At 40.7% G+C, this 72,089-nt stretch overlaps 1 protein-coding gene and 2 pseudogenes across 1 annotated transcript; all 3 read right to left on the bottom strand.

The window, feature by feature from the left end:
• Nucleotides 1-739, bottom strand: part of LOC103127577 (olfactory receptor 2G2-like) — a 948-nt pseudogene extending 209 nt beyond the window's left edge.
• A 19,001-nt stretch (nucleotides 740-19,740) lies between these two features.
• LOC103127576 (olfactory receptor 14A16-like) lies at nucleotides 19,741-20,707 on the bottom strand (annotated as a pseudogene).
• Nucleotides 20,708-42,831: 22,124 nt separating this feature from the next.
• Nucleotides 42,832-60,062, bottom strand: LOC132540170 (olfactory receptor 14A16-like; the record flags this gene model as incomplete). Its single annotated transcript, XM_060196932.1, is given in 5 exon segments — nucleotides 42,832-43,033; nucleotides 43,442-43,660; nucleotides 58,930-59,392; nucleotides 59,395-59,803; nucleotides 60,009-60,062. Coding segments are annotated over 5 exon segments (1,347 nt in total), but the record flags the coding sequence as incomplete, so codon positions are not given.
• Nucleotides 60,063-72,089: the final 12,027 nt, after the last annotated feature.

The following is a 72,089-nucleotide window of genomic DNA, read 5'->3' as shown; positions in this document are numbered from 1 at the left end:
GGGAAGAGCACATCCCAAATGCTTTCTTCCTTCTTGACACTGACTTGATTCTCAGGACTGAGTGGGCAATGGAGCTATAGGAGACCAGGATGAAGGAAACGGGCACTATGAGGAAAAGGACACTAGACACAAAGAGCCCAGCCTCATTGAAAGTAGTGTCCACACAGGCCAGCTTGATGAGCACAGGCATCTCACAGATGAAATGGTCTACTTGGTGATGCCCACAGAAGGGCAGCTGCAGGGTGAGAGTGGACTGGATCAGGGTGGTGGCCACTCCACTAAGCCACGCCAGGGATGCCATGCCCATACAGTGACATGGGTGCATTAAGACAGTGTAGTGGAGGGGACGGAAGAGGGCTAGATAGCCATCATAGGACATCACAGCTAGGAGGACACACTCAGTGGATCCCAGGGCAAGAAACACATAGAGCTGAACCACACAGCCTCCATAGGTGATGCTTCTCATAGGGCCCCACAGGTGGACCAGAAGCTGGAGGATGACACTGCTGGTAAAGCAGAGGTTCAGGAAGGAGAGATAAGAGAGGAAGAAATACATTGGTGTATGAAGCTTGACTTCCAGGTGAGATACAAGAATGATGACCATGTTTCCCAAAATGGTTAGTATATACAGGATCAAGACAACTGCAGATAGAACCTTCTGTAACTGAGGATAGTCAGAAAACCCCAACAGGATAAACCCTGTGAGGCTGCTTTCATTCTTATTTATCACCATACCCATGTACAAAGGAAACCACCAGAAGCTGGATTCTAGCTGAGAATGATGGTGAATTACATAAGAAGTAAGAGGCTAGGTGGTCATACAACCAATTGAGTAAACATGTTGCATAAGAACAAACAATAGGAAGTGTCACTTCCCCCAAAGGTAGTTTAAGTTAATGTTTGAAATTTAAATGTGCACATCTAGTGGCTTGGATATAGCTACTTACCTACTCTGTGCATTCTAAATAGATACAAGGCATGCTTTCCAATGTCTTCACTGTCTTCTGATACTCTCCAACTTAGCAAAGAGAAAGCAATTAAAAAATAAAACACTGCTATCAAGTTACAGTAATTAAGGGAGTAAGGTACGACAACAGAGATAGATACATAAAACAATGGAGAATAGAGTACCCTAAAATAACCCATCTGGTCTCTATCAAAGTTTTCAGGAACACACAATGAGTAAAAAATTGTCTCCTCAGTAAACAGTACTAGGAAAACTGAATATCTATATGCAAAAGAATCCAACTAGTTCCCAGCTTGCACATAAATTTACTCAAGATATACTGAAGAACTAGATGTAGAATATGAAATAAAAACACATAAAACAGACATAAGACAACTTGCTAAGTTGGAGGCTTGAAAAACTTCATAATATATGTCCGGATAGTGATTTGATGAACATGACATGAAAACTTCCAATACCTAAAACAGAAATCTAGGGGTTCACAGTTGAAGAAAGGAGGCTAGTGTTTCAAGTATATGAAATTCAGGTCATTCAGCAGCAAAGAAATTAAACACAGTTAAAAAGTAAGCAATGACCGTGAAGCAACCAGAAGAACAGAAATCACTAAAGTTAGGGCACAAATACATAACATTGAGAATAAGAAAACCATATAAAAGATCGACGAGTGTTGGTATGCATGATACCCCTTCTGTTTCATTTGGTTTAAATCCCCCCTGCTTAACACTATTCTATTTACATAACCACTTCATTCTATTTACATAACCACTGTTAACAAGTTCCACCCTCCCTCCAGGGCATTTGTGGTTCAGTGATAGGATTCTCACCTAATCTGCCCCCTCTTTGTCACACTCTGATTTTCACCAGTCACTTTTCTCTCCACCCTCTCTATGTCACATCCTGTTTCCACCTTACTTGGCAAGTATATATAAAGACAGCATTGTGAGTTTTACAGTACTGTACTTTGAGTTTAACTTAGCTCGTCTTAGATTGTGCTGCATGAATAAAGAGATACTGCCTACAGCTCAACCATGAGTCCCTGGTTGTCTGTTACCCGCCTGTGAAGCCAGCCCGGCGAAAACAACATAACCCATTGAAAACAACATAGCCCGGCAAAAACAACAGACAAGGGAGTTGGGCAGTAGCACAGCGGGTTAAGCGCAGGTGGCGCAAAGCACAAGGACCGGCATAAGGATCCCGGTTCGAGCCCTGGCTCCCCACCTGCAGGGGAGTCACTTCACAGGTGGTAAAGCAGGTCTGCAGGTGTCTATCTTTCTCTCGTCCTCTCTGTCTTCCCCTCCTCTCTCCATTTCTCTCTGTCCTATCCAACAATGACAACAACAATAATAACTACAACAATAAAACAACAAGGGAAACAAAGGGAATAAATAAATAAAATAAATATATATATATATATATATATATATAAAGATCAACGAAAGTAAATGTTGTTTCTTCAAAAGAGTGAACAAAATCAACAAAACTTAGCCATACTCACAAAACAAAAAAGGGAGAAGACCCAAATAAACCAGACACTAAATAAAATAGTAGATATCACAACAGACACCATAGAAATTCAACATATCATGTGAGGCTTCTATGAACAACTATATGCCACCAAGCTAGAGAACCTGGAATAAATGGATGATTTCCTAGATACCTACAAATTTCCAAAACTAAGTAAAGAGGAAGTGGATAACATGAACAGGCTCATCAAAGCTGGTAAAATTGAAACAGTTACAAGAAATCTCCCCAAAAATAAAAGTTCTGGACCAGATGGTTTGACAAACAAATTCCACAAAACCTCCAAAGAAGAACTAATACCTCTATTTAAAATGTCTTCCAGAAGACTGAAGACACTGGAATACTCCCTGCCAGCTTCTATGAGGCCAACATCACTCTGATACCAAAAGCAGACAGGGACACAACCAAAAAAGAAAACTACAGACCAATATCTCTGATGAACATAGATGCTAAAATATTGAACAAAATTCTACCCAACCACATACAGCAGTATATTAAAAAGATTCTTCATCATGACCAAGTGGGGTTTATCCCAGGCATGCAAGGTTGGCTTAATATATGTAAATCAGTCAGTGTTATCCACCACATCAACAAAAGCAAGACCAAAAACCACATGGTCATATCAATAGATACAGAGAAAGCCTTTGACAAAATACAACATGCCGCGGACCACCACAGTGGATGAGCAGCAGGAGGGTCAGGGGTCTTGAAGGCAACCTCCCAGGTGGATCAGGAGTCGGCACGAGGGAGAACAGATAGACACCACACTCTATTGGAGGGTTTATCTGGACTCATTTTAATAGTGAAACTGCATTTGCTTTTATACTTTTTTCAGGTTACATTCAGGTTGCCTAGACAACTAGCTTATAAGGAAGTAGCAATAATAAGCATCATAGTCTTGTGGCTTTGGCAAGCTACATGTTACTCCCCTATAACTGTAAAGAATGTGTACAATACTTTGTATCATTCTGTTCCCAGGGGAGGTCATACCCAGAATTGTTTTAGACTTTTGCTGAGGGCTATTTCTATCATTAATCTTCTATGGGGGGCATACAGATCTTTGCCTAGTCGTGGACCACTGCTCATCTAGGTCTGGTACAGTTTAACTATTAATCTTTCTTTATTTCAATACGTCAATTTGTACCTGGGAGGCCTCAATCTCTGTATTCTTACTTTGAGGAGCAAGTCATAACATGACTTCTTTTGTCTGTCTATGTTGACCCACCTTCCCCACTTTCATAATGTAACTTTCAAATATGCCCCTGTGTAAGGGAGAGGGGGTGCTTCTAATTCTCTATTTCCACCAGGCACTGCCAAAGCATTATTAATCAATTGTGACAGTATAATTATTTGTAACAATAACAGGGGTAGAATGTGTCGACCCATTCTTGTCCTTCTGCCCAGCTTCCTTGAAGTCTGAATGCAGGTCCAGAGGAGATAACCCTGTCAGTCTCCCTGGTGATCGTGACGGGGCAATGCAACAACATCCCTTTATGATCAAAACACTACAAAAAGTGGGAATAGATGGTAAATTCCTGAAGATAGTGGAGTCTATATATACCAAACCTACAGCCAACATCATACTCAATGGTGAAAAATTGGAAGCATTTCCACTCAGATCAAGTACTAGACAGGGCTGCCTACTATCACCATTACTATTTAACATAGTGTTGGAAGTTCTTGCCATAGCAATCAGGCAGGAGCAAGGAATTAAAGGGATACAGATTGGAAGAGAAAAAGTCAAACTCTCCCTATTTGCAGATGACATGATAGTACACATGGAAAAACCTAAGGAATTCAGCAAGAAGCTTTTGGAAATCATCAGGAAATACAGTAAGGTGTCAGGCTACAAAATTAACATTCAAAAGTCAGTGGAATTCCTCCATGCAAACACTAAGATAGAAGAAATTGAAATCCAGAAATCAATTCCTTTTACTATAGCAACAAAAACAATAAAATATCTAGGAGTAAACCTAACCAAAGAAGTGAAAGACTTGTATACTGAAAATTATGAGTCACTACTCAAGGAAATTGAAAAAGACACAAAGAAGTGGAAAGACATTCCATGTTTGTGGGTTGGAAAAATTAACATAATCAAAATGAATATATTACCCAGAACCATCTACAAATGTAATGCTATCCCCATCAAGATCCCAAGCACATTTTTAGGAGAATAGAAAAAATGCTACAAACATTTATCTGGAACCAGAAAAGACCTAGAATTGCCAAAACAATCTTGAGAAAAAAGAACAGAACCAAAGGAATAAGACTACCAGATCTCAAATTGTATAATAGGGCCATTGTCATCAAAGCTGCTTTATACTGGAACATGAATAGACACACTGACCAGTGGAATAGAATTGAGAGCCCAAAAGTGAGCCCCCACACCTATGGAGATCTAATCTTTGACAAAGGGGCCCAGACTATTAAATGAGGAAAGGAGAGTCTCTTCAGAAAATAGTGTTGGAAACAATGGGTTGAAACATGCAGAAGAATGAAACTGAACCACTGCTGGGCTAGCTTTGTGGTGGAGACATACGACTAGCGAATTATGGCTGATCTGGGAACACAGTGCAATATAAGCTATCTCTAATCACAATCCTGTCTTTATATATACTCTCCAAGTAGGATGGAAACAAGATGTGACATAGAGAAGGTGGATTGAAAAAAGACTGGTAAAAATCAGGGTTTACTAGGAGAGGGGGAGGAGCAAAAAGACACCATGAACCAGTGGGGATTAAACCAATGCCCTGCAGGCAGGGCGGAGCTTAGTTAACAGTGCTTATGTGAATAGAAAACAATGTTAAGCAGGGGGGATTAAACCAATGAAACAGAAGGGGTTTTAGAAGCAGAATTAGAAGCATACCAACATTTCCCCTTTCTTTTTAACTAATAGCCATAGTATCAGTAGTGTGGGGTGAACAGAAACTTATATCATGTAGGCATTTTCAAAAGAACTGGCACAAGACATTGAGGAACAAAATAGAAGAGCAGCAAGAACTAGTGTGATGCAAAGGGGAGGCCAAAGTAGGGGCGTTTCCTGCCTTAAAGGGCAAGGCCTAGCAGGCAAAAGGGCATTTCTTGCCCCTGGGGGCATCTATTGTCTCAAATGGAGTTTTCTGCCTCTGTGGGCATGACCTAGTAAGGAGGGGGAGTTTTCTGGCTCTGGGGGCAGGGTCTGAAGGCAAGGGGGGGTCGCCTATAGAGTCCCAAGGCAGATGGCTGCAAAGTCTATGGACTGCTGCTGTCAGTCTTTGAGAAACCCAGCACCATAAAAGGAAACTGCTGTAAAGTTGTGTAAAGTGTCCAAGAGGTGTACCAGTAAGTCCATGGAAGTGTCAGTCCAAAGCAGATGACCATGGAAAAAATGCCAGGGGATGAAATGCTACACATCTGTCTCGATGGGGAATGTCAGCCACCGGAATTCCACTTTTCTGTAGAGTGAGCTTTGGAGTCTGTGAATCTGTTTCTTCAGGTTGTGCCAAGTCACATCATTGGTTTCCGGGGGTGCACTGTAGTCATGCCATCTTGTGGACAATGTCAGAGAACAGGGGTCCAGATGGATTTCCAGGGATTCCATTTGAGTAGATCCTTTTTCGTGTGAAGACTTGACAGCTGTAATTCACTTACTTGTGAAGCAAAACCTGTGGCAGATTAGAAGTTTACTATAATTGATAACTCCATTACAATTGGAAGTCCTTTCTAGTATGATTTTAAGGTTGTTTAAACTGTTTAAACTCAGTAAAAGAACCATGATTAGAATATTTAGGCATGGGAATCATTGACATAATCATTGCACTATCTGCCCCGCCCATAACTCATACAGTTTTCAGAATTAAATGTTTCAGATTTATGCCAAGACATAAAACAAATCAAAGGAGGAAAAAACAGTTTTTTTGGATTGTTTCTGGATGTCTCTAGAAATAATGGCTGTGTCCAGCATTTTTTAAGTCAATGTCATACAAAAATTCAGTAATTCAAATCACTCTTATGAAATGCAAATGAAAACAGACAGCAAACTTAAGATATTCAGAGACAACAATGAGGGGAAAATGGAAAGACAAGCCATAGGCAGCTTTTGCTTCTTTCACCTTGAACCAGATTATCCAGAACTCAACATGTAGCATCATGAGTCCCCAGAGGGCGTCCTAGTCCAAAAAGCTCCTTGAAATTCCATTTAGTGTGCTTCTGACTGTTCCTGCAGGATTGCAGGCATCTATTTTTTAAAGCGTCTTCCCATTGAATCAGGAGGGTAGAACTAACCTCATTTTCCATTCTTGGGGACTGCCAGGGTACTCGAGAATGCTCTTCAAGTTAAAGTAGTCCTTCTCTACAGGAAACATGGGAGAGGGAATCCAGAAAGTAAGTCCAAGGAGAAATTTCTGTGCATCTTCCAAGCTCTACAATCACAGTTATAAGGAAACAAAGTTCCCAGTCAAGGAACCAAAGTGTGGCCCAGAGCAAAATGTTCCAGAGACAGGGAAGCTGTCTCATGAAGAAAGAGTAGAAGCTTTGGAAAACCTCTTCATAAGTAGAAAGACAAGTCATTGTGGCTTTACTTATCTGTTCTTCTTTGGTATCCTGCATGTGTGTGGATCCGAGATTCCTGTCCCTGTTTCTGGGCACCATTATGCCGGGCTAGCTTTGTGGGTGGGAGAAGAGATGACCAGGGTCTTATGGCTGAGCTGGAAAGCAGTATCTCTTTATTCATGTGGAACACAGCACAATCTAAGCTATCTATAATCACAATCCTGTCCTTATATATACTCGCCAAATAGGGTGGAAATAGGATGTGACATAGAGAGGGTGGATTGAAAAAAGACTGGTGGAAATCAGGGTGTACTAGGAGAGGGGGCATAGCAAAAAGACATCATGAACCAGTGGGGATTAAACAAATACCCTGCAGGCAGGGTGGTGCTTAGTTAACACTTGTTATGTAAATAGAATGCAGTGTTAAACAAGGGGATTAAACCAATGAAACAGAGGGAGTTTTAGAAGCAGAATTAGAAACATACCAACAAACCACTGTGTTTCACCAAATACAAAAATAAATCCCAGGTGGATCAAAGACTTGTGTGTTAGACCACAAACTATCAGATACTTAGAGGAAAATGTTGGCGGAACTCTTTTCCACATAAATTTTAAAGACATCTTCAATGAAACAAATCCAATTACAAAGAAGACTAAGGCAAGTATAAACCTACAGGGGACTAGATCAAATTATAAAGCTTCTTCACAGCAAAAGAAACCACTAACCAAACTAAAAGACCCCTCACAGAATGGGAGAAGATCTTTACATGCCGTACATCAGACAAGAGTTCAATAAACAACATATATAAAGAGCTTGCCAAACTCAAAAAGAAGACAAAAACCCTATTGAAAAATGGGGGGGGGGAGACTTGGACAGAATATTCACCACAGAAGAGATCCAAAAGGCCGAGAAACACATGAAAAAATGCTCCAAGTCTCTGATTGTCAGAGAAATGTAAATAAAGACAACAATGAGATACCTCTTCACTCCTGTGAGAATGTCATACATCAGAAAAAGTAACAGCAGCAAATGCTGGATAGAGTGTGGGGTCAAAGGAACCCTCCTACACTGCTGGTAGGAACGTAAATTAGTGCAACCTCTGTGGAGAATAGTCTGGAGTATTCTCAGAAGGCTAAAAATGGACCTACCCTATAATCCTGTGATTCCTCTCCTGGGGATATATCGTAAGGAACCCAACACATCCATCCAAAAACATCTGTGTACACATATGTTCTTGGCAACACAATTTGTAATAGCTAAAACCTAGAAGCAGCCTAGGTGTCCAACAGCAGATGGCTAGCTGAGCAAGTTATGATATATATACACAATGGAATACTACTCAGCTGTATAAAATGGTGACTTCACCGTTTTCAGCCAATCTTGGATGGACCTTGAAAAATTCATGTTAAGTGAAATATGTCAGAAACAGAAGGAAGAATATGGGATGATCTCCCTCTCAGGCAGAAATTGAAAAACAAGATCAGAAAAAAAAAAAAAAACACAAGTAGAATCTGAAATGGAATCGGCATATTGCACCAAAGTAAAAGACTCTGGGGTGGATGGGTGGGGAGAATACAGGTCCAAGAAGGATGATAGAGAACCTAGTGGGGATTATATTGTTATATGGGAAACTGGGGAATGTTATGCATGCACAAACTATTGTATTTACTGTTGAATGTAAAACATTGATTTCCCAATAAAGAAATTAAAAAAAAAAGTAATCAATGGACTTTAATAGACATGCCTGAAAATATGTGATAGGCAAGTGAAAAGGTCCTCTGCGTCCCTTATGGAATTGCCGGTCAATTTCACAATAAGACATCTTCTCACATAAGCTAAAGTCACCGCTATCAAAACCAAAAGATGACAGATGCTGGCAAGGTTTAGAGAGCTGATAAGCCTTTGCTATGTTTGAATGAATGAAATATTGTTCAACTAGTATAAAAAAACAGATTTGATGCTTTCTATAGACAAAGAGAAGTATAATTTGGTTCAGCAATTCTGCTTCCAGGTATGTGTCCCCAAAACATGAAGCCAGGATCTTGATGTCTTCATTTCTATATTCACTGTAGCATTGTTCACAGTAGATATCTATGTCTGAATGAATAAACAGGATTTAATGTATTATTCAGTCTTACTCTATGGACTATATTTCTCTAGTTTCAGGTCCTTTCCAACTGAAATACTGGATTAAACAATTGTCCATAGTCTTTCATTCCCTTTACAAGCTCAGGTTGGCCTGGACGTGGAAAGCACTATTAGATAAGTTGTTATGTGAGGAAGAGGCTATGTCTGCAGGAAGTGAGCTCACAGTTCTCATGCCTGGTGTGAGTAGAACATGGGACCCCTGTAACCAGGCGGGTACATTGCCCCCTACCCAGTTCATTTCTCTGGAACCTTTCCTGCGTGAAAATGTTCTCATGCTGTTTTCCCAGTTTCTGGAGAAATAGGCACTTGTTACATTGTGCAAGAAACTTTGTTCAACAACCCCCCTAAAGAAAAGCTTTAAGAGCTCAAGCCCACACCAGGGGCAAAGCTTTAGGAGTAGGGAAGGAGTGCTACAGATGTCTCTCTGTTTCTCTCTTTTTCTTTTTTATTTAAAAAAATAATCATTATCAAAATCATAGGATAAGAGGGGTACAGCTTCATACAATTCCCACCACCAGACCACTGTATAACATCCCCTCTGTTGATAGCTTTCCTATTCTTTAACCCTCTACAAGTATGGACCCAAGATCTTGTGGGATGCAGAAGGTGGAAGGTCTGGCTTCTGTGATTGCTTCCCCGCTGAACATGGGCATTGACAGGTCAATCCATACTCCCAGCCTGTCTCTGTCTTTTCCTAGTTGGGAAGGGCTCTGGGGAAGCAGAGCTACAAGGCCCATTGGTGGGGTTGTCTGTCCAGAGAAGTTTGGTTGCATCCTGCTAGCATCTGGGAGATGGTGGCTGAGAGAGTTCATATACAGAGCCAAAAAATGGTTGAACAATCATCAATCTCAAGGCTGGAATAGTGCAGATGAAGTGTTGGGAGCATCCTCCATTTTGTACATAGATAGGAGGCATGTTGTAGTTATATTTCAAAGGGCCTGTAGCTATACTAGCTATTTTTGTTTGTTTTGTTTTGTTTTTTCTTTAGCCTGAGCTTGAAATCTGATATGCAGGTGGCTAATTATTGTCTGGGGAGATGATGTCATGGCTGGGAAAAGGATCAGAAAGCTGGATCAGGGAAGAGAGTAGCTTAATACATGGTAAAGGGGTATAAATATTACTATAAACCCCATCAATTTGATGTGATCTTGGGCCCATGATTAGCTTAGGAGCCTGTGTGAGCTCTGCATTCCTCTAGATCTGAGCTCACATTCTGTGGTCATGAGTAGGAACATTCCATGCTGCCCCAGTATTGCCCCATCTTCCTCAGGTGTAGCATAGAGTATGTTGTGCATCCTTCCTTCCATGGATGGCACATTCTCTACCATTGTTGATCCAGGTTGAGGGCAAGGTCCTTTAGGGTCCCACAAAGGGTTCTATTTTGTATTTTTGTTTAACCCATCAAGTCTGTTTGGGAGTCTCAGGACTCCTCGATTAGTGCCCTAGCTGGAGGAAGAGGGTTATAGTGACTAAAGAGTCATCGTGAAAATATGCCAGTCTGTTGCCCTTATTCAGCTTTTGCAGTCCTTGCTTTCATAAGGTTAGATTTGTCATGAGAGAGAGAGCTGTAATAGGAAGTAGGTGATGAGGGTATCTAAGTCTATGTGGACACTATTTCATTATGAATTTGATACTGACTCACTACAGACTAATGTGTATTTTTGCTTTCAGGTCTATATTTTGCCCTAATTTGTGGATATATGTCAATATATGTTCTATCTGGCAGGCCCTGGCCTATATCTAGCTTTGGGGATGTCATTAGGAAGTGAAGCTCCTGGAATGCAATTAGAGAATACTATGAAAGGAAAGGTCTCACCCGAGTGATGAGGGTGAAGGGTTGGCAATCCATGCCTGACGTCTCTGTACCAAATCTGAGGTGAAGCATGCTGAGATGGTACTCATTGCATTGATCAGGTTGGAATCGGTAGATGCAATATCATTTAGCTTCATTTGAGAGAAGCATGCAGGGAAGTGAGCCCCACCCAGAGGTACCAGGATTGGGAGAAACATAGGCTCTATAGAGGAAGATGGAGATTCCTGCTGTCTTAAGGTTTGAGAAGACAATATTAAGTTATTGCAATAATCACATTGTTTGGCAAATGGGTAAACTTTGAAAAATCCCTTTGTTTGGATTTGCTATATCATACAGACCAGCAGCATATTTTATTACCTTTGACATTATTTGCATATAGCTATGCTACCAGCTTCTTTTGTTCTCCCTGGACTAAGGTTTTAAGAGAGTCAACCTATCAAAGACTCAGTCTATGTATTCAAAAGATGCAGTCTGTGCTTTAAAAAGTTTGAGACATTCAATCAGTTTTCCCTCTCAGATTAATTAAATAGTGATTTAAATGACTACAAATTGATAGGAGTGTACATAAAAACAATTCCCACCCCCAAAAGTCTGTGTCAAATCCCCTCACTCCCCCCCAGCCTCATGAAGTTGAACATCCACCCTCACCCTCCACTCAGGGTTTTTACTTAAGTGCCCTACTACAAATTTAGTCAGATCCTGATTTGAGTTTCCCTTTCTGTTCTTATTTCTCAACTTCTGTTCATGAGTGGGATCATCCCATACTCCTCTTTATCTTTTGTACTTAGCTGACTTAACATAATTTCTTCTAGCTTCATGCAAGATGGGTCAGAGTAGGTGTGTTGACTGTTCTTTATAGCTGCGTAGTATTCCACTGTGTATGTAGACCACAGCTTTCTCAGCCATTCATCTGTTGTTGGGTACCTGGGTTGCTTCCAGGATGTAGCTATTATGAATTGTGCTGCTAGGAACATAGGTGTACACACATCTTTTTGGCTGGGTGTTATGGAGTCCTTGGGGTATGTCCCCAGCAGAGGGATTACTCGGTCATATGGAAGGTCCATGTCTAGCCTTGTGAGAGTTCTCCAGACTGCTCTCCAGAGAGGCTGGACCAATTTACAATCCCACCAGTAGTGCAGAAAGGTTCCACTGTCCCCACACTCTGCTCTCTCCAGCATTTGTTGCTGCTGTCCTTTTTGATGTATGCCATTCTCACAGGAGTGAGGTAGTATCTCAATGTTGTCTTTATTTGCATTTCTTTGACAATCAGAAACCTGGAGCTATTTTTCATGTTTGTTAGCATTTTGGATGTCCTCTGTCGTCAATCTTTTGTTCTTATTCTCTGCCCACTTTTTAACGGGGTCATGTTGTTTTCGATGGGTTATGTTGTTTTCGCCGGGCTAGCTTCACGGGCGGGTAACAGATGACCAGGGACTCATGGCTGGGTTGTACGCAGTATCTCTTTATTCATGCAGGACGCAGCACAATCTAAGACGAGCTAAGCTAAACTCAAGGTACAGTACTCTAAAACTCACAATGCTGTCTTTATATATACTTGCCAAGTAAGGTGGAAACAGGATGTGACATAGAGAGGGTGGAGAGAAAAGTGACTGGTGAAAATCAGAGTGTGACAAAGAAGGGATCAGGGTGTGACAAGGAGGGGGTGGAGCAGGCGAGAATCCTATCACTGAACCACAAATGCCCTGGAGGGAGGTGGAACTTGTTAACAGTGGTTATGTAAATAGAATAGTGTTAAGCAGGGGGGATTTAAACCAAATGAAACAGAAGGGGTCTCATGCATACCAACAGGGTCATTTGCTTTTTTAGTGCTAAGTTTGCTCAGCTCTTTGTATACTTTGGTGATTAGTCTCTTGTCTGATGTTTGCATGTGATGATCTTCTCCCATGGTGAGGAGTCTCTTTGTTTGTGTGATAGTTTCTTTGGCTGTGCAGAAACTTTTCAATTGGATGTATTCTACTGGTTTGTTTCTGCTTTAGTCTTCCTTGCAGGTGGGTTGGTTTCATCAAAGATATCCTTGAGGTCTAGGTAGGAAAGTGTTCCACCAATGTTTTCCTCTAAGTGTCTGATAGTTTCTGGTCTAACGCCCGTGCCCTTGATCCATTTGGAGTTTATTTTTGTTTCTGGTGAGATAAGCTGGTTCAGTTTCATTCTTCTACATGTTACAACCCTGTTTTCCCAGCACCATTTATTGAAGAGAGCCTCCTTCCTCCATTTACTACATGGGCCCCCTTATCAAAGATTAGATGTCCATATTGTGGGGGGTTAGTTCTGGGCTTTCAATTCTGTTCCACTAGTCTGTGTGCCTATTTTTCTTCCAGTACCAGGCAGTTCTGATGATGATGACCTTATAATATAGCTTGAGATATGGCAGTGTGATGCCTCCATTTCTATTTCCTTTTCCTCAAGATTGTTAAGGCAATTCTAGGTGTTTTTTGGTTCCAGATAAATGACTGTAGTTTTTTTAATAGTATTTTCTTTTTTTATTTTAAATATTTATTTAATTTATTTATTCCCTTTTGCTGCCCTTGTTGTTTTATGGTTGTAGTTATTATTGTTGTTGTCATTGTTGGATAGGACAGAGAGAAATGGAGAGAGGAGGGGAAGACAGAGAGGAGGAGAGAAAGATAGACACCTGCAGACCTGCTTCACCACCTGTGAAGCAACTCCCCTGCAGGTGGGGAGCCGGGCTTCAAACCAGGATTCTTATGCTGGTCCTTTTGTTTTGCACCACCTGCACTTAACCCGCTGAGCTACAGCCCGACTCCCCATGATTGTAGTTTTTATCCTATTCTCTTAAGGAAGTATGGTGGAACTTTGCTGGACATTGCATTACATTTGTATATGGCTCTAGGGAGAATATTCATTTTGATGATACTGAGTCTTCCAATCCATGAGCATGGGATATCTTTCTATTTCTTGGTATCAGCGTCTGTTTCCTTGAATAGGGACTCATAGTCATAAAGATCAAAGCTCAGCAGGGATCCTGCTAGGACCAGCTCTCCAAGCCCTGGGATGTGGTTATCTGGTGGAGGGGAGGGATGGCTTCAAAAATAATCAGAAAATGTCCTTTCTTTTTCCTCCATTTTCTAACCCAACTAGAGTCACAGGACCCCTCCTTGGTGTCACAGGTAGGACTTCTTATTCACAGACCTGCTCATGGCCCCATATCCTACCCTGTCCGGCCCCTGATGTAAGAGCTCATACCAGCAGCTGCCTCCAAGTCACCATCTTGGCTCCGCCCATTTCTCTCCTTTTCTCACAATCCATTCCCCATTGATTTCTGGCTGTCTCTATCAAATAAATAGGAAAATACAATTTTAAACATTTTTAATTTACATGTTTATGTCATGATGCATTATTTTAATTGTTAAGTGTTTTGAATAGTGAGAAATGATTGACACCAAGACACAAATTATAGCTTTCAGGAAAATTCAAATCATTGGAGCCAGGTGGTAGCACATCTGCTTAAGCACACACATTACAGTATGCATGATTCCAGGTTCAAACCCCTGATCTCCACCAGTAGGGGGAAAGCTTCATGAATGGTGGAGCAGTTCTGCAGTTGTCTCTGTCCCTCCTTATCTCCCCTTCCCCTCTCCATTCCTCTCTGTCTCTATCTAATAATAAATAAAAACCCTTTAAATAGTTAAAAAAAAAAAAAGAAAATTCATATCATTTACCTCATCAAAAGCTCTGCGTAGCCCCCACCCTCTGCCTGGCACTGCACTGTGAGCTCCAGGTGTCTGTTGTGTCTATCACTCTCACAGACCTCCTGTGGGTTTTGACTGAGATTGTCACCCCAGCTCACAGACCAACAGGAGCAGGCCTAGAGGTCATGCCTTGCACCAAGGTGACATGGGATAGCAGCCACCACTAAGTGCACAGGCTGGATCTGGATCTCAAAGGTAAAGAAAGCGTATTTGACTCCTAACAGAGTTCAGTCATGATAGACTGTAATATGTCCTTTACTTAGCAGGACTGATGTTTTTTTTTCCTGTTTTGTTTATTTAATTTATTTTTAAAATGGAAAATATCAGCAAAACCATAGGATAAGAGGGGTAAAAATTCCACATATTTCCCACCACCAGAGTTCTGTTTCCCATCCCCTCCATTGAAAGCTTTCCTAGTCTTTATGTCTCTGGGCATATGGATCCAGGATCATTGTCGGATGGAGAGGTAGAAAGTCTGGCTTCTGTAATAGCTTGTCCACTAACCATGGACATTGGCAGGTCAACCCATACTCCACACCTGTTTCTATCTTTCACTATTGGGGTAGGGCTCTGGGGAGGTGGGGTCCCAGGGCACATTGGTCAGGTTTTCTTCCTGGAAGAGTCAGGTTGACAACATGGTAGCATCTTCAATTTGGTGTCTGAAAAAGCATTGAAATACAAATAAGAACATTTTTTAAAAATAATCTGGAAACTAAAGACATAAATATAGGAGGTAAGATTTGAAATTTCCATCTTGGAAAGAGTTAGTAGGTCCATTTTTTGAAATATTCCAAGGGGCCCATGACTTTACTGATGATTGCAGGAGCCTGAGAGCCAACATGCAGGTCAGCCAAAGGTATTACCTTGGAGGTGGCATCAGGGTAGAAAATAGAGCTAGAAAGCTGCATCAGGAAAGAGAGTAGCTCCCAAGTTGGTGCTTTTTTTTTCCTTCTGTCAATAAGATTTTTTAAAAAGTCTGATTTTGACATAAAATAATTTTCATTATTTTATGTCGAGACTATTTTTGGACCATTAGACTGAGCAAGATAAATTCACCTCTGAGACCTCTGATCAGTGATGCCCAGGTTTGAACTTGAATAAATTACCAATCCTGTACTCCAGAGTGGATGAAATTTCCAGCAGGAAGTTCATTTGTTTGAAAACATCTCCAAGGACTCTTCTGTAAATCAGATCTCTTTGGTAGGAGGTGCTAGGTGTTTTTGTATGTAGAAATCAATCCTGTGAAGGTACTTTTTCTCGGAAACATAGATTCAGAAGCAGCCACGAAAGCTGTCATGCATGTCCTTGAAGGAGAAGAATGTGCCTTGATTTCATTCTAGTCCATTGAAATGGGACTGCCCAGAAGATCGCTCACACCGTGATGCTTTGCTCTGATCTTGTAGACTGAAGAAGAACGAGGACCACCAAGACGACGTGGGGAGGTCCACACAGGACTGTCCTTCTCCTTTCTCCTTCAGAACAGACACACTGGCATGCAGTTAAAATTATCCATCACTGCACACAGAATTGCAGAGAGGGTGCGTTGCAGTCTTTGGTGATGTATGGAGGAGCAGAGGTGTTCATATGGAGGGGGATTTAGTTCCTGTATCTGGTTTCCCATTGACCATAACTCTGGGCATTCAGTGCACAGAAAAGCTCAGCTTCTTTTGAGTGCCATGTTCCAGAGGCTAGAATGCTTTTATAGGTCACACTTACCCAGATTTTATGAACCCCTAAAGTAAACCCATCCAATATGTCAGACTTTTTTTTTTATCTTTGGAGTGTGCTTGATACAAGAGTCTCTGCTTTTTAGAGTCAATGAGGTCCAAGTGGCTAGCAAGGGAGAGAAGAAAGGAGAGAATATTCCCATGAAATTGGAAACTGTCACTTCTCTTAAAGAGAAATGAAAATACATTCTGAGAACACATTCACATGGAATTCCTACACTGATTTTTCTCGGCAGGTGTCAGGATCCACACCATGTCCTTGCTCTCATAGCCCTCACAGTCCATGGGAAAGCCAGCAGCTGAGGGCTGTGTCACAGCCCTTGGGAGGGGTTCAGGACACACACAAAGCTGCAGGAAGGAAGGACATCTTGCTTACATCACATTTTCTTTGTGGCCTGACATTCTCAAGTACCTTTGCCTATACTGAACCTTGAATGTTGATGCTTGCTATCTCTTCATTTAAGTTCTTGCATCTTCACACCTGGTCATTGAAGGGAAAATGGAAAGATACAGTGTGTTTAACTGAACATTTCTTTGACTTTCCATGAACAATTAGAGCAATGAACACTATTTTGTGTGTAAACATAAAAAAAATGCCATTTGAATGGGAAGCTCAGCTGTCTTCCTGGTGTAATGATTCTTCTGTTGGAAGCAGTCACTATGGCTTCTCCAGAGCATTGAGACAGACTCAGCAGTTCGCTTGTCTCTTTTAGCCTTACACTGGTTGCATTCTTTGCACAATGTTCACTAAGGGGGCAAAGTATTTGTAACAATGAGAACACGTTGAAGCAGTGTACAAGACTGTAAGATTGGGAGAAACCATGCTAATCATTGCTGCTGACAGCACTGAATAAACTGTCTACTAGTGTGGAGAGCACTAGCCATCTGTCATGGCATCGCAAGATCAAAGATACCTCTTTAGTTCCAACTTCTGTTGTTACCCCATCTCACACACACCCAGAACCAAATCTAAATAGGGCCTATTGCACTCCATTTTTCTTACTAATAATTTTTACTTGTTTACAGAGATGACCACAGAGAGCAAGGGTACATTGAACCTTTTAATAATCTTCCATTGTAGTGCAGTGCATGTAAAATTTCTGCAGATTTTCGATTGAGATTGAGGGCTGAGGGAGTTTGAACAGAGGTTATGCAAACAGGCTCCAATGACCCAGCTTCAAAGCCCTGAATTAGTTAAACAAACAAAAATACTTAATGGTAAATCATTCTTTCTTTGTCTGAAAAAACAAACAAGATTATCAAAAATAATTTTATTCTGTTACAGTAGTTTTGAATACACACACACACACACACACACACACACACACACAGGTTTACACAGCTCACCTTCTTGTATATGGTACTGCGTTTGGACTTGGAACTTCAGGGATATTCTTCAGGTTAGGTCTTTGCCCCAGCACTGATCTATCTCCTTGGTTGAAAATTTATTATGAGACTCCTTTGAAGATATTAAGACAAACACTGTGCCCTGTGATAGTTGCACGTTGACATCAAGATGAAGAACATAGACATACATTCTTAGAATGAAAAGTTGCCATACATTAGTTCTTCCATCCACAATGATTTCATGTCTGCAGCATAGATTTTATGTGTTGTATTAAATGGGCATGAGTGGGAAGTGTTTTGACTTCTGTTCTAATTTTGTAGACTGAGAATGCCAGTATTATGAATATTGAAGACACTCCAGATGAGGAAGGACCAACATTTCCTCTGGCACTTCCAGCATACCCTCACGAGGGTGACAAGAGGGATGAAAATCGTCTTGCATAATAATTATAACATCTCTACAACCCTTATAAGTAAATTTAATGAGTCAGTGTCTTCATTTAAAGTTTTAGATAAAGAGAGAAATGGAGAAATGAAGGAAGTGGCATCATCACTACTTACAGAATTCCTGGAAATATGAAGCTGACATGTTTTCTGAATTTGACTGTTTAAAGATAATTGCTCCACTCAGTAATATCCCTATTAGTATAGATGTGATTATTTGATTGCCAATAACAATTGCTAATAATATATTTCATACATTAATTCTTATAAAAAAATAAAGCCTATTCTAATAAGGATAATTATAGTGGCAGTATTGACGTGTCCATCTTTGAGAGATTAAACTTTTAATTAAGTGGTTAAAATGAACTGAAGGAAGGCTGGCGGTAGAACAGTGGGTTAAGCAGAAATGGCACAAAATGTGAGGAACAGTGTAAGGAACCCAGTTCGAGCCCATGGCTCCTCACCTGCAGGGCGGTCATTTCACAGGCAGTGAAGTAGATTTGCAGGTGTCTGTCCATCTCTCCCTCACTCTGTCTTCCCCTCCACTCTATTTCTCTTTGTCCTATCCAACAAAAACAACAGCAATAATAAGAACAATAAGGGCAGCCAAAATGGGAAAAATGGCCTCCAGTAGTAGTGGGTTTGTAGTGCAGGCACCAAGCACCACCAGTAACCCTGGAGGCAAAAAAAAAAAAGACTAAAAAATATTCATTGATATTGCACCAAAGTAAGAGACTCTGGGGTGGGTGGCAGGGAGAATACAGGTCCTAGAAAAGGATGACAGAGGACCCACTGGGAGTTTTACCATTATGTAGAAAACTGAGAAATGTTATGCATGTACAAACTATTATGTCTACCGTCAACTGTAAAGCATTAATCCCCCAATAAGAAATTTAAAAATGTATGGAAACTCAAATGAAAAAGAGAAATATAATAATCTTGGCAAAAATAATTTTTCTTAGGAGGCAAGATTTGTAAAAAAGGTGACCAGTTCTATAATGAAATACTTAAATTTAAATCTATAGTGAAATATTCCCACGTAGGAATGGGGCCAGAGCTAGAGTAAACAAAATAATGGAAAAACAAATGATTCTATATCAGGGTTCCAATGACATCAAATACAATGATTAGAATATTTCTTCCTTTTAATTTTTTTAAGTCTTTATTCATTAATTTATTGAATAACCAGAAATGGAGAGGGAAGGTGGTTATAGAGAGGGAGAGAGACAGAGAGACACCTGAAGCACTGCTTCCCCATTCTTGAAGCTTACCCCCTGCAGGTGGGGACAGGGGACTCTAACCTGGCTCCTTGCGACATGTAACATGTGAGCTCAACCAGATGTGCCACCGTTGAATCCTATGACTAGAATACTTCAGTCAATAGGAAATTGCAAATACACTGCACTGCTTGCCCATCTAACCAAAGACATGCAGCACCCCATGTAGGTGAAACCCCAAACTCACAGGTATATGATACCTGTGAGTATTTGCAGCCATTATTATAGCCCAATTTATTTGCTACACAATAGACATTCGTCATAAATATTTGTAAAATTCACATTGCAGCTGTCATTTTCTATCCAAAAACTACAAAGTGCCGTCTTCATGTCCCTGTTTCTCAGACTATAAATGACAGGATTCAGGCTGGGAGGTAACACAGAATACATCACAGACATAAAGAGATTCAGTGATGATGGAGAATTGGCAGCTGAACTTAAATATGCCAAAAATGTGGAAAAGAGGAATTAAATCACCACAGTGAGGTGGGGAAAGCAGGGGGAGAAGGATTTCAACCTGCCTTGGTCAGAAGGTATTTTCCGAACTGCAGAGAAAAGATGAACATAGGAAATGACCATGAAAATGAAGCAAACAAAAACAAACATCTAGCTACAATAAATGCATATTCTAGAATTTCATCCCCAAAACAAGTGTGAGCAGGGAAAGACATCACAGAAGAACTGAGGCACTACATTGGGGCCACAGAAACAGGAAGAGAATGTCCCTGCCACATGGAGGGATCCATAGACACAGCCTCTGAGCCATGCCACCATTACCATCTGTACACAGGCCCTTTGTTCATGATGGTCTCATAGTGCACAGGGTGACAGATGGCAGCATAACATTCATAGGACATCACTAGGAGGAGAGCATACTCTGTGCCTGCCAAAAAGAGGACCAGGAAAACCTGAGAGGCACAGCCCACAAAGGAGATGGAGTGGCTGTTGGTCAGGGTGTTCATGATGCACGTGGAGACAGTGGTGGAAATGTAGCAGATGCCAATCAAAGACAAGATCTTCAGGAAGAAGTACATGGGGGAATGGGCTGCTGGTCAAGGGAGGTGAGAGTGACAATGAGCAGATTCCCCAGCAGAGCCGCCAGGTAAACCAGGAAGAAGGCACAGGGTCTCTGTAGCACCTGGTCATCAGAGATTCCCATGAGCAGAAATTCAGTCACAAAAGTCACATTGCTTCATTTCTCAGGCAAGAGTTTTTTTCTGTGGAAGCAAAGATATCAGAGGCTCAATCAGTTGTATTCATTTCATTTACTCTGCTTTATCTCAAGTCTTAACATGACTTGATCTAGAGTGATAGGAGTCTCATCAGAACAGAAACACAGTACACAGGTTCTTCTGTTGTGATATTTATAGAGAGAAAATTTAAATATGAATGGTGTTAAGGGCAATATCATGAGAAAGAAAAATGTAGCAAAATGGTGCCTATTGTCTATCCAGAAACAGGAAGGATGTTGTCTCCATTCTGATCAGAGTGGTTATAGTTACAAAGCCTTGGCAAGCAATATGACTAGAATGTATCTAACATCTTCCCAGAGCAATTGAAATTAAATGCAAAATATATATGTTTCCTTTAATTACATCCAGGTACTCTTGAGGAAAAATCATGAATTTCACTCTTGACAAAACACTAATGTACACACACATGCAAAAATATGGTGGTCTGGGAACACAAAATTAATGAAGTTCTTCAGCAGATCCTGTACATTTCTTAGTCTATCAAAGAGAGAAAATATGGAAGGGAAATAAATTACCTCACTAAATAATTAAATGAGCAGATAGAAATATGCAAATTCTTTTTCTCTCAAGCCAGAAGTAGCAGCTGAGATATCTACTATGAAAATGGTCTCATTCCATTGTTGGCTCTCCATTCTCCTGTCAGATTGTCAAGGAGGAAATCAGAAGAGGCTGTGAACACCTAGAGATGGAGCATGATTTTCTGTTTCATCCCTTAGTCCTATGTCCTCATCAGAGTGGCGCAATGGTCTGTGTAAGGTACAAACTCTTCACAAGGACACTTACACTTAGCAGTGGCTGTGGATTCCTTATCCTAGCAGCTGAAGTACCTGCACAATTCCTGTGGGGTCACTGGGCTGCCAATTTCCCTGCCATGTTCCAGCACAGGGTCAAGGTCATTCCTCCTTTGCTCACACAGATCTCCGCTATGTAATTAGGATGGGAACTAAGGAGGAGAATGCTCATCATTTTCTCCAAAAAGAAATTCATCCCTCAGGAAGTAGAGGGAAATATTATTCATTTTTAAGTGGCATATCTGCTTCAAATATATGAAGTCAGTAGATACTTTGACCCAGTAGAGCACACGGCTTACCATCTAGGATGCCCTGAATGTGATCACTAGCACCACAGAGGACAACACCGAAGCAGCTTCATGATGTTGGACTGTGCTGTGTGCTTCTCTGTCTCTTCTCTCCACTTCCTCTTGCTCCTAAAAAATTAATGAATAGGGGACAGGTGGTGGCGCAGTTGGTTAAGTGTGCAAGGACCCATGTTCAAGCCCCTGGTCCCCCACCTGCAGGGGGTAAGCTTCATAAATGGTGAAGCAAGGCTGCAGGTATATCTACCTCTTCCTCTCTCTACTTTCTTCTCCTATCTGAATTTCTCATTACCTCTACCCAATAATAAACAGAAATATAGGGTTTTTTATTTTTAAATAATTAATGCAGTTGATTGTGGGTGATGGCTCATTATGTGAGAGTGCTTGGAATGCTACCATGATTAGAAGAAAGTATGCAATTGGAACACTTAAAGAAAAATATTTTTATCCTTTTTTCAGAGAGAGATAGAGAGGCAGAGAGAGAGAGAGAAAGACAGAGTGTCAGAGAAAGAGACAGAAAGACCACAGGACCAAAGCTTCCTTCAGTGTGCTGGAGGCATGCTCAAATTTGGCACCATTGTGTGCCAGTGCAATACAATGCCTTAAGTGAGCTACCTCTCAGAAACTTATTTTTTCCATTTTGGAGTTTTGATTTCTCAAGTAGGCTTTCTCAGTCTCACTTATTTCACTAATGATTATGTGTCCCCCACTCTGCTAATCTATGTTGTCCGAGGTCCAGCTTCCTTGAGATTGACTAGTGTAGCTATCTATTTATGCAGCACAACATTTATTCATGTCTGTGTTATGGATACTTCATCTGTTCCTAAACTTTAGGTAATGCTTATAATGCTGCCATATACGTGGCATATCATCTTTTCCTAAAAGAGCCAAACTTTATTTGATTATTCAAGAATTATTTCATTTATTACATATATGATGGGGAATTTCACATGATGCAGAGAAAAGAGCAGAGAGACAAGTCAAAGCACCACTATAGTATGTAGTGCTGGTTATCAGAACTCAAACTCAGGTAAGAAAGTCTAGTGTTCTACCAGTTGAACTATTTTTCAAGTGACATGTTTTTCTTCTAATGATGGCTTTTTCTCTGGAGATGCATACCCCAAAGTGCCACATCCTTTATCAGTGTCTTCAACTTTTAGTGAGCAGTTCTTTTATTTCCCTAGTAAAACTTATTCCTATGTATATTGTACTTTTTAACTCTCTTCTGTGTGGCTCTGAGCCCTCAATTCTTTTCTGTTAATTGTTTGTATATAAGCACAGCTGAATATTTTTCCTCCTGTGACTTTACAGGATTTACATATTGGCTCTAATGATATTTGATGATGTCCTTAGGATTTCCCCCCTTTTTTTATTTATAAAAAGGAAATACTGACAAAACCATAGGATAAGAGGGGTAGAACTCCACACAGTTCCCACCACAACAATTCCATATTCTATACCCTAACTTGATAGCTTTCCTATTATTTTTTAAATATATTTTACTTTTTTCCTTTTGTTTACCTTGTTTTATTTTTGTAGTTATTGATGCTGTTGTTGTTGTGTAGGACATAGAGTAATGGAGAGAGGAGGGAAGGACAGAGAGGGGAAAGAAAGATAGAAACTGAGGTTCCCGGAAGATGGCGGACTGAGAAGCTGCTAGTGGCCTGAGCTCTGACCACATCTTCTGGAAACAGTAGGATTTTCTGCCTTTAGTAGACCAGTAAATAAGGGGTCCTAGCGGTGACACCAAGGAGGTGACTATAACTTAATTTGGGTTAAAAGACAGAGTAGAAAAAAAAGGCAAATTTTTTTTCTTTTAAATAATTAATCCCAAAGCACACCTCCTCCTCCTACCCCCGCACCCCCCCCTATAACCCATCTCTGGGGACCACCTCCTAGCAGGCTCCCTGGCTGAGCTTCTTTCTTTACCAAGATTCCTGTCCCACCAGGGAGTATCATTTATTCTAAGTCTATTCCTGTCTGAAACCTCTGGCCTTTTTTCTTTCTAAGTAGCCAACCCTCCCACCCCAACCCACATAGCTAATTAAATTATTAAAAATAAATAAATAAATAACTCTTTCCTTTCACCACTCTTTCATTACTGTTCTTTTTCTTATCTTTTTCTTTTTTCTCTCTCTCTTTTTTTTTCTTTTTCTCATTCTTGTCATCCTTTCTTCCTTAATGCTACAGATTCCAAAGCCACAGGCCCCAACGCCCACACCACCAAACAGTGTGCTCTTTTGAATTCACAGATACACATTTGGGAATTATTTTGGGGAAGAATTCTGACTCAGAGTGGACTCTCACTGCGAGTATCTCTGCTCAACTTCCCTTCCTCCTTTAGCTACCCCTAGAATATACAGTGGATAGCAGATTTGCATAACTGTCTATTTCAGCTATCCTTGTCTAGTCCTGAGGATTTTTTTAATTTTTTTTTCCCTTAACAATCAGCTGCCTCTGATCATGAGGTCAGAGGTAATCTGGGACAGGGTTTTTTTTTTTTACCCTGCTGTATTTTATATTTTATTATTAATATTATATAAAAGAATATATCTCCCCCCCTTGGGTTGATCAGAATTAACTCTTAGGGTATCTTTCATTGCTAGGGTAGTGGGCATCTTATCTATTGTGGGAGGAAATTGCCTCGTTACTCCTACCTCCTCTACAGACTCTCCCCTTCCTACTCATCCTAGCTAATTAACCAAATTAAATTAAATTAAAAATAAAGTAATCAAAAAAAACCTTTCCTTTCACTGCTTTTTAATTACAACATTGGAGGAAAGGAATGGCAGTATCAGGGAAACAACAGTTGAGACCATCAAGGAAAATACTGATTATCTTGAGGCAATTAGAGAACTGAAAGCTGAAATAGCTGTAATGAGGGAAGAAGCTGAGGGAAGGGAAAGCAGACTAACAGAGTCAGAAAACAGATTAGTCAGACAGAGGATGAGTTAGAGAAAACTACAAAAGAGGTGAAAGAACTCCAAAAGAGATTGAGAGACACTGAAAACAACAACAGAGACATATGGGATGATCTCAAAAGAAGTAACATTCATATAACTGGCCAGCCAGAGGAAGAAAGAGAGGAAGGGGAAGCAAACATTCTAGAGGATATAATAGAAAAAAACTTCCCAGACCTGAATAACAGAAAGGACATCAAGATTCAAGAGGCCCAGAGAGTTCCAAACAGAATCAACTCAGACCTGAAGACTGCAAGACACATTATAGTTACAATTAGAAGGAGTAAGGATAAAGAAAGGATCCTAAGGGCTGCTAGAGAGAAACAAACAATCACGTGCAGGGGAAAATGGATAAGATTATCTGCAGACATGTCCACTCAAACTCTAAAAGCCAGAAGAGAATGGCAAGATATCTATCGAGCCCTGAATGAAAAAGGGCTTCAACCAAGGATAATATATCCTGCTAGACTTTCATTCAAACTAGATGAAGGGATCAAAACCTTCTTAGACAAACAACAGTTAAAGGAGGCAACCATTACCAAACCGACCATGAAAGGGATTCTAAAAGACCTCTTATAAACAAGAACATCACTATAATACTTGCAATATATCAGTAGGTCTCGAAACTTTACACCAGTACACATTGGTGATGTCATCTGCCCTTTGAAAATTGTATTTATTTTGTCTTTCATTTTTTAATGAGAGAGAGAGAGAGAGTGAGGAGAGAGAGGATGGAGAGAGAGAGAATGAGAGAGAGAGAATTACTAGACCACTGCTCTACTCTGGCTTATCCTAGTGCAGGTGATTGGACCAGAGATCTTAGAGTCTCAGGCATGAAATTCTTTCACATAATCATTATGCTTATCCTCAGTCCCCAAAATTTCAATCTTTATATGAGAAAAAAATTATGCAGAAATGTTTTAGTGCAGATGAATGGGCAAAATCAAGTGAACCACATAGTCTACTCACAGACATGTCATTCATTGGCAGACCACCATAGTCATCTTTATAACCTTAGCAACACCATATCACTGTCACCAGCTGCAGCTCCACCAATATCACTGTGATCCACAGAACATCTAAAGAGAAAAAGCAAGGAAAACTCATATAGGAAGATAGGAGATGTGTAAACTGTGTACAGTGAAATAAGATAGAAAAGATAGTAAGCATAAGATGAGGGAAATGGCTATACTCCTTTGGAATACAACTGCAAGAGGCCTACTAGCTATCTTCAGAATGGAGAACCCAAATCTTCATCTGCACTATTCTAGCCTGTAGGTTCATGATTAGTCAGCAATTTGTTTGGCTTTACATGTTAACTGTTTTTTCAGCCACCACGTTCCAGATGTTACCATGATGCCTACCGGACTTGCCTGGACATACAACATCACCAATGAGGCCTACTTTCCCAGAGCCACACCCAGTAGGGAAAGAGAGAGGTGGGCTGGAAATATGGATCAAACTTTCAAAGCCCAAGTTCAGTGGGGAAGCAATTACAGAAGCCAGACCTTCCAGCTTCTGCATCCCACAATGACCCTGGGTCCATGCTCCCAGATGGTTAAAGAATAGGAAAGCTATAAGGGGAGGGGATGGGATACAGAGTTCCGGAGGCGGGAATTGTGTAGAGTTGTACCCCACTTATCTGGTGTTTTTTTTATAAGTGTTTCCTTTTTACAAATAAAAATTTATGAATAAAAAGATAAGGGAAATGATCAAGTGAGTAAAAAAGAAGAATTTAAGATAGAAAAAGAAGAGGGAAACAGGCTGAGTGGTACAGCATCTGCTTGAGCACAAGAATACACAGGTTTGAGCCCTTGATGCTAACTTGCTGAGGGACAGCTTTATGAGAGGTGTAGCAGTGTTGCAGGTCTCTCTCTCTCTCTCTCTCTCTCTCTCTCTCTGTCTCACTTTCTCTCTCTCTCTCTTCCCCTCTCTCTCTCTCAGCTTCGTTCCTTTTGCTCTAAATTTCTGACTGTCTCCACCCAATAAATGAATATAGTCAGAATTATTAAAGAAGGGGAAATGGTTAGGATAATGAAATAAGAACTAAAATAGTTGAAATGACTTCCAGTTGAGGATAGGATGCAGTACAGATAATGGATGGTGGATTTGATTCTGAATTTGAGCTGCCAAGTTCAATTCCTAGATTCATAGGGCAGAGTGATGCTCTCACCCAACCATTCTATCTTGTATTGTTAACGTTTGTAAACAAAATATTTTGCCATAACATGTATAATAATCATAAATAAATATTAAATTCGTTTAAATTAAGACAAAATTTTACATGTGTACAAATTACTGTATTTTAGGTTTAGTGTAAACTATTAAGCCCCCAATAAAGGAATGAAAAGACACACATTTAACATTAACAAACTATTTATTTTATTTTATTTATTTATTTTTTATTTTTTTATTTAAGAAAGGATTAATGAACAAAACCATAAGGTAGGAGGGGTACAACTACACACAATTCCCACCACCCAATCTCCATAACCCACCCCCTCCCATGATAGCTTTACCATTCTCTAACCCTCTGGGAGCATGGACCCAGGGTCATTGAGTGTTGCAGAAGGTAGAAGGTCTGGCTTCTGTAATTGCTTCCCCGCTGAACATGGGCGTTGACTGGTCGGTCCATACTCAATTATCACCCATAGAGCATTCCCTTCCACAAAGTAGGCTCTTCAAATCACTGCTCATCCTAGGCTAAATATGGGCCTCGGCTCACATCAATTTGATCTTCATGGATTAGCAGCTCAAATGTGCATCACACACATGGCGAAGCAGTACAATATCAAGTGAGATTTTCTGTCTCTGCCCAAATGACTCTTTAAACCAATGAGGAAGAAATATAACATTAGTATTAGAAAATAAAAGTTCTATAAAATGAACAACATATAAGATCTACTGGGGAGCCCACAAACTGCCCCCTTGTGAGTTGCTCTATTTTCATGGCTTATTCCACATGCCTTCCTTAGAACATGTAACCTGACCTTAACCTCCAAGTCCATTCTTCTTACCACCTACCTGCTTCAGACCTTAGAGAGAGCACTTCCTTTCCAAGATCCCAGATCCAGTGCCACATGGCTGCTCAAGAAAGGTCAAGCTGAAGTCCCCAGAGAAAGGGAAGGCAGATGTCAGCAAGTCCAGAAAGATGGTACCCAACCTTTGTTCTTTACCAGGAAGAGTTCCTGGGAGTCATCAGTGGGTTTGCTGGCAGGTGAGCTCAGCCCCCTGCTCTGAGTGGATAGGGCCTCAGGGGCTGGGCCACACCCCTGAAGCCTGTGGTACAGATGGAACAATCGCTGCCAAACAGGGAGAAAGAATAAATGGTGTCTGAATATTGTGCCTGGCTTGGAAATGTGTCAGAAGAAAGCTGAATTTCCCTGATGCCTCCATTTCTCAGAAAATGAACCTGACAGTGAGGAAGCCTGTGACTGCACCTCTTGCTAGGGAGCCTATTTGTGCAGAGAAAGAACAAAAGAAAAAGTTTGGTTGGTGGTATGTAGTCACATTCTCCCATATGGTTAAAAGAATTACCACTTTGTCTCAGTGGATTATGTATGGCTCATTCAAATATCCCTGCAACTTACCTAGCATGTGTCTGGGAGAAGGCCCATGACCATAAAGTTCTCCTCTCAGGTCCCAGTGGAATGAAGACATCAAAACTTACCTGGTTACCTCCAACCACAGTTGCTAATTAAAACCATCCTGACCACCCACTAGAGCAGTTGCATCAGGCAGTAGGAAGTATCTTTGTTCAGTAACCGCAGTGAGTTCTGAGAAATGACAGCAATTCAAAGACACAACCTCATGGATAACTCCCTGAGCATTTGGGCCACTCTTGAGATGGCTAAGGACTGGGATCCAAACAGATACATGTGGATTCCTCTCTGTAATAAACTTCGTGCCCCTTGACACTTTTTTCAATTATTTATATAGTGGAAATATTGACAAGACCATAGGATAAGAGGGTTACAGTTCTCATCTGCTCAACTCTGTATCCCACCCCCTGCCTTGGATGTTATCCTATTCTTTACCCCTCTGGGAATATGGACCCAGGGCTATTAAGGGGCGCAGAATGTAGAAGGTGTGGCTTCTATAATTGTTTCCCCACTCTACATGGGTATTGGCAGTTCAATCCTTACTCCCAGCCTCTCTCTCTCTCTTTCCCTAGTGGGGCAGGGATCTGGGGAGGTGGGGCTCCAGGATACATTGGTGGGGTCATATGCCCAGGGAAGTCAGGCTGGAGCCCCTTGACATTTTTGACAGACAAATGAAATACTCAATGATGATTCCTTTTTACACTCTTGAGCTTGACTACTAAGAGTATAAGTCAACAGTTGCATTTTCAGTGCTCAAAATAGAAGTGTTAGTGGTTTTCCCTTGGTCATGGAATGCCCTGTCCATCTTCCAACACATTCTGATTCTACTTATTTATTCGGACTTAGTGTTTGCAGAAAGGAATTCCCACTGACTTTTTCCCATGTTCATTTTGTAACCTGACACCTTATTCTATTTCCAAATAATTCTCATAAGCTTTTGCTGGATTAATTAGGGTTTTCTTTGTATCCTATCACATCATATGCAGATAGTCACAGTTTGACTTCTTTTCCAGTCAATGTCTTTAATTCGTTCCTCTGGCCTGATTGACATTGCAAGAAATTCCAACATTATGTGGAATAATAACAATCATAGGAAACGTACATCCCTACTATCTGCCCTAAGTGGAAATGCTTTCAGTTTCTCACAATGTAGTATGAAGTTGCCTATTGGTTTGTTGTATATGGACACCACTAAGTTAAGGAAAATTCCATCTATTTCATTTTTGAAGTTCTGATTATGAAAGGATGTTGGGTTTTATCTAAGGCTTTATCTACATCTGTTGAGATAATCATGTGGTTACAGTTTTATTATTTTTTAATTGATGCAATAGATCATATTGACTTATTCACATATACTGAACCAAAGTTCTGAAAAGTTGGTTTGAAACATGCAGACAAGTAGAATTGAACCACTACACACACACACCACACACACACACACACATATGCAAAAAAACTTTAAATGAATTGCGGACCTAGGTTTTAGGCCAGAATCTATCAAGGACTTAGAGGAAAATATTGGCAGAACATACTTCCATCTAAAGTTTATAGGCATCTTCTGTAATACAAATCCAATTGCCAGAGAAAGACTAAAGCAAAGAGCAACAAGCATAACAACAACAAAAGGGACTCCCTAAAATGAAAAGCTTCTACACAGCAAAGGGAACCACCTCCCCAACAAAGCGACTCCTTTCAGAAGAGGACATGATCTTTGCAGGCCATACATCAGACAAAAGACTCATAATCAATTATATCAAGAGCTCCCCAAATTCAGCAAAGAACAAAGAACCTCCTAACAGATGAGGAGGACTGAATGTCAGGAACATCAAGGACTAGGCAGCACTTGCATGTCAGGGGTAGGAAAACAGGCTTGCTGAAGCCTGTATATTAGACAAGCAGGGAAAAAGGTGAGGGTTTCACAGATTTCGTCATGACTCTTGGCATGGCTGCACAGTCACAAGGTCAGAGAGATCAAAGCAAGGCCCTTAGCTTATCAAGTTGGATCAGAGTGTCTGCAAGAGCCGGCTCCTCCCTAGTAAGCCAGAGTGTGACTAGCAGGACTGAACTGGTGCTTAGGCCTGTGGCCCGTGAGCTGCAGTAGCTCACTGCTGGGGTGTGATCCTCTAGTTGGCCTGACTTGGGGGCTTGGAGGGCAGTGATCTGTCAGTGGACCTGGATGCATCTTCGGCTTGTCTCTGAGTTCCTTTGAAGCTTACCAGAGAACAGAGAGAAGTGGGCTGTGAACTGTCTGCATGACTTCGCTGCTTCCTGCAGAAACCTGTCTCAGTGTTTTGACCAATTCCATTGTCAGTCAACCTGAAAATGGTGGATGGGTGCAGCATGATAGAACTGCATTTTCTGTGAGGAAATCTCACCCTAGGCTCCCTATGAGGCAGCAATTCTAGAATGGTAAGCACAAAAAGGTCACCACTCGCTGAAGGCTCAGATGCCACTACTATTATGATTGTGTCAGTGTAGTTTCTCAGAGGACAGCCAGCTTTGTGAACACTCATAGGCTGTCTTCAAAGAAGTGCCTGATTATGGTGTGGATGTCCTGTCAGAAGTGATCTGCTGAGTGTTTCTCGGAGTCAAGTCAGACTGCGAAGCACAGATGGACAGGTGGCTGTAGCCTGTGAGTTCATGTCTCGATAACACCAAGCCTCATCAGAGTTTCTCTAGTTTCAGGTCCCTTCCAACTGAAATACTGGATTGAACAATTGTCCACAGTCTTTCATTCCTTTTATAACCTCAGGTTGCCCTGGACGTGGAAAGCACTATTAGATAAGTTGATATGTGAGGGAGAGGCTATGTCTGCAGGAAGTGAGCTCACAGTTCTCATGCCTGGTGTGAGTAGAACATGGAACCCCTGTAACCAGGCAGGTACATTGGCCCCTACCCAGTTCATTTCACTGGAATCTTTCCTGCGTGAAAATGTTCTCATGCTGTTTTCCCAGTTTCTGGAGAAATAGGCACCAGAACACCCCCGAACAGAGTCCAGAAAGAAATTGCTTTTTAAATTGGATATTATGTCTTCCTTGCTGTGCCTGCACTCAGGTAAAACTGTGTGTCCTAGAGTAATCCGGATCAGGATTCCTCTCTGAGCTCTCCAAGGACAGCTTCCCTTGCAGTTCTCTCTCTCTCTCTCTCTCTGTGTGTGTGTGTGTGTGTGTGTGTGTGTGTGTGTGTGTGTGTGCATCTGTATGTCTATGTGTCTGTTTAGGGGCTGGGTGTGGGGAGGAAAATCCCATGAGGACTGTTGAGGTGAGGCCGAGGCAGGTGGTGGTTGAACCCGCGGTCTTTCATGATCATTGCCCAAGACAGGAGGGTAGGATTGAAGCAGTGCTCTGGAGCCTCTAGATGAGCTTATGGAGCCCAGGCCCTCAAGCTGCCAATTTCCCTCCTTGGTGTGAGTGTGTCTGGAGTGGAATGATGGAGCTCTGAGTGAGAACCAGCAGGGACAGCCAGATGGGCTGCAGGCTCTGTGCCTGGCTCCAGGAAGTGAGGTAGGAGCTGCTCTGTGGGGATATCTACTCCATGTTCTTCGGTCAAGGCAGGTGCAGGTTGCAGGTGCCTCTATCCACCTTCCTCCCTCTCTTCCTTCTCCTTTTCGATTTCTCTTTGCCCTTCAACTCAACCAAGAAATGGGAGACATGGCCAGTAGTAGGTATGGATTTCTGTCATGGTGCCACTGACTCCACAATGATAACACTGGTGGCAAGAAAACATTGAGAGAAGTGGTCCGGGAGGTGGCGCACTCGTAAAGCTTGGACTCTCAAACATGAGGTCCCGAGTTTGATCACTGGCAGCACATGTGCTAGAGTCATGTCTAGTTCTTTCTCTCTCCTCCTATCTTTCTCATAAAAATAAAATCTTAAAAAAAGAAAATTGAGACAGAGAGAGAGAGAGGAGACAGAGATTTCCTCAGGCTAATTAGTTTGTATATATTTAGTTTGTAGTTGACTAGAGATGGACCTGCTCTAATGTGCTGTCTGCTGTCTTCTGTAGGCAGAGGAGGAGGAGGAGGAGGTGTGTGTACCCTCCAGCCTGTGTGTGGAGCAGCCGAAGGCAGTTGCTCAGGCCAAGGGTGAGCCCAGAGTTTACGTGGAGCAGCTGGCTGGCCAGGAGGCCCCCATCCTCCAAGAGGTACCTGGTCCCTTCTCTGATCTCACTGGGGATGTGATTTGGGTGGTGGTTTATTCTGCACCCCGTTTAGCATGTTCTCATGTCACTGCATTTTGGTTGATGAAGTCCTTCTGAGTCCTGTTCAGTGCCATTTCCCCTGAGATTAGGAGGCTGCTGCAATGACACCCTCATGCAGGGCTTTGAAATCCCTACTTGCCATTTCCCTCCAGTCTGTCAGATGTTCACTGTCATCCTCTGTCAGTGCTTTCAACAGCGGGGATTAGAGTGTGTCTGAATGTAGATTTTACTCACATTATTGGCAATGGAAATGGCTCCAAGACCTGCTATGTTGTGATGTTTTTCTCTGACTGAGGAGAATGAGGAAGAGCATCTAAAGAAACTTGTTTGCCTGCAGGTGGAGCAGCTGAATCCAAAGGAGGAGGAGGAGGAGGAGGAGCAGGAGGAGGAGGAGGAGGAGGAGGAGGAGGACGAGGACGAGGAGGACGAGGAGGAGGAGGAGGAGCAGGATGAGGAGGAAAAACCTGAGTGTGTGAGGTTGGAGGAGTTATTGCTGGAGGAAGAAGAGGAGGAAGAGGAGTTGGTGTGTAGGGCGAAGAAAGAGGAGGAGGAAGAGGAAATGGTGTGGATGGTATTGGAAGAGGAGCAGGAGAAGGAGAAGGAGCAGGAAGAGGCAGAGGAGGAGGAGGCGGAGGAGGAGGAGGAGGAAGAGGAGGAGGAAGAAGAAGAAGAAGAGAAAATGGTGTGGATGGTGTTGGAGCAGGAGGAGGCAGAAGAGAAAATGTTATGGATGGTATCGGAGGAAGAGGAGGAGGAGCTGGAGGAGGAAGAGGAGGAGGAGGAAGAAGAGGAGGAGGAGGAAGAAGAAGAGAAAATGGTTTGGATGGTATTGGAGGAGCAAGGGGAAGAGGAGGAGGAGGAGTTGGAAGTGGAAGAGGAAGAGGAGGTAGAAGAGGAAGAGGAGGAGGAGATAGAGGAGGAGGAGGTTAAAGAGGAAGAGGAGGAGGAGGAGATGGAGGAGGAGGAGGAGATGGAGGACATTGAAGAGGAAGAGGAGGAACTCATGAATAACATCAAAGAAGACCAGCCAGTGGTGGTGGCGGAGCATGTCAAAGTAAAGGATGCTTGCACAGGGATCGACGAATATTTTTTAACAGCTTCGGAAGAGGAATTTTCTAGCGAGGTGAGTGACAAATTGACTGGAAGGAGGGGCCTGTGCTCATGGGGCTGCCCTGCTTGCTGGGGGAAGCTCATGTGGAGTTTGGATGACGGTCTGTGCAGTACCTTCTCCACAACTGTTCTTACACCTCTGGTTTGTCAAGTGTACAAATATCTAAATCTGTGACCAGCCTGCTATGCTGAGAGTCTCTGCTTCTGAGATGGTAAAAATGTTAACAGGGTTTTGTTTTTTTCTTTTGAGCTTCTATGAATATTTCTGGGTGGGTCACACAGATACTTGCTTAGAGGAGGTGCAGAGGGAACACGCTGAACAAAGGTTTTTCTTCAACTTCGATAGACACATGTGTCTGAGCTTCCAGCAGCCAAGGCAGCAGTGGCTCACCAAAAAGAAGTAGTAGAGTTCTCCAGTGAAAGCTTTTTTCTTAAAGAAAGCACCAGCTAGATGATCTGATGGAGGCTGATGCTTTCCTCTCTGTTAGCAGGATGAAGAACACTACCTCAATTCAGACTCTGAAGACACCGAATCCTCGGAGGGCCAGGTAGATGCAGAGAACCTACTGTGGCTTCTCTCCCTTCTGGAGGAACGAGACCCCCTGGTGGAGGTTGTGACCACACTCAAGATTTCCTCCATTTATGAGGTGATGCCGGGGTTTCCTTTGGGGATTGTGATTTAATTTTGCCTTGTTCCTAGACCTGGTTCACAGTGGCTCTTATACAGGTTCACTTCAGCCCGTGAGGTAGCTCAAATTTTCTTTAAGGTTGTTTTTGAGGGATACTGACTAACTCTCCCACTTATCTTTTTCTTATTTATATTTACACAAAGGCCAAATATCTTACTTAGAGAGAAGTTAGATCATTTGCATTTTGTGTCTATTTACAAGTAATGTGTTGACTGGGGAGAGAGAGAAAAATCAAGAGGAAAGAGAGATTTAAAGAAGCAAAGAGTAGGATACCTGCAGCATTTGATACCTTTTGTAAAACTTCCTCTCACAGCTGGGGATCAAGGATTTCAACCTGTGTCATGGACCATGGGAATGTATGGGCTCTTACTGGTATGCCACCATCCCACAGCCTGTTTTGCAACACCCTGAGATTTCATTTTCCACGAAATCATTTCCCTCCATGGAGAGAGGGATTTCTTTGAGTTCTAGACCCATCAAGTCTGTTTAGGAGTCTCAGGACTGCCCGATTAGTGCCCCAGCTGGAGGAACAGCCTGATAGTGACTAAAGAGTCATCGTGAAAATATGCCAGTCTGTTGCCCATATTCAGCTTTTGCAGTCCTTGCTTTGCTAAGGTTAGCTTTGGCGTGAGTGAGAGAGCTGTAATAGGAAGTAGGTGATGAGGGTATCTAAGTCTATGTGGACACTATTTCATTATACACTTGATACTGACTCACTACAGACTATTGTGTATTTTTGCCTTTAGGTCTATATTTTGCCCTAATTTATGAATACATGTTAATATATGCTCAATCTGGTAGGCCCTGGCCTATATCTAGCTTTTGGTATGTCATTAGGAAGTGAAGCTCCTGGAATGGACGTAGAGAATACAATGAAAGCCAAGGTCTCACCCGAGTGATGAGGGTGAAGGGTTGGCAATCCATGCCTTACCTCTCTGTACCAAGTCTGAGGTGAAGCATGCTGAGATGGTACTCATTGCATTGATCAGGTTGGAATCGGTGGATGCAATATCATTTAGCCTCATTGGAGAGAAGCATGCAGGGAAGTGAGCCCCACCCAGAGGTATCAGGATTGGGAGAAACATAGGCTCTATAGAGGAAAGGGAGATTCCTGTTGTCCTAGGGTTTAAGAAGACTTCCCTATGGTTTTGTTAATTTATCCTCTCTTAAAGAATTTTTTTTAAATAGAAGACAATAGTTATTTATTGCAATAATCACATTGTTTGGCAAATGGGTAAACTTTGAAAAATCCCTTTGTTTGGATTTGTTATATCATACACACCAGCACCATAATTTATTGCCTTTGACATTATTTGCATATAGCTATGCTACCAGCTTCTTTTGTTCTCCCTGGACAAAGCTTATAAGAGAGTCAACCTATCAAAGACTCAGCCTATGTATTCAAAAGACGCAGTCTGTGCTTTAAATAGTTTGAGACATCCAATCAATTTTCCCCTCTCAGACTAAATAAATAGTGATTTAAATGACTACAAATTGATAGGAGTGTACTTTACACAATTCCCACCTCCCCCCCAAAAGTCAGTGTCACATCCTCTCGCTCCGCTCACCCCCCAGTCTCATGAAGTTGAAGATCCACCCTCACCCTCCACTCAGGGCTTTTACTTTAGTGCCCTACTACAAATTTAGTCAGATCTTGATTTGAGTTTCCCTTTCTGTTCTTCTTTCTCAACTTCTGTTTATGAGTGGGATCATCCCATACTCGTCTTTATCTTTTTGACTTAGCTGACTTAACATAATTTCTTCTGGCTTCATGCAAGATGGGTCAGAGTAGGTGTGTTGACTGTTGTTTATAGCTGCGTAGTATTCCACTGTGTATGTAGACCACAGCTTTCTCAGCCATTCATCTGCTGTTGGGTACTTGGGTTGCTTCCAGGATGTAGCTCTTATGAATTGTGCTGCTAGGAAAATAGGTGTACACATATCTTTTTGGCTGGGTATTATGGTGTCCATCGGGTATGTCCCCAGCAGAGGGATTACTCGGTCATATGGAAGGTCCATGTCTAGCCTTGTCAGAGTGCTCCAGACTGCTCTTCAGAGAGGCTGGACCAATTTACAATCCCACCAGTAGTGCAGAAACGTTCCACTGTCCCCACACTCTACTCTCTCCCGCATTTGTTGCTGCTGTCCTTTTTGATGTATGCCATTCTCACAGGAGTGAGGTAGTATCTCAATGTTGTCTTTATTTGCATTTCCCTGACAATCAGAAACCTGGAGCTATTTTTCATATGTTTGTTAGCATTTTGGATGATCTCTGTCGTGAATCTTTTGTTCTTATTCTCTTCCCACTTTTTAACGGGGTCATTTGCTTTTTTGGTGCTAAGTTTGCTCAGCTCTTTGTATACTTTGGTGATTAGTCTCTTGTCTGATGTTTGCATGTGATGATCTTCTCCCATGGTGAGGAGTCTCTTTGTTTGTGTGATAGTCACTTTGGCTGTGCAGAAACTTTTCAATTGGATGTATTCCTACTGGTTTGTTTCTGCTTTAGTCTTCCTTGCAGTTGGCTTGGTTTCATCAAAGATATCCTTGAGGTCTAGGTAGGAAAGTGTTCCACCAATGCTTTCCTCTAAGTGTTTGATAGTTTCTGGTCTAACGCCCGGCCCCTTGATTCATTTGGAGTTGATTTCTGTTTCTGGTGAGATAAGGTGGTTCAATTTCATTCTTCTGCATGTTACAACCCTGTTTTCCCAGCACCATTTATTGAAGTGAGCCTCCTTCCTCCATGTAATCCTTTGCCCCCCCCCTTTTCAAAGATTAGATGTCCATAGTTGTGGGGGTTAGTTCTGGGCTTTCAATTCTGTTCCACTAGTCTGTGTGCCTATTTTTGTTCCAGTACCAGGCAGTTCTGATGATGATGGCCTTATAATATAGCTTGAGATATGGCAGTGTGATGCCTCCATTTCTATTTCTTTTCCTAAGATTGTTAAGGCAATTCTAGGTGTTTTCTGGTTCCAGTTAAATGACTGTAGTTTTTTTTAATAGTATTTTGTTTTTTTAATATTTATTTTATTTATTTATTCCCTTTTGTTGCCCTTGTTGTTTTATTGTTGTAGTTATTATTGTTGTTGTCGTTGTTGGATGGGACAGAGAGAAATGGAGAGAGGAGGGGAAGACAGAGAGGAGGAGTGAAAGATAGACACCTGCAGACCTGCTTCACCACCTGTGAAGCGGCTCCCCTGCAGTTGAGGAGCCGGCCTCGAACCGGGAATCTTATGCTGGTCCTTGTGCTTTGCGCCACCTGATCTTAACCCGCTGCGCTACAGCCCGACTCCCCATGACTGTAGCTTTTATCCTATTCTCTTAAGAGGAAGTATGGTGTAACTTTGCTGGACATTGCATTACATTTGTATATGGCTCTAGGGAGAATATTCATTTTGAATATATTGAGTCTTCCAATCCGTGAGCATGGGATGTCTTTCTATTTCTTGGTATCAGTGTCTATTTCCTTGAATAGGGACTCATAGTCATAAAGATGAAAGCTCATCTGGGAGCCTGCTAGGACCAGCTCTCCAAGCCCTGGGGAGTGGTTATCTGGTGGAGGGGAGGGATGGCTTCAACAATAATCAGAAAATGTCTTTTCTTTTTCCTCCATTTCCTAACCCAACTAGAGTCACAGGACCCCTCCTTGGTGTCACAGGTAGGACTTCTTGTTCACCGTCCTGCTCACAGCCCCATATCCTACCCTATCCGGCTCCTGATGTAAGAGCTCATACCAGCAGCTGCCTCCAAGTCACCATCTTGGCTCCACCCATTTCTCTCCTTTTCTCACAACCCATTCCCCATTGATTTCTGGCTGTCTCTATCAAATAAATAGGAAAATACAATTTTAAACATTTATAATTTGCATGTTTATATCATGATGCCTTCTTTTTCATTGTTAAGTGTTTTGAATAGAGAGAAATGATTGACACCAAGACACAAAGTATAGCTTACAGGAAAATTCAAATCATTGGAGCCAGGCGGTAGCACATCTGCATAAGCACACACATTACAGTATGCATGATTCCAGGTTCAAACGCCTGATCCCCACCGGAAAGGGGAAAGCTTCACGAATGGTGGGGCAGTTCTGCAGGTGTCTCTGTCCCACCCTATCTCCCCTTCCCCTCTCAATTCCTCTCTTCTCTATCTAATAATAAATAAAAACCCTTTAAATAGTTAAAAAAGAAAAGAAAATTCATATCATTTACCTCATCCAAAGCTCTGCGTAGCACCCACCCTCTTCCTGGCACTGCACTGTGAGCTCCAGGTGTCTGTTTTGTCCATCACTCTCACAGACATCCTGTGGGATTTGACTGAGATTGTCACCCCAGCTCACAGACCAACAGGAGCTGGCCTCGAGGTCATGCACTGCACCAAGGTGACATGACATAGCAGCCACTACTAAGTGCACAGGCAGGAACTGGATCTCAAAGGTGAAGAAAGCGTATTTTGACTCCTAACAGAATTCAGTCATGATAGACTGTAATATGTCCTTTACTTAGCAGGACTGATGTTTTTTTTGCTGTTGTGTTTATTTAATGTATCTGTCAAATGGAAAATATCAACAAAACTACAGGATAAGAGGGGTAAAGATTCCACATATTTCCCACTACCAGAGTTCTGTTTCCTGTCCCCTCCATTGGAAGCTTTCCTATTCTTTATGTATCTGGGTGTACGGATCCAGTATCATTGTTGGATGGAGAGGTAGAAGGTCTGGCTTCTGTAATAGCTTGTCCACTAACCATGGACATTGGCAGGTCAGCCCATACTCCTAGCATGTTTCTATCTTTCACTATTGGGGCAGGGCTCTGGGGAGGTGGGGTCCCAGTGTACATTGGTAAGGTTTTCTCCCTGGAAGAGTCAGGTTGACAACATGATAGCATCTTCAATTTGGTGTCTGAAATAGCATTGAGATACATAGAAGAACATTTTTTTTTAAATAATCTGCAATATAAAGACAGAAATATAGGAGCTAAGATTTGAGATTTCCATCTTGGAAAGAATTATTAGAAATAATTTTTCGAAATATTCCAAGGGGCCCATGACATTACTGATGATTGCCGGAGCCTGAGAGCTAACATGCAGGTCAGCCAAAGGTATAACCTTGGAGGTGGCATCAGGGTAGAAAATAGAACTTGAAAGCTGCATCAGGAAAGAGAGTAGCTCCCAAGCTGGTGCTTTTTTTTTTCCTTCTATCAATAAGATTTATAAAAAAAGTCTGATTTTGACATAAAACATTTCTCATTATTTTATGTGGAGACTATTTTTGGACCATTAGACTGAGCAAGCTAAATTCACCTCTTAGACCTCTGATAAGTGATGCCCAGGTTTGAACTTGATGAAATTACCAATCCTGTACTCTAGACTGGATGACATTTCCAGCAGGAAGTTCATTTGTTTGAAAACATCTCCAAGGACTCTTCTGTAAATCAGATCTCTTTGGTAGGAGGTGGTAGGTGTTTTTGTATGTAGAAATCAATCCTGTGAAGGTACTTTTTCTTGGAAACATAGATTCAGAAGCAGCCACGAAAGCTGTCATGCATGTCCTTGAAGGATTCACTAGAAGAATGTGCCTTGATTTCATTCTAGTCCGTTGAAATGGGACTGCCCAGAAGATCACTAACACCGTGATGCTTTGCTCTGATCTTGTAGACTGAAGAGGAACGAGGACCACCAAGACGACGTGGGGAGGTCCATACAGGACTGTCCTTCTCCTTTCTCCTTCAGAACAGACACACTGGCATGCAGTTAGAATTATCCATCACTGCACGCAGAATTGCAGAGAGGGTGCGTTTCTTTCTTTGGTGATGTATGGGGGAGCAGAGGTGTTCATTTTGAGGGAGATTTAGTTCCTGTATCTGGTTTCCCATTGACCATAACTCTGGGCATTCAGGGTTGAGGGAGTTTGAACAGAGGTTATGCAAACAGGCTCCAATGACCCAGCTTCAAAGCCCTGAATTAGTTAAACAAACAAAAATACTTAATGGTAAATCATTCTTTCCTTGTCTGAAAAAACAAACAAGATTATCAAAAATAATTTTATCCTGTTACAGTAGTTTTGAATACACACACACACACACACACACACACACACACACACACACACAGGTTTACAAAGCTCACCTTCTTGTATATGGTGCTGTGTTTGGACTTGGAACTTAGGTATGTTCTTCAGGTTAGGTCTTTGCCACAGCACTGATCTATCTCCTTGGTTGAAAATTTATTATGAGACTTCTTTGAACATATTAAGGAAAGCACTGTGCCCTGTGAGAGTTGCACATTGACATCAATATGAAGAACATAGACATGCATTCTTAGAATGAAAAGTTGCCATATATTAGTTCTTCCATCCACAATGATTTCATGTCTGCAGCATATATTTTATGTGTTGTATTAAATGGGCATGAGTGGGAAGTGTTTTGACTTCTGTTCTATTTTTGTAGACTGAGAATGCAAGTCTTGAAGACACTCCAGATGAGGAAGGACCAACATTTCCTCTGGCACTGCCAGCATGCCCTCACGAGGGTGACAAGCGGGATGAAAATCATCCTGCGTAATAAAAAGGACATCTCTACAACCCAAATAAGTAAATTTAATGAGTCAGTGTCTTCATTTAAAGATTTAGATAAAGAGAGAAATGGAGAAATGAAGGAAGTGGCATCATCACTACTTATAGAATTCCTGGAAATATGAAGCTGACTTGTTCTCTGAATTTGACTGTTTAAAGATAATTGCTCCACTCAGCAATATCCCTATTAGTATAGATGTGATTATTTGATTGCCAATAACAATTGCTAATAATATAGATCATACATTAATTCTTATAAGAAGAATATAAAAACTATTCTCATAAGTATAATTATAGTGGCAGTATCGACGTGTCCATCTTTGAGAGATTAAACTTTGAATTAAGTGGTGAAAATGAACTGAAGGAAGGCTGGCAGTAGAACAGTGGGTTAAGCAGAAATGGCACAAAGTGTGAGGAACAGTGTAAGGAAACCAGTTCGAGCCCATGGCTCCTCACCTGCAGGGCAGTCATTTCACAGGCAGTGAAGTAGATTTGCAGGTGTCTGTCCATCTCTCCCTCACTCTGTCTTCCCCTCCACTCTATTTCTCTTTGTCCTATCCAACAAAAAGAACAGCATTAATAATAACAATAAGGGCAACCAAAATGGGAAAAAATAGCCTCCAGTAGTAGTGGGTTTGTAGTGCATGCACCAAGTACCACCAGTAACCCTGGAGGCAAAAAAAATAAATAAATGAGACTGAAAAATATACATTGATATTGCACCAAAGTAAAAGACTCTGGAGTGTGTGGCAGGGAAAATACAGGTGCTAGCAAAGGATGACAGGGGACCCACTGGGAGTTGTACCGTTATGTGGAAAACTGAGAAATGTTATGCATGTACAAACTATTATGTCTACTGTCAACTGTAAAACATTAATCTTCCAAAAAAGAAATTAAAAAAATTTAAAAATGTATAGAACACAAATGAAAAAGAGAAATATAATAATCTTGGCAAAAATAATTTTTCTCAGGAGGCAAGATTTGTAAAAATGATAACCGGTTCTATAATGAAATACTTAAATTTAAATCTATAGTGAAATATTCCCACGAGGGAATGGGGCCAGAGCTAAATAAACAAAATAATGGAAAAACAAGTGATTGTATATCAGGGTTCCAATGACATCAAATACAATGTTTAGAATATTTCTTCTTTTTAATTCTTTTAATTTTATTTTTTATTTTATTTATCTGTTTATTTTTTATTTATTTTTATTTTATTTATTTAGTCCCTTGTGTTGCCCTTGTTGCTTTATTGTTGTAGTTATTACTGTTGTTGTCGTTGTTGGATAGTACAGAGAGAAATGGAGAGAGGAGGGGAACACAGAGAGGAGGAGAGAAAGATAGACACCTGCAGACCTGCTGCACCACCTGTGAAGCGACTCCCCTGAAGCTGGGGAGCCAGGCTTCGAATGGGATCCTTATGCCAGTCCTTGTGCTTTGTGTCACCTGCGCTTAACCCGCTGCGCTACAGACGGACTCCCTCTTTTTAATTTTTTAAGTCTTTATTCATTGATTTATTGAATAACCAGAAGTTGAGAGGGACGGTGGTTGTAGAGAGGGAGAAAGACAGAGAGACGCCTGCAGCACTGCTTCCCCATTCTTGAAGCTTTCCCCCTGCAGGTGGACACAGGGGACTCTAACCTGGCTCCTTGCGACATGTAACATGTGAGCTCAACCAGATGTGCCACCGTTGAATCCTATGACTAGAATACTTCAGCCAATAGGAAATTGCAAATACACTGCATTGCCTGCCCATCTAACCAAAGACATGCAGCACCCATGTAGGTGAAACCCCAAACTCACAGGTATATGATACCTGTGTGTATTTGCAGCCATTATTAAAGCCCAATTTATTTGCTACACAATAGACATTCATCATAAATATTTGTAAAATTCACATTGCAGCTGTCATTTTCTGTCCAAAAACTGCAAAGTGCCGTCTTCATGTCCCTGTTTCTCAGACTATAAATGACAGGATTCAGGTTGGGAGGTAACACAGAATACATCACAGACATAAAGAGATTCAGTGATGATGGAGAATAGGCAGCTGAACTGAAATATGCCAAAAATGTGGAAAAGAGGAATTAAATCACCACAGTGAGGTGGGGAAAGCAGGGGGAGAAGGATTTCAACCTGCCTTGGTCAGAAGGTATTCTCCGAACTGCAGAGAAAAGATGAACATAGGAAATGACCATGAAAATGAAGCAAACAAAAACAAACAGCTAGCTACAATAAATGCATATTCTAGAATTTCATCCCCAAAACAAGTGTGAGCAGAGAGAGACATCACAGAAGAACTGAGGCACTACATTGGGGCCACAGAAACAGGTAGAAAATGTTCCTATCTCATGGAGGGATCTATAGACACAGTCTCTGAGCCACGCCACCTTTGTTCATGATGGTCTCATAGTGCACAGGGTGGCAGATGGCAGCATAACAGTCACTAGCAGGAGAGCATACTCTGTGCCTGCCAAAAAGAGGACCGGGAAAACCTGAGAGGCACAGCCCACAAAGGAGCTGGAGTGGCTGTTGGTCAGGGTGTTCATGATGCACGTGGAGACAGTGGTGGAAATGTAGCAGATGCCAATCAAAGACAAGATCTTCAGGAAGAAGTACATGGGGGAATGGGGCTGCTGGTCAAGGGAGGTGAGAGTGACAATGAGCAGGTCCCCAGCAGAGCTGCCAGGTAAACCCGAAAGAACACAGAGGCAAAGGGTCTCTGTACACCTGGTCATTAGAGATTCCCATGAGCAGAAATTCAGTCACAAAAGTCACATTGCTTCATTTCTCAGGCAAGAGTTTTTTTCTGTGGAAGAAAAGATATCAGAGGCTCAATCAGTTGTGTTCATTCCATTTACTCTGCTTTCAATTCTTCACATGACGTGATCTAGAGTGATAGGTGGCTCATCAGAGCAAAAACGCAGTACACAGTTTCTTCTGTTGTGATATTTATGGAGAAAAAATTTATATATGAATGGCGTTAAGGGCAATATCATGAGAAAGAAAAATGTAGCAAAATGGTGCCTATTGTCTCTCCAGAAACAGGAAGGATGTTGTCTCCATTCTGATCAGAGTGGTTATAGTTACAAAGCCTTGGGAAGCAATATGACTAGAATGTATCTAACATCTTCCAGAGCAATTGAAATTAAATGCAAAATATGTGTTTCCTTTGATTACATCCAGGTACTCTTGAGGAATAATCTTGAATTTCACTCTTGACAAAACACTAATGTACACACACATGCAAAAACATGGTGGTCTGAGAACACAAAATTAAGGATGTTCTTCAGCAGATCCTGTACATTTCTTAGTCTATCAAAGAGAGAAAACATGGAAGGGAAAATAATTACCTCACCAAATAATTAAGTGAGCAGATAGAAATATACAAATTATTCTTCTCTCAAGCCAGAAGTAGCAGCTGAGATATCTACTATGAAAATGATCGCATTCCATTTTTGGCTCTCCATTCTCCTGTTAGATTGTCAAGGAGGAAATCAGAAGAGGCGGTGAACAACGAGAGATGGGACATGATTTTCTGTTTCATCCCTTAGTTCTATGTCCTCATTAGAGTGGCGCAATAGTCTGTGTGAGGTACAAACTCTTCACAAGGACTCTTACACTTAGCAGTGGCTGTGGATTCCTTATCTCAGCAGCTGAAGTACCAGCACAATTCCTGTGGGGTCCTGTCAGCTGCCACTTTCCCTGAGATGTTACAGCACTGGGTCAAGGTCATTCCTCCTTTGCTCACACAGATCTCCATTATGTAATTAGGATGGGAACTAAGGAGGAGAATGCTCATTATTTTCTCCAAAAAGAAATTCATCCCTCAGGAAGTAGAGGGAAATCTTAATCATTTTTCACTAGCATATCTGATTCATATATATGAAGTCAGTAGATACTTTGACCCAGTAGAGCACACGGCTTACCATCTAGGATGCCCTGAATGTGATCACTAGCACCACAGAGGACAACACTGAAGCAGCTTCGTGATGTTCGCCTGTGCTGTGTGCTTCTCTGTCTCTTCTCTCAACTTCCTCTTGCTGCTAAAAAATTAATGAATGGGGGACAGGTGGTGGCATAGTTGGTTAAGTGTTCAAGGACCCATGTTCAAGCCTCTGGTCCCCCACCTGCAGGGGGTAAGCTTCATAAATGGTGAAGCAAGGCTGCAGGTATATCTACCTCTTCCTCTCTCTACTTTCTTCTCCTACCTGAATTTCTCTTTAACTCTACCCAATAATAAACAGAAATATAGGGTTGTTTTTTTTTTTTTTTTACTTTTTTTAAAATAATGAATGCAGTTTATTGTGGGTGATGGCTCATTATGTGAGAGTGCTTGGTATGTTACCATGATTAGAAGAAAGTATGCAATTGGAACACTTAAAGAAAAATATCTGTATCCTCTTTTCAGATAGAGAGGCAGAGAGAGAGAAAGACAGAGTGTCAGAGAAAGAGACAGAAAGACCACAGGACCAAAGCTTCCTTCAGTGTGCTGGAGGCATGCTCAAATTTGGCACCACTGTGTGGCAGTGCAATACAATGCCTTAAGTGAGCTACCTCTCAGAAACTTATTTTTTCCATTTTGGAGTTTTGATTTCTCAAGTAGGCTTTCTCAGTCTCACTTATTTCACTAATGATTATGTGTCCCCCACTCTGCTAATCTATGTTGTCAGAGGTCTAGCTTCCTTGAGATTGACTAGTGTAGCTATCTATTTATGCAGCACAACTTTTATTCATGTCTGTGTTATGGATGCTTCATCTGTTCCTAAACTTGGGTAGTGCTAATAATGCTGCCATATAAGTGGCATATCATCTTTTTTCTAAAAGAGCCAAACTTTATTGGATGATTCAAGAATTATCTCATTTATTACATATATGATGGGGAATTTCACATGATGCAGAGAAAAGAGCAGAGAGACAAGTCCAAGCAGCACTATAGTATGTAGTGCTGGTTATCAGAACTCAAACTCAGGTAAGAAAGTCCAGTGTTCTACCTGTGGAACTATTTTTCAAGTGACATGTTTTTCTTCTAATGATGGCTTTTTCTCTGGAGATGCATACCCCAAAGTGCCACATCCTTTATCAGTGTCTTCAGCTTTTAGTGAGCAGTTCTTTTATTTCCCTAGTAAAACTTATTCCTATGTATATTGTACTTTTTAACTCTCTTCTGTGTGGCTCTGAGCCCTCAATTCTTTTCTGTTAATTGTTTGTACATAATCACAGCTGAATATTTTTCCTCCTGTGACTTTATAGGATTTACATAATGGCTCTAACCATATTTGATGATGTCCTTAAGATTTCCCCCTTTTTTTATTTATAGAAAGGAAATACTGACAAAACCGTAGGATAAGAGGGGTAGAAGTCCACACAATTCCCACCACAACAACTCCATATCAAGTCCCCTACCTTGATAGCTTTCCTATTCTTTTTTTAAATATATTTTTTACTTATTCCCTTTTGTTTCCCTTTTTTTTATAGTTATTGATGCTGTTGTTGTTGGGTAGGACAGAGAGTAATGGAGAGAGGAGTGGAAGACAGAGAAGGGAAAGAAAGATAGAAACTGAGGTTCCCGGAAGATGGCAGACTGAGAAGCTGCTATTGGCTCGAGCTCTGACCACATCTTCTGGAAACGGTAGGATTTTCTGCCTTTAGTAGGCCAGTCAATAAGGGGTCCTAGCAGTGACACTAGGGAGTGACTATAACTTAATTTGGGTTAAAAGACAGAGTAAAAAAAAAGGGAAACCATTTTTTTCTTTTAAATTATTAATCCCAAAGCACACCTCCTTCTCCTACCCCCGCAACCCCCCCATAACCCATCTCTGGGGACCACCTCCTAGCAGGCTCCCTGGCTGAGCTTCTATCTTTACCAAGATTCCTGTCCCACCAGGGATTATCATTCATTCTAAGTCTATTCCTGTCTGAAACCTCTGGCCTTTTTTCTTTCTAAGTAGCCAACCACCCCACCCCAACGCGCATAGCTAATTAAATAATTAAAAATAAATAAAGAAAAAACTTTCCTCACACCACTCTTTTATTAATGTTTTTTTTTCTTATCTTTTCTTTTTCTTTCTCTCTGTTTCTTTTCTTTTTCTCATTCTTGTCATCCTTTCTTCCTTAATCCTACGGCTTCCAAAGCCACAGGCCCTATCCCCCACACCACCAAACAGTGTGCTTTTTTGAATTCACTGATACACATTTGGCAATTAGTTTGGGGAAGAATTCTGACTCAGAGTGGACTCTCACTGTGAGTATCTCTGCTCAACTTCCCTTCCTCCTTTAGCTGCCCTTAGAATATGCAGTGGATACCAGATTAGCATAACTGTCTATTTCAGCTATACTTGTCTAGTCCTGAGGATTTAAAAAAATTTTTTTTTCTCTTAACAATCAGCTGCCTCTGATCACAAGGTTTGAGGTAATCTGGGACAGGGTTTTTTTTTTACCCAGCTCAATTTTATATTTTATTATCAATATTATATAAAAGCATATATCTCCCCCCATAGGTTAATCAGAATTAACTCTTAGGGTATCTTTCATTAGTAGGGTAGAGGGCATCTTATCTATTGTGGGAGGAACTTGTGTCCTTACTCCTACCTCCTCTACAGACTCTCCCCTACCTACTCATCCTAGCTAATTAAGAAATTTATATGAAATTAAATTAAAAATAATGTAATCAAAAATCTTTCCTTTCACTGCTTTTTAATTACAACATTGGAGGAAATGAATGGCAGTATCAGAGAAACAACAGTTGAGACCCCCAAGGAAAATACTGATTATCTTGATGCAATTAGAGAACTGAAAGCTGAAATAGCTGTAATGAGGGAAGAAGCTGAGGCAAGGGAAAGCAGACTAACATAGGCAGAAAACAGATTAGTCCGACAGAGCATGAGTTAGAGAAAATGACAAAAGAGGTGAAAGAACTCAAAAAGAGATTGAGAGACACTGAAGACAACAACAGAGACATATGGGATGATCTCAAAATAAGTAACATTTGTATAATTGGCCAGCCAGAGAAAGAAAGAGAGCAAAGGGAAGCAAACATTCTAGAGGATATAATAGAAGAAAACTTACCAGACCTGAATAACAGAAAGGACATCAAGATTCAAGAGGCACAGAGAGTTCCAAACAGAATCCACTCAGACCTGAAGTCTCCAAGACACATCAAGGTTACAATTAAAAGGAGTAAGGATAAAGAAAGGATCCTAAGGGCTGCTAGAGAGAAACAAAAAGTCACATGCAGGGGAAAACTGATAAGATTATCTGCAGACATCACCACTCAGACTCCCAAAGCCAGAAGAGAATGGCAAGATATCTATCGAGCCCTGAATGAAAAAGGGCTTCAACCAAGGATAATATATCCTGCTAGACTTTCATTCAAACTAGATGGAGGGATCAAAACCCTCTTAGACAAACAACAGTTAAAGGAGGCAACCATCACCAAACCGGACATATAAGGGGTTCTAAAAGACCTCTTATAAATAAGAACATCACTATAATACTTGCAATATATCAGTACAAACAAAAAAATGTTTTCAACAATGGCACGACAATACATTAAATGCATAATATCAATACATTCCAATGGCTTAAACTCACCCATCAAAAGGCACAGAGTGGGGGGATGGATCAGAAAACATAATCCAACCATATGCTGCTTGCAAGACTCCCATCTGACACAACAAGATAAACACAGAGTTAAAGTGAAAGGATGGAAAACTATCTTACAGGCCAACGGACCACAGAAAAGGAATGGAACAACCATTGTCATCTCAGACACAATAGATTTTAAATCAATTAAAGTAATAAAAGATAGGCAAGGACATCACATAATGATTAGAGGATCAATCAGCCAAGAAGACTTAACAATTATTAACATCTATGCACCCAATGAGGGACCATCTATATACATCAAGCACTTACTGAAAGAATTTCAAAAATACATCAATAGTAATACAATAAGAGTGGGAGACTTCAATACACCACTCTGACACTTAGACATATCAACAAAGAAGAGAATCAAAAAAGATACAAGAGAATTAAATGGAGAGATAGACAGACTAGACCTCTTGGACATTTCCAGAGTACTTCACCCCAAAAAACAGGAATGCACCTTCGTTTCAAGTGCACATAACACATCCTCAAGGATAGACAAAATGTTAGGCCACAAAGCCAGCAACAATGAATTAAAGAGCATTGAAATCATCCCAAGTATCTCCTCATACCACAGTGGAGTAAAACTAACATTTAACAACAAACAGAAAATTATGAAAAGTCACAGAATTTGGAAACTAAACAACACACTCCTTAAGAACCACTGGGTCAGACAGTCATTCAAGCAAGAAATTCAAATGTTCCTGGAAACAAATGAAAATGAAGACACAACCTATCAAAATATTTGGGACACAGCTAAAGCAGTACTGTGAGGGAAACTTATAGCCATACAATCACATATTAAACAACAAGAAAAAGCTCAAATGAACGACCTTACTGCACACCTCAAGCACTTAGAGGAAGTGGAACAAAGGAACCCTAAAGCAACCAGAAGGACAGAAATCACTAAAATTAGAGCATAAATAAACAACATCGAAAATAAGAGAACCATACAAAAGATCAGTGAAGCGACATGTTGGTTCTTTTAAAGATTAAACAAAATTGACAAACCCCTAGCCAGACTCACCAAACAAAAAAGAGAGAAGACTCAAATTCATAGAATTGTAAACGATGGAGGAGATATCACAAGTGACACCACAGAAATCCAAAGAATCATGCGAAACTTCTGTTGGTATGCATGAGACCCCTTCTGTTTCATTTGGTTTAAATCCCCCCTGCTTAACACTATTCTATTTACATAACCACTTCATTCTATTTACATAACCACTGTTAACAAGTTCCACCCTCCCTCCAGGGCATTTGTGGTTCAGTGATAGGATTCTCGCCTAATCTGCCCCCTCTTTGTCACACTCTGTTTTTTACCAGTCACTTTTCTCTCCACTCTCTCTATGTCACATCCTGTTTCCACCTTACTTGGCAAGTATATATAAAGACAGCATTGTGAGTTTTACAGTACTGTACCTTGAGATTAGCTTAGCTCATCTTAGATTGTGCTGCGCCCTGCATGAATAAAGAGATACTGCCTACAGCTCAACCATGAGTCCCTGGTCGTCTGTTACCCGCCCGTGAAGCCAGCCCATTGAAAACAACATAACCCGTCGAAAACAACAAACTTCGATGGAGAACTACACATCACTATGCTAGAGAATCTGGAAGAAATGGAACAATTCCTAGAAGCATATGCCCTTCCAAAACAGAACCAAGAAGAACTAAAAAATCTAAATGCACCAATCACAGACAAAGAAATTGAAACCCTTATTAAGAATCTCCCCAACAACAAAAGTCCTGGACCAGATGGCTTCAAAAACAAATTCTACAAAACTTTCAGGAAACAGTTAGCTTTTCCACAAGACTGAAGAAACAGGAATACTTCCTTCCACCTTCTATGAAGCCAACATCACCCTGAGACCAAAAGCTGAGAGGGACACAACAAAAAAGGAAAACTACAGACCTATATCACTGATGAACATACATGCCAAAATATTAAACAAGATCTTGGCCAACCGGATACAGCAACATATCAAACAGATTGTCATTCATGACCAAGTGGGAATCATCCCAGGAATGCAGGGCTCCTTTAACATCCACAAGTCAATCAATGTCATTCACCACATCAATAAAAGCAAAGCCAAAACCCACATGATTATCTCAAGAGATGCAGAGAAAGCCTTTGACAAAATCCAACACCATTAATGCTCAAAACTCTACAAAACATGGGAATAGATGGGAAATTACTCAACATAGTGGAGTCTATATATAGCAAACCTACAGCCAACATCATACTCAATGGACTGAAGCTGAAAGCATTCCCCCTCAGATCGGGAACTAGACAGGCCTGTCCTCTGACACCATTACTCTTCAACATAGTACTGTAAATTCTTACCATAGCAATCAGGCAAGAGAAGGAAATCAAAGGAATACAGAATGGAAGGGAAGACGTCAAGCTCTCACTATTTGCAGATGATATGATAGTATACATAGAAAAACCTACAGAATCCAGCAGTAAACTACTGGAAGTTATTAGGCAATATAGCAAGATATCAGGCTAAAAATCAATGTACAAAAACCAGTGGCATTTCTTTATGCAAACACTAAATCTGAAGAAGTAGAAGACATCCAGAAATCACTCCCATTTACTGTTTCAGCAAAATCAATCAAATAGCTAGGAATCAAGACAACCACAGAAGAGAAAGACTTATATTCTGAAAACTATGAGTCGCTCGCTACTCAAGGAAATAGAAACTGATACCAAGAAATGGAAAGATATTCCATGCTGATGGATTGGAAGAATAAATATCATCAAATGAATATTCTCCCCAGAGCCATATACAAATGTAATGCAATACCCATCAAAGTTCCACCAAGCTACTTTAACAGAATAGAACAAACACTACAATCAATTATCTGGAACTTGAAAACACCTTGAATTGCCAAAACCATATTGAGGAAAAGAAACAGAAATGGAGGCTTCACACTCCCAGACCTTAAACTATACTTTAAAGTCATCATCTGCAAAACAACACTGTACTGGAACAAAAATAGGCACACAGACGTGTGGATCAGAATTGAAATCCCAGAAATAAATCCCCACTCCTATGGACATCTAATCTTTGATAAGGGGGCCCAAAGGATTAAATGGAAGAAGGAGGCTCTCTTCAATAAATGGTGCTGGGAAAACTGGGTTGAAACATGCAGAAGAATGAAATTGAACCAGTTTATCTCACCAGAAACAAAAATCAACTCCAAATGGATCAACGACGTCGATGACAGACCAGAAACAATCAAACAATCAAATACTTAGAGGAAAACATTGGTAAAACACGTTCCTTTGATTCATCAAAGACATGTTTGATGAATCAAACCCAATTGCACGGAAGACTAATGGAGAAGCAAACCAATAGGACTATATCAAATTGAAAAGCTTCTGCACACCCAAAGAAACTATTAAACAAACAGAGAGACCCCTCACAGAATGGGAGAAGATCTTCACATGCCATACATCAGACAAGAAACTAATCACCAAAATATATAAAGAGCTCAGCAAACTTTGCACCAAAAAATAAATAAATAAATAAAATGACCCCATCCAAAAATGGACAGAGGATATGAACAAAACATTCACTACAGAGGAGATCCAGAAGGCTAACAAATATATGAAAAACTGCTCTCGGTCACTGATAGTCAGAGAAATGCAAATTAAGACAACACTAGGATACCACCTCACGCCTGTAAGAATGGCATACATCAAAAAGGACAGCAACAACAAATGCTGGAGAGGTTGTGGGGACAAAGAGTCCACATATCAAATACACAGCCTATATAATAAAAAGATTCAGTTTGTGTTTTGAAAAACTTTGAGACATACAATTGATTTCTCCCCTCTCTTATTAATTAACTAGTGATTTATATGTCTATATTTTGCTAGGAGTGTACATATATTTTTAATATGTAGGCTGTGAAATTGATATGGAGATTCTCTCAAAAGCCTAGCCCAAGTAGATCAGAAGCAATCAATAGCAGAGCTATATACAAGACACTGGGTACTGTACAGCAAACCCTAACAAAAAGACTTTTCAAAGTTAACCCAATTACCAATTAATGTGAAGATAACATTAACTATCGATTGTCTTTTTGAACCCTTAGACAGCAGGACCTCACATCTCCTCTATAGAGCCTGTACTTCCCCCAGTCCTGGAAGCCTTGGATAGGGCCCACTTTCCAGTATGTCTCTCCCAATCCATATCAAATAATATTGCATCACAACCTAATCAACACAGCGATTGCCACCTCAACATGCTTCACTTCAGACTGAGTCCAGAGACTTCACGTGTGGAATGACAACCCTTCAGCTACATTAATCGGGTGAGACCTTTCCTTTCATAGTACACTCTAATTCCATCTCAGGTGGTTCACTTTCTAACAAAGTCCCAAAACCTAGATATACACCATTTTCTGTGTGAGAGAGCATATGTTCATACCTATCCATAAACTACTGCAAAATATAAACCTGAAAGCAGAAGTACACTAGAGTTTGCGGTGAGTATCCCCCTAACACATCCTCTCCACTATCCCAAGTTTTGGGTCCATGATTGCTCAACAATTTGTTAGGCTTTGTATGTTAACTCTCATTTCAGTCTCCAGGTTCCAGATGTCATCAGGATGCTGGCCAGGCTTCCCTGGACTGAAGACCCCACCAATATGTCCTGGAGCTCCGCTTTCCCAGAGACCCACCCTATTAGGGAAAGAGAGAGGCAGACTGGGAGTATGGACCGACCAGTCAACGCCCATGTTCAGCGGGGAAGCAATTACAGAAGCCAGACCTTCCACCTTCTACATCCCAAAATGTCCCTGGGTCCATGCTCCCAGAGGGATAGAGAGTAGGAAAGCTATCAGGGGAGGGGGTGGGATATGGAGATTGGGTAGTGGGAATTGTGTGGAGTTGTACCCCTCCTACCCTATGGTTTTGTTAATTAATCCTTTCCTAAATAAAAAAAAATTGAGATAGAAACCCACATATCTGCTTCACTGCTTGTGAAGCAACACCTCTGCAGGTGGGGAGCCTGACGATACCACCCAAATCCTTATTGCTGGTTCTTGTGCTTCATACCACAAACCCACTGTGTTACCACCCAACTCCCAACTTTCCTATTCTTTAACCCTCTGGGAGTATGGACCCAGGGTCATTCTGGGGAGCAGAAGGTGGAAGGTCTGGCTTCTGTAATTGCTTTCCCGCTGAACATGGGCGTTGACAGTTGGATCCATACTCCCAGCCTGTCTCTCTCATTCCCTAGTGGGGAAGGGCTCTGGGGAAGCAGAGCTCCAGGACACATTGGTGGGGTTGTCTGTCCAGGGTAGTCTAGTTGGCACCATGGTAGCATCTGGAACCTGGTGGCTGAAAAGAGAGTTAACATATAAAGCTAAACAAACTGTTGACTAATCATGACCCTAAAGGCCAGAATAGGGGAGATGAAGGGTTGGGGGGAGGGTCTCCATTTGGTAGACAGCTAGTAAGCATATTTTGGTTTTATTCCAAAGGACCTGTGGCTAGAGTAGTCAAAGTAAAATCCCTGAGTTGAAGGTGAGGGTGGATGTTCGGTTTCACTGGGCAGGGAGTGGGAGAAAGAAGATGGCATGGGACATGGTCTTTTAGTGGTGGAAATGGTGTTTATATACACTTCTATTAATTGGTAGTCCTTAGGGTTTTTTATACCTATAATATACGATCATTTGAAAACAGAACAAGTTGCTTTTTTCTTTCTGCTTTGTAAATGTCACATTCTTTTGAAGACACATTCTTATGAGACATACGATTGATTTTCCCCCTCTCATATTAATTAACTAGTGATTTATATGTCTACATTTTGCTAGTAGTGTACATATATTTTTAATATATAGGCTGTGTAATTGCTTTTCTGTCAATGAATTTTCCAAGATTTGAAGAAATAATTATCAACATTTGATGCAACAACTGTTTATAGGTTTATTTCAGTGTTTAGATGACTGTTATTTTATAATTACAAAGAAATATTGTATTGATTATTTTTATTTTTATCAAAGCACTGCTCAGCTCTGATGTACGGGGATGTAGGAGACTAAACCAGTGATTTCTGAATCTCAGGCATGAAGGCTTTTCTTTCATAAAACTGTATTGTTATTTCACCAGCCCTACTTAAAAATTATGTTTTATCTTTAAATATTTCCTTTTTTAAAAGTTTTGTAATATTTATGTATTTGTTCCCTTTTTTGTTGTCCTTGGCTGGGCCCTCAGAGCCTCACACATGAAACATTTATGAAGGAACAATGTGCTGTCTCTACAGCTCAGAAATATTTTTTAATGTGCACAAAAGAACAGAGAGGAACCAACTGGATGATTGCATTGTGTGTGAATGATATCTAAGTGTGTATACAGTTAATATACAACACACCAGCTAATATTACCTTGTTACAGTGGAAAAATTATGATTAAATTCTTATCCAGTATTTTTTTTATTTTTTCATTTTATTGTGGGGTTAATGGTTTACAACATAAGTGTCTACATGTGCCCACATCTCCCCCTGCAGGTGATAGCTGTCTAAAGAATATTTTCATTCCATATCTATGCCACCAAAATTCTTCACTTCCAAACCCCATTCCTTCTCTAGAATCCCTTGCTTTGGTGCAGCACACCACCCTTAGTCTGAATTCCATGCTCTGTTCTTCTTTCTGACACTGTATTCCGAGGTACCCCCACTTGTTAAGTCACCCAGTGCTCTTTCTTCTCTTCCTGATTCATCCCACCTGGCACTTCCCCTCATTTCATCAAAGGTGAGCAAGATTTAGCATTTTTCATTTTCACTTATTTATTCTAATCTTATTTTTATTAGTGATGTAATAAATATCAACAAGAATGTAAGATAACATGAGTATAATCCCATGTACGGACATTTCCCACCACAAGAGTTCTATGTCCCATCCCCTCCATTGTAAATTTGTTTGTTTTGTAAACCAATTTTTTTTGCCTCCAGGGTTATTTATTGGTGGGGTTAGGTGTCTGCCCTATGAATCCACTGCTCCTGGAGGCTATTTTCCCACTTTTGCTGCCCCTGTTGTTTATTGTTGTTGTTGCTGTTATTGTTGTTGCATAGCACAGAGAGAAACTGAGACGGGGGGCACGGAGAGGGGGAGAGAAAGAAAGACACCTGCAGACCTGCTTTATCACTTCTGAAGCAAAGCTCCTGTAGGTGGGGAGCAGGGGGCTCAAACTGGGATCCTTACGCCTGTGCAGAATGTGAAAGGTCTGGCATCTGTAATTGCTTCACCACAGACCATGGATGTTGGCAGATCGATTCATACCACCAATCTGTCTCTATATTTCTGGTGTGGGGAAGAGCTCTCTGGGGAAGTGATGTTCCAGTACACATTGGTGATGTCATCTGCTCTTTGAAAATTGTATTTATTTGTCTTTTCATTTTTTAAGGAGAGAGAGAGGATGAGGAGAGTATGGAGTGAGAGAGACAATTACCAGACCACTGCTCTACTCTGGCTTATCCTAGTGCAGGTGATTGAACCAGAGGCCTTAGAGTCTCAGGCATGAAATTCTTTCACATAATCATTATGCTTATCCTCAGTCCCCAAAATTTCTATTTTTATATAAGAAAATAAAATATTATTATCAATAGCAGTCGTGCAGAAATGCTTTAGTGCAGATGAATGGGCATAATCAAGTGAATCACATAGTCTACTCACAGACATGTCATTGGCAGACCACCATAGTCATCTTTATAACCTTAGCAACACCTTGTCACTGTCACCAACAGTAGTTCCACCAATATCACTGTGATCCACAGAACATCCAAAGAGAAAAAGCAAGGAAAACTCATATTGGAAGATAGGAGATGAGTAAAGTGTGAACAGTGAAATAAGATAGAACAGATAGTAAGCATAAGATGAGGGAAATGGCTATACTCCTTTGGAATACAACTACAATAGGCCTACTATCTGTCTTCAAAATGCAGACCCCAAATCTTCATTTGCACTATTCCAGCCTGTAGGTTCATGATTAGTCAGCAATTTGTTTGACTTTATTTGTTAACTCTTTTTTTCAGCCACCACGTTCCAGATGTCACCATGATGCCTACTGGACTTGCCTGGACATACAACATCACCAATGAGGCCTACTTCCCCAGAGCCCCACCCACTAGGGCAAGAGAGTGGTGGGCTGGGAGTATGGATCAAACTTTCAAAGCCCATGTTCAGTGGGGAAGCAATTACAGAAGCCAGACCTTCCAGCTTCTGCATCCCACAATGACACTGGGTCCATAACCCCAGAGGGTTAAAGAATAGGAAAGCTATAAGGGGAGGTGATGGGATACAGAGTTCTGGTGGTGGGAATTGTGTGGAGTTGTACCCCACTTATCTTGTGGTTTTTATCAGTGTTTCCTATTTATGAAAAAAAGATAAGGGAAATGAGTGAGTAAAAAAGTAGAAGAATTTAAGTTAGAAAAAGAAGAGGGAAACAGGCTGAGTGGTACAGCATCTCCTTGAGCACAAGAATACACAGGTTTGAGACCCTGATCCTCCCTTACTGGGGGAAAGCTTTAGGAGAGGTGAAGCAGTGTTGCAGGTCTCTCTCTCTCTCTCGCTCTCTCTCTCTCATCTCTATCTCTATCTCTTTCTCTCTCCTTCATCCCTTTTCCTCTCAATTTCTGACTGGCTCTACCCAATAAATGAATATAGTAAGAATTATTAAAGAAAAAGAAGGGGAAATGGTTAGAAAAATGAAATAAGAACTAAAATACTTCAAATGACTTACAGTTGAGGATAGGATGCAGTACAGATAATGGACAGTGGATTTGATTCTGAATTTGAGCTGCCAAGTTCAATTCCTAGATTCATAGGTCAGAGTGTTGCTCTCACCCAACCACTCTATCTTGTATTGGTAACTTTTTAAATAAAATATTTTGCCATAAAATGTATAATGTTCATAAATAAATATTAAATTAATTTAAATTAAGACAAAGTTTTACAAATGTACCAATTACTGTATTTTACTGTTTAGTGTAAACCATTAACCCCCCCCCAAAGGAAAGAAAAGACACACATTTAACATTAACAAATTATTTAAATGTAATATTTTAGAAATAAATGAAGGAACATACTAAAATTGAGAAGCAGCTAAAGTAAAATCACTTTCATATATACTAGTTGTATGTTTTATCATTAGCCTGAGAGATGAACAGTTTACAGTATAGTTATTGACACATGGGTAAAATGTCTCACCTTACACTCTCAACCAAAACCTGGGTCCTATTCCACTTCATATACCAGAATTCCACAGTAATCCTGATCATACAACAATCTACTTCCATCCTGCCAAAAAGTGCTTTGTTTTGGTACTATACACCAAATCCAGTCCAAGTTTTACTTGTGAGTCCCCTGTTCCTATTTATTAAGTTCCACCAACAAGCAAATCATCAGGTCTTCATTCTTTTTTTGTCATGTCTCAGTTGACATGAATCCTTCAAGCTCCTTGGGAAGCACCACTCCATTCTAATTAAAGGTGGTGCAAGGTATTGAAGCTGGGACCTCAGAACCTGAAGCATTAAAGTCTTCTGCACATCTCCACAACTTCACCTCTACAAATTCAAAAGTAAATGTAATGTACTTGTACCTGTACTTAATAGTTTAGACTTTTAAACATAACATTAAAATATGAAGAGTGAAATGAAGAAGAGGGCATTATCACTAAGGAAAGTGTTCCTGGGAATCTGAGAACATTTCTCATCAACCTGTCTGTTGAAAAATGATAGGTTCTATTTAGGAACTAACATCCTTATTAGGGCAGATGTCATTAGATGATTGCCAATAAAGTGAGCAATATCTTTTACTCTTAATTTCTCTTAATTATAGTTAAAATGGCAGTAATTGCCAATCCACCCTTGTGATTGTTGAATTAACCATGTTCGCTGAACTAAGAGAATATTATTATAGGGACTACAAATGAAAGGAATGGTGTAACATGGTAAACTACAATTTCTAATGAAGTAGGATTTGCTATAATGATATTGAGGATTATAATTAAATGAATACATTTTGAACTTACAAGTGGAAATTGGGCCAGAATTAAAATAGAAGAAAATACATGGAGAACACTAAGTGCCAATTGATGTTGAATATGATGACTGGAATATCTCAAGTAAATTAGAAATTACTAATACACGGTACTATCGTGCCCATTGAAACACATACATGCAACATCGAAGGTAGCTGAGACCTAGAAATAATAGGCACTTCATACTTTTAAAGCCATGTGTAATAGCCCAATCCATTTGTTACACCCAACCATCACCATTATAAAACTCACACTGCTGTTCTCATACTTCGTCCAAAAATTTTGCCAAAGGCGATCTTCATGTCCCTGTTTCTCAAACTATAAATGAGGGGATTCAGGCTGGGAGGTAACACAGAATACATCACAGACATAAAGAGATTCAGTGATGGTGGAAAATTAGAAGCTGAACCCAAAAATGCAAATGCTTCAGAGAACAGGAACAAGCTCACCACAGTGAGGTGAGCCACACAGGTGGAGAAGGACTTATATGTGCCTTGATCAGAAAGCATTTTCAGAACTGTGGAGAGAATATGAACATAGGACATAACCATGAAAATGAAGCAAACAAAAACAAAACAACAGCTAGCTACAATAAATGCATATTCCAGAATTTCATCCCCGAAACAAACAAGTGTGCGCATGGAGGGAACATCACAGAAGAACTGAAGCACTATATTGGGGCCACAGAAATGGGCAGAGAATGTCCCTGCCACGTCAGGGATCCATAGGCACAGCCACTGAGCCACAGCACTGACACCATCTGCACATAGGCCCCTCTGTTCATGATGGCCTCATAGTGAAGAGGATGGCAGATGACAGCATAACGGTCATAGGACATCACTAGCAGGAGAGCATACTCTGTGCCTGCAGAAAAGAGGACCAGGAAAACCTGAGAGGCACAGCCCGCAAAGGAGATGGAGAGACTGTTGGTCAAGGTGTTCGTGATGCATTTGGGGACAGTGGTGGAGATGAAGCAGATATCAATCAAAGACAAGTTCTTCAGGATGAAGTACATGGGGGTCCAGAGCCGCTGGTCAATGGAGGTGAGGATGACAATGAGCAGGTTCCCCATCAGAGCAGCCAGGTAAACCAGAAAGAACACAGAGGCGTAGAGTTTCTGTAGCACCTTCTTCTTCTAGCGTTTGCCCTTCTTCCGTAGCCAGTCAACAGGTCAGGTTGAAAGCTGTCAGGAGCTGCTTGTTGCTGGCTTTGAAAGTGACTGGGATCCATGTGGATTCAGTCGGCTAGGAAGGATCGTCAGTTTCCCCAATGAATGGGTACTCACGGGATGCACCACGAGAAAGTCGATCCAATGCATCCCTCTGTAGCACCTGATCACAAGGGAATCCCACAAGCAGAAATTCAGTCACAAAAGTCACATTGCTTAATTTTCAAGCATGAGTTTTTTTTTTTGGAGGAAGCAAAAATATCATTCATTCAGTTGTGTCCATATTCATCAATTTTGATTTATCTCACATATTGTGATCATGGTGTGATCTAGAGTGACAGGTGGCTCATCAGAGCACAAACACAGAAACATTTTACACAATTACTGTCTATTGTGATATTTATAGAGAGGAAAATGAAATATGAATGACATTAGAGACAACTGTAAGAGGAACAAAATGCCAGAAAATAGTGCTTGTTTTCAATCTTAAAGTAGGAAATGTGATTTTCCCATTCTCACCAGAGTGGCTACAGACAGTTGCAAAGTCTTAGAAACAGTCTTTGCAAAGTCTTAGAAACAGTCTGACTGGACAGTATTTAATATTTTCACTGGAAAAATTGAAGTTACATGCAAAGTATATATTTTTTTTCTATAATTCTTTCCGAAAATTTTTGGGAAACCATTAATCTACTCTTGACAAAACATTAATACATACACACTCACTCACACATACATACACAAAATATTTTGGTCTCTCTGGCACACAGAAACTATCTCTATATTTATTGTTCTATCAGAAAAAAAAAAAAATTAAAGGAAAATAACTTCACCAATTAATTAAATGAGCAAATAGAAATGTCAGTGTTCTTCTTTCCTGAATCCAGCGAAAGTAGCAGTTGAGAGAATCTAGTGAAATTGGCCACATTCCACTTTTGGCTCCTCATTCTGCTATGCTAGTTCTGAGAGGTAAGAAGTCAGAAGAACCAGTGAACACCTAGTAATGGGGCATGTTCTTTTCTCTGGTTTGTGTAAGGTACAAAGTCTTCACATGGTTCCTTGCACTTCTTAGTGACTGTGGGTTCTGTGTCCCAGCAGCTGAAGTACTTGCAAAATTCCTTTGGGATCCTTGGGCTGCCAGCTTCCCTGACAGGATCCAGCACTGGGTCAATGCCAATCCTGTGTTCTCACTAATGGTCCCAGCTCTATAATTGGGGTAGAAACTAAATAGGAGAAGTGTCCATGTTCTTTTCTGAATAGAAATTCATCCTGCAGGGATTATTGGGCAAAAAAAACCACAGCTACTTTACTTTTTAAACATTTTTAATATTTATTTATTCCATTTTGTTGCCCTTGTTGGTTTATTGTTGTAGTTATTATTGTTGTTGTTGTATAGAACAAAGAGAAATGTAGAGAGGAGAGGAAGACAGAGAAGGAGAGAGAAAGACAGACACCTACAGACCTGCTTCACGCCTCTGAAGATACTCCCCTGCAGGTGGGGATTCGGGGGCTTGAACCTGGGTCCTTATGCCAGTCCTTGCATTTTGCGCCACATGTGCTTAACCCACTTGGCTACCACCCAACTCCCTGCCACTGTACATTTTAAGTAGCATATCTTCTTCAAATACATTGATTCAGTACATAGTTTAACACAGTAGAGCACATATCTTACCACATAGGAGACCCTGAATGTCATCAACAGCACCTCGGAGAATAACAGAGAAGCAGCTCCATGACAGTGGACTGTTCTGTGTGCTCCTCTCACTGTCTCTTCTCTCCACTTGCTCTTGCTACTCAAGAAATAATGTATATATTTGATTGTGGGTGGTGGCTCTGTATGTTAGAGGCCCTGGATTGGTCATATGATTAGTAGAAATATGCAACTGGACCCCTAAAAATATTTTTTATTCTTTTTTCAGATAGGGATATAGAGTCAGAGAGACCACAGGACCAAAGCTTCCATCCCTGTGGTAGAAGGATGCTCAAACTTGGGACCCATTGTGGAAATGCAGCATGCTACCTAAGTGAGTTATCTCTCAGGTTCTTATTCTTTTCATTTTTGGATTTTGATTTCTCAGTCTCATTTATTTCACTAATTATGGTGTGCACCCACTGTTTTTATCTATGTTGTCAGAAAGTCAACTTTCTTGAGGGTCAGTAGTGTATTGTATTTATCTATTCAATGTCACTTTGTGTGTGTGTGTGTGTCACTGAATAATGATCACCAAGCTAGTGGGATAAGAGGGGTAAAATTCCATACAATTCCTTTCACTAGAGTTCCATCTTCCATCCCCTCTGTTGGAAAGTTTCCTACTCTTTATCCCTCTGGGAGAATGGACCAAAGATCTTTATGGGGTACTGAAAGTGGGAGGTCTGAATTTTGTAATTGCTTCTTCACTGGAAAATGGGGATTTGGAAAACATAGAAGAGTTATAATATTCCAGCATGGTTCCTTTTTGTCCCCTCTTCTATAGTTTATCTCCTACTGGCCTAAAATCCTGCTCACACTTGGAATTCCCAGGATTTTAATCAATCTTTTTTGAGAATCTGTCTAGTTGCTTTGATATTTCCCAATGAACTTCCTACACCAAGAGTTGATGGCTTTTATTAATTAATACTTTTCCAAGAAGAAACCGTTATCAACATTTGATGTAATAAGTGTTTATAGGTATTTATTTCAGTGTTTAGATGACTGTTATTTCATAACTATATAGAAACATTGTGATGTTTTTGGTTTTTTGTTTGTTTTTTAATTTATTTTTATTTATTCCCTTTTGTTGCCCTTGTTGTTTTGTTGTTGTAGTTATTATTGTTGTTGTCATTGTTGGATAGGACAGAGAGAAATGGAGAGAGGGAGGGGAAGACAGAAGGAGGAGAGAAAGATAGACACCTGCAGACCTGCTTCACCGCCTGTAAAGCGACTCCCCTGTAGATGGGGAGCTGGGGTTTGAACGAGGATCCTTATGCTGGTCCTTGTGCTTTGCGCCACCTGCGCTTAGCCCACTGCACTACAGCCCAACTCCCGTTGATTTTGTTTTTATCAAATCATTACTTGGCTGTGATGTATGGGGATATAGGCTATTGCACCTGTAAGCTCTAAATCTCAGTCACTAATACACAACAAAAAAAAACATTTCAAATAAATCATTGGTATCAAATATATTCTGAAAATTTAGGCTGAATTGATGCTACAAAAATTTCTAATTTACTGAGGAAAGCTGACTGAAAAGATTTCCAGAGGCAGAGCTACAGAGTATCAGCAGCTGCATTTCTTTCTGCTTGTCCTTTTTTTTTCTGTCTTCATTTAATTTTATTTTTTAATTTTTATTTATAAAAAGGAAGCATTGACTAAACCATAGGATAAGAGTGGTACAACTCCACATAATTTCCACCACCAGAACTCTGTATCCAATCCCCTTCCATGATAGCATTCCTATACTTTATCCCTCTGGGAATATGAACACAAGGTTATTTTAGGATGCAGAAGGATATGATCAGAACACTCACTACAGAAGATATCCAAAAGGCTAGCAAACACAGAAAAGTTGCTCCAGGTTGCTGATTGTCAGAAAAATTCAAATAAAGACAATATTGAGATACTGCCTCACTCTTGTGAGAATTGCATACATCAAAAAGGACAGCAGCAACAAATGCTGGAGAAGCTGTGAGGCAAAGGAACCCTTCTGCACTGCTGGTGGGAATGTAAATTGGTCCAACCATTGTGGAGAGCAGTCTGGAGAACTCTCACAATGCTAGACATGGACCTTCCATATGACCCAGTAACTCCTCTCCTAGTGATACACCACAAGGACTCCATAACACCCAAATAAAAAGAAATGTGTACACCTATGTTCATAGCAACACAATTCATAATAGCTAAAACCTGGAAGCAACCCAGGTGCCCAACAACAGATGAGTGGCTGAGAAAGTTGTGGTATACATATACAATTTAATACTACGAAGCTATTAAGAGCAATGAACCCATTCCCTGGCCCATCTTGGATGGAGCTATTATGAGGAATTATGTTAAGTGAGCTAAGTCAGAAAGATAAAGATGAATATGGAATGACCCCTCTCATAAATAAGTTAAGAAAGAATAGCAGCTGCAGTTCTTTCTTCTTCCCAGCCAACTAGGTATAACAGAGAAGATTACCTGAGAACACAACAAAACAAGACTAGCACTACTTTGGGAACCCACCATGTCATGGTAAGTGCAAAAAAAAAAAATGTCACTCATGGACAGAGAGGGACCTAAGGAGTGATTCCTGGTGCTAAAAGCCCATATCCACTCAGAGTGACTGGTAACAGTCCAGCAGTTTACCAGTTGAAGGGCCACCTCTAGTTTAAGTTTTTTTTTATATTTATATATTTACTAATTCCCTTTTGTTGCCCTTGTTGTTTTTATTGTTGTAGTTATTATTGTTGTTGTCCTTGTTGGATAGAACAGAAAGAAATGGAGAGAGGAGGGTAAGACAGAGAGTGGGAGAGAAAGGTAGACACCTGCAGACCTGCTTCACCTCCTGTGAAGCAAATTCCCTGCAGGTGGGGAGAGCTGGGGGTCAAACCGAAATCTTTATGACACTCTTTACTCTTGGCACCACCTGAGCATAACCCACTGTGCTACTTCCTGACTACCCCAGTCTAAGTTTTATCAACAAAGAGACTTCTGTAGGGAGGAGAAGATCCCCTAAGGCTGACCAGATGCATCTGTGAGTCTCCATTGCTACTGTCCTTTGGAGGCTAGAGCAGAAATGGGGATTCCTTGTGCTAACATCAGGGAGAAGAAACCTGATGGGGCAACTCAGAAGAAATACACTCCCAGGGGATTGCAAGTGGGGCTGTATAGTGGGAGCCTTTCCACATTTGATCTCCTGATGAATTTGGAGACACACAAAATAATTGTCTCAGAACCCATGAAGTTCAAACAGGAAAATCTCAGGGGCAAGGGGTGCTGCCTCACTCAGTCTCACTGCTATCAGAGCACCTAAATTAGGCCCAGGGCTTTGAACCCTCAGGGGTTGGGAGTCTCTTTGCATAACCACTATGATATCTCTCCTCTACCCTATTTATCTCTTCATCAGGAATGAGTGACTAAGCTAAAAAATCTACTTATACTTAAAAAGCCCTGCCAGATAGCTTCGTGGGAGGGAGAGAGAGAAGATGACCAGGGACTCATGGCTGAGTGGTATGCAGTTCAGTCTTTATTCATGTGAAACCCAGTGCAATCTAAGCTATCTCTAATCACAATCCTGTTCTTATATATCCTGAGGCGGAAGTGTCAGGTCTGAAGAGGATGTATGTAAGATAGGGGGTGGGGAGAAGGAAAAAGCATGCAAAACAATGAGGATTAAACCAATGCCCTGGAGGCAGGGTCGTGCTTAGTTAACAGTGGTTATGTAAATAGAATACAGTGTTAAGCAGGGGGGATTAAACCAATGAAACAGAAGGGGTCTTAGAAGCAGAATTTAGAAGCAGACCAACATTTCCCCCTTCCTTTTTAACTAATGGCCATAGTATCAGGAGTGTGGGGTGAACAGAAACCTATATCGCCCAGGCGTTTTCAAATGAACTGACATAAGACATGGAGGAACAAGTAGGAGAGCAGAAAGAACCAGTGTGATGCCAAGGGGAAGTCTGAGGGGGGCGTTTCCTGCCTCAAAGGGCAAAGCCCAGCAGGCAAAAGGGCATTTCTTGCCTCAGGGGACATCTGTTGCCTCAAAGGGTGTTTCCTGTCTCTGTGGGCATCTCTTGCCTCTGGGGGCGTTTCATGCCTCAAAGGGCGTTTCCTGACTCTGTGGGCATGACCTAGTAAGAAGGGGGGGATTTCTGACTCTGGGGCAGGGCCTGCAGGTGAGGGGGAGTGGCCTATAGAGTCGCATGGATGCTGGCTGCAAAGTCCATGGACTGCTGTGGTTAGTCTTTGAGAAACACAGTGACGTAAAGGGAAGCTGCTATAAAGTTGCGTAAAGTGTCCAAGAGGTGTACCAGTAAGTCCGAGAGAAGTGTCAGTCCAAACTAGATGACCACGGAAAAAAATGCCAGGCCATGAAATGCTGCATATCTGCCTCTATGAGGAAGGTCAACCACTGTAATTCCACGTTTCTGTAGAGAGTAAGCTTTGGAGTCTGTGAATCAGTTTCTTCAGGTCGTGCCAGGTCACATCATTGGTTTTTGGGGGGTGCGTTGTAGTCATGCCATCTTCTGGGCGATGTCAGAGAACAGGGGTCCAAATGGGTTTCCAGGGATTTCACTTGAGCAGATGCTGTTTCATGTGAAGACTTAACAGCTGTAATTCACTTACTTGTGAAGCAAAATCTGTAGCAGATTAGAAGTTTACTATAACTGATAACTCCATGGAAGTCCTTTCTAGTATGATTTTAAGGTTGTTTAAACAGTTTAAAGTCAATAAAATGTGGAAAGATATACAGAAGAACCATGGTTAGGCGCCTCAGGCATGAGAATCATTAACATAACCATTGCTTTACCTACCCCACCCATACTCATACAGTTTTCAGATTTAAACGTTTCCAAGACATAAAAAATCAAAAGAGAAAAAAAAAATCTTGGACTGTTTATGGATGTCTCTAGAAATCATGGCTGCATTTAGCTTTTTTTATTAAGTAAATGTCTTACAAAAATTCAGTCATTCAAATCACTCTCTTATGAAACGCAACCAAAAGCAGACAGCAAACTTAAGATATTCTGAGAGAACAACGACGGGGGCTGGGGAGACTGAGAGAAAAGCCATAGGCAGTTTTTACTTCTTTCACCTAGAACCAGATTATTTAGATCTCATCATGTAACATCATGAGTCCCCGGAGGGTGTCCTAGTCCAAAAATCTCCTTGAAATTCCATGTAGGGTGCTTCTGATGGTTCCTGCTGGATTGCTTCAGACACCCATTTTTAAAAATGTCTTCCCATCGAAGAAAGAATCGAATCAGGAGGGTAGAACTAGCCATGTCCCTCCATTCTTGGGGACTGAGACTGCCAGGGTACTGGGGAATGCTCTTCAAGTTAGAGTAGCCCTTCTCCACAGGAAACATGTGAGAGGAAGTCTAGAAAGTCCCAGGGAAATCTCCGTGCATCTCCCAAGCTCTACAATCACAGTCATAAGAAACCAAAGTGTGGCCCAGAGCAAAATGTAGTCCTTCTCCTCAGGAAACATGGGAGAGGGAATTCTGAAAATCCGTGGAGAAATCCCCATGCATCTTCCAAGCTCTACGATCACAGTCATATGGAACCAAAGTTCCCGGTCAGGGAACCAATGTGTGGCCCAGGGAAAAATGTTGAGAGACAGAGAAACTGTCTCATGAAGAAAGAGTAGAGGCTTTGGGAAACATCTTCATAAGTAGAAAGCCAGCCCATGGTGGAAGGGTATCCAAGTTTACTTACCTGAGGGATGGGCGGGTTAGGCCCCACATCGGTTGGGCACCACATGCCAGGCCCTGTTCGGGCGCCATTATGCTGGGCTAGTTCACTGGTGTGAGAGAGAGACAACCAGGGACTCATGGCTGAGTGGTACGCAGTTCAGTCTTTATTCATGTGAAACCCAGTGTAATCTAAGCTATCTCTAATCACAATCCTGTCCTTATATATCCTGAGGTAGAAGTGTCAGGTCCAAAGAGGATGTATGTAGGATAGGGGATGGGGAGAAGTAAAAAGTGTGCAAAACAGAGATGATTAAGCCAATGCCCTAGAGGCAGGATGGTGTTTAGTTAACAGTGGTTATGTAAATAGAATACAGTGTTAAGCAGGGGTATTAAACCAATGAAACAGAAGGGGTCTTAGAAGCAGAATTTAGAAGCAGACCAACAAAGCCAGCAGGCTCCCATTGCCTACAGAGAAGAAAATGAACTGTGAATTTCCACAACTGTGAACTTTTTAAGTACCTTACTTAGGCACAAGTCAATCCAGGCAATTGTGATCAGTGGATTGAAAAGTACTCAGAGAGGGACTTCATAACACACAATTATACTATGGTTAAACCAAGAAGATACAATGGAGAAGTAAACCTGGAGAAATGCCCAGCTAAACCTCCACCCCCAAAAGGTAGAATCACAGACGAATGAGGTCAACATACAAACACTAATAGAGACAATACTTACTGTAGTGAGCAATATTTTTGAAAGTAATAGTATCAGAAATGGGGAAACAACAAATGAGACTCTAAAAGGAAACACTAAGACCTCTAAATCTCAAGCATGATGTTCAGTCTTCGGATAAACACATTTAAACACATTGTTATCTTCCATAGCCCTACTTAATTCATATATACTTCACTTTTAAATATTTACTTTTTATTTTTAAATAAAGACACAGAGATACATACTGAATGACAGCAACCAGAGCAGTGCATAGCTCTGGCTTATGGTGGTACTAGGGATTGAACCTGGGACCTCAGAGCATCAGGCATGAAACTTTTTTGCAGATTCATTATGCTGTCTTCCCAGTTCATATATATATATATATATATATATATATATATATATATATATATATATATATATATGTCTTGTTGTTATCTAAAAAACAATAGAAGAGTGCTGGCACTAGGGTGGATGGCCCCACAGCAGAGGAAGCTGGGCAGATCAAACGTGCTAGCACTAGCAACTACACAAAAAGACAGAGACCAGGGAATGTAGCGCTAGCAACTACACAAACAGAGACCAGGGAATCATTCATCTATGAACAAATTCAATTTATTGTACAGAATACAGGGTTTAAATAACATAAGGGAACAAAGGACACTTTTCACATGTGACAATAATATGGGCTTCTAAAGGTCAGAACCCTCATTGTGATGGATCTAATGAATGAAGAGAAATAATGGGGTAGAGGAGAGTTCAGTGATGATTAGTGTCTATTGGGTATGAGAGTTAATTAACTAAAAGTATTTAGAAAACATGTTAATTAGACCAGCCAAGGAGAGGCAAACAGAAAAGCAGAGTATTGATATATGGAATATATGTGATCAAAGAACGAGGAATGGAGTGTGCCTTACTATTATTCTACTGACAGGGCAGGATGATGGAGTATAGTTTGTATGTAATCAAAGGTGGTGAACTTATAGTGAACTTTAAGCAAACAACAATTTGGTTTGTAACAAGGGGATGAGTTAAGTGTTAGGGGGTGTAGGTCTTTGTGATGTTTGGGAGACTGAGAAGAGGAAACTGACTCAGGAAAGCTCTTCCCTCCATGCCTGACCCCTGAAAGGGAGAGGCTAACAGGTGGGATATTTTTTCAGACCTGCATCTTCATGATGGGAGTTCCCCTATGTTTTTACCATTCTTTCACAATTATCCCACAGAGGAGAACAGATCTGATTGTTGTATAGTGTGTGAATGGTATCCAAGTGGTTTATACTAAATACACAACAACACACCAACTAATACTACCTGTTTACAATATAGTTACTCATGGAAAACCTGATGATTAAATTAGTGTCTATTATGCATTTCATTTTAATTTACATTTTATTGTGAGTTTAATGGTTCACAGTGTAACTGTCTTTACGTGGCTAGAATTTCCCACCTCAGTGTGATGTCTTTCTATAATATACTCTTATCCCCAGATCTGTGACACCCAAACGTCTCCACATCCAAACCCCACTCTTCCATTCCTTTCCTAGAGCCCCTTGCTGAGGTGCAGAAAACCACCTCTATTCTACATTTCACACTGTGTTCTTCCTTTATAACCCAATTTTCCAAGTTCCACCTACTTGTGAAGTCACCCAGTATTCCTTTTCATCTTCCTTATTCACCCAATAAAACACTTCCATCTCACATTCCATCAAAGTGAGAAAATTATCATTTTTATTTTCATTTATTTATTCTAATTTTTTATTTTTTTATTTATTTTATCTTTAATAAGAGAAAAATAAAGGTACAGAGACAACTATCAGAGCACTGCTTTGGCTTATCAGAGTGCTGGTGATTGAACCAGAGACCTTAGAGTTTCAAGCATGAAATTCTTGTGCATAACCATTATGCTATCTCTTCAGCCCACAAATTTCATTTTTATATAACAGAAAATAAATGAGTAGCAGTCATATTGAAATATTTTAGTACTGATGAATGGGCACAGTCATGTAATTCACATAGTCCTACACAGAGACATGTCATTGGCATCACCACCACAATCATTATTATTCCGTTATCAACATAATTTACTATCAGCAGCAGCAGCCCCACCAATATCATCATGATCACTAGAACTTCAAAATAAATAAATGAATAAGAAGAAGTCATGTCTGATGATGGGATATTGAGTGAAGAATAAAGAGTGAAATAACACATAACTATCTAGTAAGCATAAAAAATAAAAGGGAAAATGATCCAGTGAGAAAAAAGGAAGACTTTTTAAAATTTCCTTTATTGTTGGTCTGGGAGGTGGCACAGTGGCTAAAGCACTGGACTTTCAAACATGAGGTCCTAAGTTCAATCCCTGGCAGCACATGTACGAGATTGATGTCTGGTTATTTCTCTCTCTCCTGCCTGTCTCATTAATAAATAAATAAAATATTCTTTAAAAATTGTAAGGTGTCTTTGAACCTTATATCTATCTTAATTTTTTTTAATTTTCTTTATTGGAATATTAATGGTTTATAGTAAATAGTAAAATACAAAATTTTATGCATGTATAACATTTCCTAGAACAATGTAACCCCCACTAGGTCCTCTGGCATCATGTTCCAGGACCTGAACCCCACCCCAATCCCAGAGTCTTTTGTTTTGGTTCAGTACCCCAACTGCAGTCCAATTTCTGCTAATGTTTTTCACTTATGATCTCATTTTTCAGCTTCTATGAGTGGGATCATCCTATATTCATCCTTTGGTTTCTGAATTATCTCACTTAACATGACTCTTTCGAGAAGGTGAATTCACCATTTTAAATAGCTGAGTATCATTCCATTGCATATAAATGCCACAACTTTCTTAGCCATTCACCTGTTGTTGGACACCTGGATTGCTTCCAGGTTTTGGCTATTACAAATTGCGCTGCTACGAGCATAGGTAAACACAAATCTTTTTGGATGGGCATGTTTGGTAAATAGAAGGAGGAGGCAGGGAAGGAGAAGGATGAGAAGGAGAAGATAGTGAGAAGAAGAAGATGTAGAGGAAGAAAGAAGAAACTTAAAGTAGAAAAAAGAAAGGGAAAATGTTTCTCTCTGTGCATCACTCTCAAAAATAAAAGAAAATAAATATTCAAAATAATTCCTGACTTTTGGTGCTGACTCACATTGCTGAATGCACCTGTTACATTGTGCAAGACACTTTTTCAAGTCCCCCCAACCCCATGGAAAAACTTTAGGAGTTCAAGCCCCCAACAAGAGGAAAGATTTAGGTATGTATTCATGTATTGTAGGGCCAATATTCAGCAATTTTTAAATTGCTCTGATATATGATAAGTATTATGGTGATGTTGTTGTTTATAAGAAGTCTTTTAGACTCTCTTTCATGGCAGGCTTGGTGATGGCTGCCTCCTTTAACTGTTGTTTGTCTGAGATGGTTTTCATGCATTCATCTACTTTGAATGGAAGTCTAGCAGGATATACTATCCTTGGTTGAAACCCTTTTGCTTTCAGGGCTCAATAGACATTTGCCATTCTCTTCTGGCTTTAAGAGTTTGAGTGGAGAAGTCTGCTGATAGTCTTATGGGTTTTCCCCTGTATGTAACTTTTTGTTTCTCTCTTGCAGCCTTTACAATCCTTGCTTTATCCTTACTTCTTTTTATTGAAACTATGATATGTCTTGGTGTCTTTATTTCAGGGTTGATTCTATTTTGGACTCTCTAGGTCTCTTGAATCTTAATGTCCATTCTGTTGTTCAGGTCAGGGAAGTTTTCTTCCATTATTTCCTCTAGAATGTTGACTTCCCCTTTATCTCTTTCTTCCTCTCATAGGCCAATTATATGAATTTTTTATATCATCCCATATGTCTCTGTTGTTGTTTTCAGTGTCTCTCAATCTCCTTTGAGCACTTTTGCCTCTTTCTTAGTTTTCTCTAGATCATCCTCTGCCTGACTAATTCTATTTTCTGCTTCTGCTAGTCTGCTTTCCCTTCCCTCAGCTTCTTTCTTCAGTTCAGTTATAGTATTAGCTTGTTCTGATAATTAACCTTTTGAGTTCAACTATTTCAGCTTTCAGTTCTCTACTTACCTCAAGGTTGCTAGTGTCGTTTTCACTGAGCTGGCTTCACAGGTGGTTAACAGATGACCAGAAACACACGGCTGAGCTGAGAATGCAGT

The sequence above is a fragment of the Erinaceus europaeus genome, chromosome 9, assembly GCF_950295315.1.
Source record: "Erinaceus europaeus chromosome 9, mEriEur2.1, whole genome shotgun sequence".
Lineage (NCBI taxonomy): Eukaryota > Metazoa > Chordata > Mammalia > Eulipotyphla > Erinaceidae > Erinaceus > Erinaceus europaeus.
Note: the sequence above shows the minus strand (reverse complement) of the source record. Positions and strands in the feature narration are given on the sequence as shown.